At 42.7% G+C, this 72,089-nt stretch overlaps 3 protein-coding genes and 1 long non-coding RNA gene across 4 annotated transcripts in view; 2 read left to right on the top strand and 2 right to left on the bottom strand.

The window, feature by feature from the left end:
* The window catches only part of AKAP3 (A-kinase anchoring protein 3), a 12,757-nt gene extending 5,477 nt beyond the window's left edge, over window positions 1–7,280 (bottom strand). The window contains exons 1-2 of the mRNA XM_038417016.2: window positions 7,188–7,280; window positions 591–2,810 (exon numbers count right to left, since the gene is read on the bottom strand). Of these exons, the coding sequence (XP_038272944.1) occupies window positions 591–2,810; window positions 7,188–7,280 (2,313 nt within the window). The remainder of the gene's footprint in view (window positions 1–590; window positions 2,811–7,187) is intronic.
* A 13,190-nt stretch (window positions 7,281–20,470) lies between these two features.
* NDUFA9 (NADH:ubiquinone oxidoreductase subunit A9) lies at window positions 20,471–46,498 on the top strand. The gene is made up of 11 exons (XM_038417030.2): window positions 20,471–20,816; window positions 27,734–27,898; window positions 29,670–29,767; window positions 29,965–30,056; window positions 33,235–33,376; window positions 34,830–34,932; window positions 35,591–35,658; window positions 35,802–35,878; window positions 41,582–41,677; window positions 42,970–43,036; window positions 46,055–46,498. The coding sequence occupies exons 1-11, from the start codon at window positions 20,486–20,488 to the stop codon at window positions 46,223–46,225; spliced, it is 1,410 nt and encodes a 469-aa protein (XP_038272958.1). The 5' UTR covers window positions 20,471–20,485; the 3' UTR covers window positions 46,226–46,498.
* On the bottom strand, window positions 33,279–34,836 carry LOC122460247. Its single transcript, XR_006281441.1, has 2 exons — window positions 34,642–34,836; window positions 33,279–34,537 (listed from the first exon to the last, which is right to left on the bottom strand). It is a non-coding gene; the product is annotated as an uncharacterized LOC122460247 (long non-coding RNA).
* A 16,057-nt stretch (window positions 46,499–62,555) lies between the features above and the next one.
* Window positions 62,556–72,089, top strand: part of GALNT8 (polypeptide N-acetylgalactosaminyltransferase 8) — a 57,697-nt gene continuing 48,163 nt past the window's right edge. Inside the window, exon 1 of the mRNA XM_038401144.2 lies at window positions 62,556–62,737. Within this exon, the coding sequence (XP_038257072.1) occupies window positions 62,556–62,737 (182 nt within the window). The remainder of the gene's footprint in view (window positions 62,738–72,089) is intronic.

A 72,089-nucleotide genomic window follows, 5' to 3' on the forward strand; every position in this document is an offset into this window, starting at 1 on the left:
TATTATTAATAATCTAAGGTTAGTAATTTAGGAAAAGAAATTTGATTGTCCATAATATGTAACTTTGAAATTGACAAGTGTCCCTATATAATAAATAATAGTAATGATGATGATGATGATAATAATTATCTACTCTTATATAGCGCTTTTCATCAGTGGATCTCAAAGTGCTTTGCAGAGGTCAGTTTCATAAAATGTATCATACAACGGAATATCATGAAAAAGTTCTTAATATTATTAATCTATGGAACTAAGGGAAGTGGTGGAAGTAAAATCACTTGGGTCATGTAAAACTAGACTCAAAGTAGTGGAGAGTGCACCAAAGAGAACAATTCTTCACTAGCAGGGGGATGGAGTAGATGGCATAATAGCTTTTTTCACCTCTAATGTTTATGATGTTGTTATTTTATAAAGACAATAGCACCATCATTAACACGATGAGTACTATTTTAGTAAGAGAAAAGGCCAGAAATTAAGTTTTCCTTAGAACAAAAGCTTTATACCACAAGATAGTAAAAAACTGAAGAAAGAACCTAAATCCCACCATGGCCTAAAGTCCCTGCCCATTATCCAATTACTTCATTGCTTACCTTATTCAGAAACTCATCATCCTCATCCAAGAAATACAATACAGGCACATTTGTCTGAGAGGCTGCTACCCACTGGAGGAGTGCTTGGAGCTGTTTGTTATGTAAGCTCTTGGAAGGATTCTGATTCATCACTACCACTTTGCGACCGGATGCACTGTCTTCACCTGATCCAAGTCCAGCCTCAGCGGTTCTTGTGCCCTTGGAATCCATAGAACCTGTGCCATCTTCCCTGTCCCCTATCTCTGCTAGAGCAGACTCTGGGTTGCTATATTTGGCTATCATAAGACACAACTTTGTTACTGTATCTACCAAACTGTCAACAAATTGCCCGCTGCCCCCCTCTTTTCCACTTATGTCAAACTGATCAGTAATCATTTTTGTCAGTCCAGATATAGCCTCTTCACAGGACTGTTCAACTTCTGAAAGGGCATGTCCCTCAGAGGTTTTGCCAGGATTCCTGTTTGTTTCATCCATCATGGAATTTCCTTGCTGGCCTTCTATTTTGCAACCAGTTTCATTTATTAATTTTCGGATGAGCATTAATATGACACTGGACATGTCATTTTCAGGGTTCTGCTTTTGAAGTTCTGATTTCTGGGTACCTGATTCATCACTTTGCTTTGATGCATCCTGATCTTTTGCTGAAGATGGTCTGAAACTACTGCAACCACCTTTTTCATGGGATTCATGCGAGAGGAATCCAAATGAAGTGGTACCTGCTTTGTTAGTTTTGCCCCCTTCAGCTGTGCCCTTGCCTGCGTTCTCCTGTTGGATTAGATGATATTGTATCAACAATAGTGCAGTCACAATCAGATCTTTTGCCCATGCATCTCCGGACATTTTGGTCATGTTCTGAATTTCTGAACTCCAGTGTGGATTTTCTGGAGGTTTAGGTTCAGCTTCCCTTTCTGAAGGCTGAGAGTTAGAGCATCTGTTGCATTTTTGTTGGTTTTGATGCCATAGAGTAAGCCCATGCTTAATTATGTGGTTACCTACTGTTTCTGCACAGGTCATTTCTTTTTCTTTCTCTTTGGTAACTGTTTCAGTTTTTGTTGCTGAAAACCTCAAGTTCTGAGCTTTTGCATCTGCTGCTCGTGAACCCGTCTTTACAGATGCATATGCAAGGCTTTGAGATTGGGACTTATCTCCTGCTGGTTTTTGCACTATTAAGGTAGTATGTAAACGATTTAGCATTGCTTGTACTATTTCTGCAGCCTTATGACTTCCTTGACTGAATAGGCTCCGCTTAACTGCAGAAACAAAATCTGAGTCAGTCATGAGTGTCCCTGTAACATTGTGTAAATTTTTCATACAGGAATCTATTAAGTCTGAAACTACCTCCTTGGAGTGCTTTAGTATCACCTTTTTCAGCACCACACAAGCTATGCTTGAGTCATTCTCTTCAACTTTCATGGTCTTCATAACTGAGACCATCATATCTGAAACCACATTATTGGCATAAACCAGAATCCCTTTGCTTAAAGTATTCGTAAATTCATCTGGGCCAAAGCGTTTTTTATGATGACATGATCTGTTCTCAGTGTGTGCTGACCTTCTTTCATGACTCTGCTCATTTCTGGGTGAAGATTGTTCATCTACTTCTTTATAAAAAAATGTTTTCTTCTTGGAAGATGGATTCTCTTCATATTTGGTTTCCTTCATATTAATATGAGTTGAATTCTCTGATGGATTATTTTTGCCTTCATTTGTGCCTACTCCAATAGACTTGTGACCTGGTTCCCCAAGAGAGGCGAAAAGTGACTTGTGTATACACTTATCAGTGCCATCTGTCTTGTCATTAATCTCTTTACGTGCCATTGCAATGACAAGGTTAGAGAGTCTGTTAACATAAAAAGAGACTTCATCCACACCTTGCTTGGTATCTGCAGAAGTTAGCTGACCTTCTATGTCCTTTGGTTCCTTTTGACTTGAAGTTGCTTTCATCTCCATATGAAAATCGGGTGACCCACTGTTGGATCTAACGTCTATGCTAAAGTGCTCATCATAGACACTGAAACCACCTGGTGAGGGTGCATTGCGCATTTGGATGCTCTGCCCACCTATTGATGGTTCCTTTGAGTTCTCGCAAGCCTTTTGTTTACTGGTAGACTTCAGCACATCCTGGATTCCAAGTGCACATCTTTCGAGATCTTTTCGGAGCCAGCTCAAGACTTTGAGTGGATCGGATGCAGCTTGTTTGAAAAATTTTGCTGAATCAGTCTAAGGATTGAAACAAATCACAAATTTACAATGGTTTATTTCCCAATATTCATATTCCCTTGGTACAAAGACCTTGCTCAGTCCAAGGCATTCTATAAAAACCTAATGCAATTCTCATCAGCCTTGCCTACGCCAGAAAAATCAATACCTATATTATAGCAATTGCTAGCACAGTTGCAGATCAACCCGTGGTAGAACCAACGTAAGTGTTAGTGCAGACATAATCACATTTTTACTATCATGGCATGAAAGCCTGTCCTATACTGGTGGCTTAGCACTAGTGCAGCTGCAACATGGACACTAACTCTTCTTGTGTAGATGCACCCATTGATTTGAATAGTAAGACTCTCACTGACTTCAGTGGAAGTTGGATCAGGTCCTACACTAGTATGTAGTCTGGCCTCTTTCTTCTGTATGGGTTACATAGTAGAGAAAAATGTAAATAACAAGGACTAACGAATGGATGTACAAACTGGATGTTTTAACAACTGTGGAGAGAGAAGCAAAAAGATATAGATACATCTGAGTTTAATCTCTCATGAATGAACAAACCAAGGATCCAAATGACATATATCATTCACCTGATTCTCCAAGAAATACATTGTCTTTTAAAGATCAGAGACTGCTCTTTGCTTTACCCTCCCAGCACTGAGGATGAGTTTACTTGTTATCTGAGAACATCAACAAAGGAATGGCGTTTAGTAAATTTAATCTTATTTCCATTGTCCCTCTGAAATGTACTTTCTTTGTGTGTCTATCTGATATTATGTTCTTTTAGCTAGCTGCCTCTCATGAAAAGGCTCTTACTACTATTGCCAGTTAGAGGCTGTAGTTGTGAAGCTGATGCACTAGTGTTTTCATCACAGCTCCACCAGCATTGCTGTCATCTACCTAGCAGCTGTCTGCAGCACAGGGATTATTTAACTACATTTTCTCTCTTAAAGCACTTTGACGGAGAGGAATAGAACAATCACAGCCATAATGAATAGCCATGTAAGTATCCCATTAGACCATCTGGATATCCCCTCAGCTTCAAAGGGAGGAGCTTGATGTGGATCTGATGGCTTCCCCCTGCCCGCTTGCCCCCACCTCCCCCGCATCAAGAAAGAAAGAAATATATAGCAGCTGTACTCTTGTTGCTGTTCACTTTAAAATAATAAATAAATAAATAAGTAGTTAATAATTAATAATTTTGTCCAGTAATTTTAACATGCTTAAATCTCTAGTAATTATGAGAACCTGATGGGGGAAATGATGGTTTAATTAATGTATCTGCCTCAATGCTGCAGCTGTTCTATTGTATGTGCATTCTAAATTTTTATCATCACGGATGTGACTCACTTATGTCTATGTGTAGTGTACAGATGCCAGAAGATATATAACTAATGGTCATCTCATCCTTGTATTATAGCAAAAGGACATCTCTTTGGGATGCATAATGTATTTTATCTTGACTGCATGATTGGGTGGGAGAAGGGATGTAATGCTTAGATCCAATAAACCCCTCAAGCCTGGACAACAGCAGACTTCAGTCCCACAATGTCACCTACACAAAAGAACTCCAGAATGTCAGTCCACGATACAACCTCAGCTACATCAGGACCAACAGGCCTACACTACTACAGAGAGACACAGACTGCTGAACAGATGGCAATATCATAAACTGAAACCTACTAAACCTATTGGCATTACAGAGAACTTTACAAACCTTTGCCAGTTTCACACTGCTCTTTACTGCCATCATTATCTGAGAGTCTGATAAGCTCAAAACTTTCATCAATACTCAGTGTGCACAGCTTCATTAATCTGAATCCACAGAAAATTGGTATGAACCAGGCAAACTAAAACCAACATGAATCAGTCAGCTTCAGTCAGGAGTCTTGAATTCTGGTTCTGAATGTTGCTACAGGCTTTGTATGAGCCCGATTCTGCCAACCTTACCCAAACTGAAGTATAATTTATTTTGTAAGAGATTCCACACCCAGGAAATGCAGCTCATAAGTCATACTGGTGTAAATCCAGAGTAACTGATAAATTCAGTGGATTTAGTCTGGACTCACACAGATATATCTGAAAGCAGAATCTGGCCCATTGACTCTGGTGGAGTTACTTTGGATGTATTCCAGTGTAAAAGAGCACAACTTAGCCCTAAATAATATTTATAGGTATTCTTTCACTTTATACACTGCACCTATCAACAACTCTCCCAGTACCTTTACTTTAAGAACAACTACCATAATCAAATTCACATACTTTGAAGATGGTACATGTGATGCTCTGTACCTCGGAGGAACACCCTGCACCCCCATGTTCATCCTTATGATTGTGTGGTACCCAATGCAAAGTTTGTCATGTTGGGTGTCTTCGGGAGCACCATGATGCACTGAGCATTGTTGTTATAGTAATGTTATAGGTTGTAATTTCATGAATATAGTTATTAGGCTGAAAATGTGTCCTTATGGCTTAAAACAAGCCCAGGCAAAACTCTCCAGAAGCAGAGGGGCAGTTCACATCTCATCAGGGCAGGTATGGGACAAACCCAGCCCAGCCTCACAGGAACAAAGGACATTGGCTAGGCAACAACAAAGGATCTGTTGGACTCTCAAGTGAGTCACCCCCCTTCCCTTTGTCAGTTTGGGACTACAATGAGGTAATGCTCACCTGACTCTGAAGGCAGGGTGGTTGGGGGGGAAAGCCAAGAGGGAAGAAAGAACATGATAAAAGGAAGAGACGTTTGCCATGCTCTCTCTCTTCCACCTCCATCTACAGACACCACCACCAAGCGACTGAAGTGCTGATCAAAGGGGAGAGCCTAGCTGAAGGGCAACCAGCCAGCCTGTGGTGAGAAGCATCTAAGTTTGTAAGGGCACTGAAATTGTTAAGATCAGTTTAGAATGTGTTTTGCTTTTATTTAATTTGACCAAATCTGACTTGTTGTGGTTTGACTTATAATCACTTAAAATCTATCTTTTGTAGTTCATAAATTTGTTTGTTTATTCTACCTGAAGCAGTGTGTTTGGTTTGAAGTATGTCAGAGACTCCCCTTGGGATAAAAAGCCTGGTACATAGCAATTTCTTTGTTAAACTGACAAACTCATATAAGATTGCAGTGCCCAGCGGGCACAACTGGACACTGCAAGACGGAGGTTCCTCGGGTCGTGTCTGGGACCGGAGATATTGACTAATGTCAATAGGTTGCACAATCCAAGCAGTGGCTGGCCAAAAGTGCTCACTAACATAGCTCGGATCAGCTTACGTGCTAGAAGTTGTTGTGAACAGCCCGGGAGTGGGGGTTCTCACAGCAGAGCAGGGTAAGGCTGGCTCCCAGAGTCAAGGATTGAAGTGTCCTAGCAGATCACCAGTCCAGATAACACCAGGGGAACGTCACAGTACATACCTCTTATCTTATCCATAATCTTTACCATACGTTAGCAACCTAAAACACATTGTTGGTATTTCTAATATCAGCTGCTGGTGATGTCACAACATTCTGGGTATAAGAGCTGGATAAACAAATCACAACTAATAACTTATTTGACAAATGTATTAAACAAATCTATGGTTCTGGTCAGAAATACTGCTTTTGGGGAACTTTTATATGAACAAATATTGCTTGCATGAATGTTTGCAAAGAGCTAATAAAAAGGGAGGTGAACAAAGTTAAAAGTAAATTCTTGTTTGATCTCAGGACAACATTTGTGAATAAATTTTCTCACTATTCACCCAGAGCGAGAGAGTGCCATCATACCCTATGTTTTCTTCTAGTACATGATCTATAACCAAATTTATCAGCAAGATGATTAATTATGAACATTCAGCAAGCAACTTTTCATTGAGATTAAACCAACACCCGCTCTGTTAGTGAAACCTTAATTGGCCTAAGAAAAAATATACAATATTTTACTTTGGAAGATAAGGTAATGTCTATACCAATGAAAAAATTCTAGATCCCATTTTCCCAAATGGTAACCTTACATTATTTACAATATATGGAGTTGAACATTGATTCCTCTCATTTGGAGAGTAAATCCCTTACTGTAAGGGACCAGTACTCTACTATGTGAGAAACAAAGACTTTGCTACTTCCAAGGTATGAAACATATCGCATAAAACCATTCAAATGAATCCAAACTTGTAATATAACAGTGCAAACATCTGGTATTTTTGATTACATGACTGAAAATCTAATTGCAATGTAGAGAGCCCTGTTTACTAACAAATTCATTGGTAAAAACATTTACCTTTCTTTAATATATCCATACAGAGACAAATCACTTTTCATGCTCTGTATGGTATTTTTGTTGGTTATTTTTCCAGATTGTTCTTTTTATGAAAATAGATTTATACAATAATTAAAAAACCCAACACATTTCTTACTGTCCAGTTCTGTTCTACTTCGCCTCCTGGAGTATAGCGATCCACTTTACAGAGTCCATTTTGGCTCTGTAACCAGTCAATGTTGTCAGTCATCTGTGATGAAGTAGAAAGAAAACCAAAATCAGAGGCACAGATAAGAAAGGGGAAGGAATGTGTATAACGCTGGGGACAATCAGTGATGATCTATAGTAGAGATATCCAAAATGGGGTGTCTGATACCACATGACCCTTCACCGTTTCAGAGATAATCTCAGAGCAGTACCCTAGTGCAGAGGTGCTGGAACAATTTCTATGGTGGGGGTGCTGAGAGCAATTGAACCAAAATGTAAACCCTGTAATATAATGGAAACCACTTTGAGGTAGGGGGTGCTGAAGCACCCCCCACACCCGTAATTCCAGCACTATGCCCTACCATGCAGTAGAAGATAACGTTTGCAATAAACTGAAGAAAAATCAAAGACGATTCTTTGCCCACGCTAAATTCTTTTAGCTATAGAAACTTTAGGTGTTACTCGACATTTCAGAAGATACATTTTCAGATAGAAATCAAAATGTCAAGATAGCAATGTCCTTTTAAGCACAATTTTGCATAGGGGAATGTGGGTATGGCACAATGGATTTTGACAGGCATTGACAGTTGTATACTGCAATTGGGATTTTCAAAGGCCATTCAGTGAGAGTTAGGCACCTAGCTCCCTTAGGTTCTTTTAAAAACCCCAGCCTGACAAAGGATACAATTGACAGAAAACAGAATCATGATTGTGTAAGGGAAGACTGCAAATTCTGAAAATCCAGACAACTGAATATATTACACAAATGTTCACAAAGAGCAGAAAGTCCTAATCTAATCATTGTCTTCAAGACACTTCTCCCAACATTTTCAGAGCTGAGTTTTAATGAACATAAGGTTCAAACAGAATGAATAAACTAACCCTTTTCTAGGACACGTTCTGAGACCCAAGGAAAGTCTCTGAAAAATTGTGATTTGTCCTCACAATTTCTGAGAATTGCTCCTATAGGCAGCCATATAAAATCAGAACCTATAAAGGGAGAAGAAAAATTTCTGTTTTTAAGACATCTTTGTAAAGTGGCCGCATCAACTTCCTGTTTTCCATCCAGCCTGCAAAACTCTTTGTGACTAGAAATAACACCATATACCTGTGAACATTAAAAACATTATACTGCAGCAGTGTCAGCTATTTAAAGCCCCACTGAATGCCAGAAATAAAATCTGAGAAAATTAAACTCTCTGACCTTTCAAATACTGTTTATGCTGCAGTTTTTTTTAAAAAAAAAGCAGCAACAAGTAGCAAGGCTGGAAAAACTGCAGAATAATACAGTAATGGTTCAGATGTAAATAATAATTAATTGGGTATGGTCAAGGTCCCATGTACTCTGGAGCTGTGGACTTGCTGCAGCATTATACTCCAGAGCACTAGCCCTTATGCTTGTGAAGACAGCTTTCCGATTTGAACAGTGAGTACAGTGGCACAGCCATGTCCTTCTACAGTGTGAGTCTCCACACATCCTGAAACCACAGCTCTGAGAGATGTGTTAATTTGGAAATCTAATTATGCAAAGTTCACTGTCAACATTGTTCACTATTACATTGCTGATCATTTTCACATCCAACTAATGTGCTTATTTCAAACGTTAACTGCCTCCAACACCTTGTCAGCTGCCAAAAGCCTCAACTGCCCCCTACCCAATTTCCAAAACTTCCCGCTTACCCCTGAACTTTTCTAAGGGCTTGTCCTGACGAACAGTTAGCATACAGCAAACTGGGGTGTAAATCTACAGTGCCCTAGGGTGCTGTGCACTCACTGTCTGTGTGGACCCTGCTGCTGCGCACTAAAAGTGTGCTAGGATCTACTCTGCTTTGAAACAGCGGGAGATCAACCTGCACGAGGAAACTTTTAGTATGTGGTAGCAGTACTATTAGTGTGTGGTAGGCTAGTGCACTGTGCACTTCAGCTTGTCATGCACTATTTGTTTAGACAAGCCCTCTAGTGGTTTCCACTTTCAATACAAAGTTCTGCATCACAATAAAATTTATAAGGAAACAAAATAAATTAAATATCAAATTAACACAAAGGCAGTGTATTGTTGGTATTATTCATTATGGCTTGGAAGGATTTAGTCTCATAACTCCCTTAGGCCCTTGTCTTGCAAAGACTTAAGCATGTGCTTAACTTTACATACTGGGAGTAGTCCGGCTGACTTTAATGGATGTACTCAGTGTGTAAAGTTAAGTATGTGTGTAAATCCCCTTGGAACATCCCATTCTATCGTATTTCATTCAGTAAACCAAATACATTCAAGGAATCTGAAGATGCCACAGAATTTCCAGTCTGCTGCACTAGAGTGCTACAGAATTTAGGTCAAGCTTGACACAGAGTACATAAAGATGTGGTTACGGGAATGATGAATCGTCAAATTAAAAATTACATGGCTCTGAATATGTTGTGTCTACTACTACAAGTACCACTGGAGATTAATATAGCTGAAAGATTAGAGAAAGAAGCAGCTTGATTTCCATTTATTTACTTTGTGCATTTAATGCACTTTGTTTATCATCTGTTTCACTATTTCCCCTTTATAGTCAATTTGTTTGGATCATTCATGTAGCAACTGAGAATGAGAAATGAGAAAACATTTAAAATTTTAGGAAAATATGATTAAAAAACCACAAAAATTGTCAGGGAGACACACAGATAGGTGTAGTAGCTGAAACAACTCACCTAATTTTTTTAGATGACTACATTTCAAAATGACTATGTGCCCATAATGTAGAAAAGAATGGGCTTGATTCACTAAGTTGTACTGGAGAAACCTAGGCTATGGGCAGAAAGGCTGCCATGGCTGAGGGAAAAGGAAATAGGCAAACGGCAGTGCAAGCTGCCTGCAATCCCCATTCTTCTGGGAAGCCTGGGGCCAGCTGGTGCAAGTGGGCAGGTCCAGCTACAAAGTGGGAACAGGGTACCCAAAAGATGCAGCAATCCTATGGGCTCTGACTATAAATTAGAAAAAAGAAAAGGAGTACCCGTGGCACCTTAAAGACTAACAAATTTATTAGAGCATAAGCTTTCGTGAGCTACAGCTCACTTCATCGGATGCATTTGGTGGAAAAAGCAGAGGAGAGATTTATATACACACACACAGAGAACATGAAACAATGGCTTTATCATACACACTGTAAAGGAGAGTGATCACTTAAGATAAGCCATCACCAGCAGCGGGGGGGGGGGGGGGGAAGGAGGAAAACCTTTCATGGTGACAAGCAAGGTAGGCTAATTCCAGCAGTTAACAAGAATATCAGAGGAACAGTGGGGGGTGGGGTGGGAGAGAGAAATACCATGGGGAAATAGTTTTACTTTGTGTAATGACTCATCCATTCCCAGTCTCTATTCAAGCCTAAGTTAATTGTATCCAGTTTGCAAATTAATTCCAATTCAGGAGTCTCTCATTGGAGTCTGTTTTTGAAGCTTTTTTGTTGAAGTATAGCCACTCTTAGGTCTGTGATCGAGTGACCAGAGAGATTGAAGTGTTCTCCAACTGGTTTTTGAATGTTATAATTCTTGACGTCTGATTTGTGTCCATTCATTCTTTTACGTAGAGACTGTCCAGTTTGGCCAATGTACATGGCAGAGGGGCATTGCTGGCACATGATGGCATATATCACATTGGTAGATGCGCAGGTGAACGAGCCTCTGATAGTGTGGCTGATGTGATTAGGCCCTATGATGGTGTCCCCTGAATAGATATGTGGACAGAGTTGGCAACGGGCTTTGTTGCAAGGATAGGTTCCTGGGTTAGTGGTTCTGTTGTGTGGTGTGTGGTTGCTGGTGAGTATTTGCTTCAGATTGGGGGGCTGTCTGTAAGCAAGGACTGGTCTGTCTCCTAAGATCTGTGAGAGTGATGGGTCGTCCTTCAGGATAGGTTGTAGATCCTTGATGATGCGTTGGAGAGGTTTTAGTTGGGGGCTGAAGGTGATGGCTAGTGGCGTTCTGTTGTTTTCTTTCTTGGGCCTGTCCTGTAGTAGGTGACTTCTGGGTACTCTTCTGGCTCTGTCAATCTGTTTCTTCACTTCAGCAGGTGGGTATTGTAGTTGTAGGAATGCATGATAGAGATCTTGTAGGTGTTTGTCTCTGTCTGAGGGGTTGGAGCAAATGCGGTTATATCGTAGCGCTTGGCTGTAGACAATGGATCGAGTGGTATGATCTGGATGAAAGCTAGAGGCATGTAGGTAGGAATAGCGGTCAGTAGGTTTCCGATATAGGGTGGTGTTTATGTGACCATCGCTTATTAGCACCGTAGTGTCCAGGAAGTGGATCTCTTGTGTGGACTGGTCCAGGCTGAGGTTGATGGTGGGATGGAAATTGTTGAAATCATGGTGGAATTCCTCAAGAGCTTCTTTTCCATGAGTCCAGATGATGAAGATGTCATCAATGTAGCGCAAGTAGAGTAGGGGCATTAGGGGACAAGAGCTGAGGAAGCGTTGTTCTAAGTCAGCCATAAAAATGTTGGCATACTGTGGGGCCATGCGGGTACCCATCGCAGTGCCGCTGATTTGAAGGTATACATTGTCACCAAATGTGAAATAGTTATGGGTCAGGACAAAGTCACAAAGTTCTGCCACCAGGTTAGCCGTGACAGTATCGGGGATACTGTTCCTGACGGCTTGTAGTCCATCTTTGTGTGGAATGTTGGTGTAGAGGGCTTCTACATCCATAGTGGCTAGGATGGTGTTTTTAGGAAGATCACCAATGGACTGTAGTTTCCTCAGGAAGTCAGTGGTGTCTCGAAGATAGCTGGGAGTGCTGGTAACGAAGGGCCTGAGGAGGGAGTCTACATAGCCAGACAATCCTGCTGTCAGGGTGCCAATGCCTGAGATGATGGGGCGTCCAGGATTTCCAGGTTTATGGATCTTGGGTAGCAGATAGAATACCCCAGGTCGGGGCTCCAGGGGTGTGTCTGTGCGGATTTGTTCTTGTGCTTTTTCAGGGAGTTTCTTGAGCAAATGCTGTAGTTTCTTTTGGTAACTCTCAGTGAGATCAGAGGGTAATGGCTTGTAGAAAGTGGTGTTGGAGAGCTGCCTAAGTAGCCTCTTGTTCATACTCCGACCTATTCATGATGACGACAGCACCTCCTTTGTCAGCCTTTTTTTTTAAATTAGAAGTTTGGCACTGGCATAACCCTTAAATACTATTGCCTGACCTATCCAGAAAGTGAATTCCACATCAGCTGCAGCAAATTACACCCCTTCATGCCTGTAAGGGACAATCTGCTTGTATTAAGATTCACATAGTATGGATGATAGGAAGAGATGAGTTTTGCTAATCATTTACAGCAATGTCTTAATTAGGTGCTGGGAGAGATTTCCTGAGCGTGGTGCTGAAAAGTATAAGTTATACCTCCTCCTTCTACCAGCCTAGAGCCTTGCACGACAGGAAGGACAGGGAGTGTTACTGTCCCTGCTTTCCTTGAGGTTTCCACTTAAGGGAGGCAGCTTTAAAAACTAATCACTTCCTGAAGCAGAGGATGTGCTGGTTCATGCTTTCTGTGCGGCTCCAACTAGCCTCCCTCCACCCCAATGGAAAGGAATCTGAGCTGATCTGTGCCCACACCCAACCTCCTCCTATTGGACTTTCTGCCTCAGGCTCACTGTGTCTAGGTGTAACACCAGGTTTCATTACAGTAGATTCTAGACTGAATTTAGCTTGAATTTTGCCCAGCTAAAAGCAGGTCTTTACATTGGTGCTAAGGTAATTTGGTTGAATGGGTCTGACTGTGAGCTGGCACATCTGCTCCTCTCAAAGATTTTTTCTTGAAGTATATTATGGGAAAGCGAATTTTGTGGGGAAAGCTGAGCAGAATCAAGTGACAATTTACATTACCGCTGTGTCAAAAGAAAAATGAAGCAGCAAGAGATTTCTGCTATTAAAGGGACAATTAGGAAAAAGACATAAAAAAATATAAAGGTAAACAATGGTCAACAGATATAAATAACTATAAAACAAGGTTTCAGAGTAGCAGCCGTGTTAGTCTGTATCCACTAAAAGAAAAGGAGTACTTGTGGCACCTTAGAGACTAACACATTTATTTGAGCATAAGCTTTCGTGAGCTACATGAGTTGCATCCGATGAAGTAAGCTGTAGCTCACAAAAGCTTATGCTCAAATAAATGTGTTAGTCTCTAAGTTGCCACAAGTACTCCTTTTCTTTTTTATAAAAACAGGGGAGATTGTAGAGTTGGGATTTCAGTCCACAAGAGAGGCTACCTGGGGAAAAAATAGTGACTATTAATAAATAATACCTCTATATAATATACTTCTATAGCACTTCTCATCAGTAGCTCTCAAAGAGCATTATAAAAGAGGTTTCATTATCTCATGTATAGATGGGGAAACAGACAATAAGAGAGGTGAAGTGAATTGCTCAAGGTTACCTAACAGGCTAGTAGCAGAGGGGGCACTAGAATCCAGGTCTCCTGAGTGCTAATCTAGCACTCTAGCCAGTAGGCAACACTGCCTCCCCAGCAATAGCTTTAACTAATTTTTACTATCACCGAGCGCAAACAATCAAACTTCAGGCAAAACAGACTGACAAGTAACAACAGAAGAGAGACATTAAATGTCATCCCTGTGCAATGGTCTCAACAGCTGAAGACTGTCCCCTTGCACTCACCAATCTAGTGCCCTGGGAGTGTTTAATTTGACATGAGAAGTTTTTGATTTGGGGAAATAATTTAACCTCTCATATTAGAGAGGATAATAGACCGCATTCCAATCACTTTATTCTGGTTGCACGTGTGTGTAACAAAGGTGCTTCCTACCCCTGGTATACTATACTCTATCCCAGCGTTCCCCAAACTTTTGAGGGTTGCACCCACCTTGACCCTGGAGCAGGGTTTTGGCTTGGGGTGGGATGTGGGGGAGGGACATGGATGGGGGTAAGGGGACTGAGGCTGGGGCTGCAGCTGAGACTACAGCTGGGGATGGGTCTGGGACTGCACTAGGGGCCGAGGCTGAGGGTGGGAGCAGAGCCGCAGGTGGGCTGTGGTGGGGGCTGGCAGCTGGGCCCTGGCCTCACGCACACCCTCTGCAGCCAGCGGCCAAGGCTGGGGATGGGAGCAGAGCTGCGCTGAGGCTGGGCCTGGGGCTGGGGCCAGGTGTGGGGCCGGGAGCCAAACGTGCTGGACTGGAGCAGAGCTGGGGCTGGGAAGGGGCTGGGTGGTGATCCCTCCCTGCCCCCCATGGGGGCTGGCCTGGGCCCCACCACGCTCCCCCCAGATGTTCCTCCATGCCCGGCCCACGGACAGGCGCACCCCACAGTTTGGGGACCTCTGCTTTATCCTCTTAGCCACTAGCCAAACTTCTTTGAGCTCATTAACAGAGAAATGAGCATTCCTGAAGGTAGAGATGATCTGCTCCCCACCCTGCCACACACTCACAGATGTCAAACTCGGGACAAGGAGAGCCTTGGGAAGATGGGGATGGGAAGACTCAGCAAATAGCTTTAGAACATTTTATTGTTTTTTAAACATTGAGCCATCTGGATCAATTCACAGGGTGACGATACAAATAGAAGGAACCTGCAGGGAGTAACTCATGGCCTAATTCTTTCCCTCTTACTCAGACTGAGTAATCTGTACTTTACTCAACTCTGAGTAGGCCCATAAGGAAGCTCTCTCTAGGTCACTACAGGACAGGCCCAACAAAGAAAATAACAGAACGCCACTAGCCATCACCTTCAGCCCCCAACTAAAACCTCTCCAACGCATCATCAAGGATCTACAACCTATCCTGAAGGACGACCCATCACTCTCACAGATCTTGGGAGACAGACCAGTCCTTGCTTACAGACAGCCCCCCAATCTGAAGCAAATACTCACCAGCAACCACACACCACACAACAGAACCACTAACCCAGGAACCTATCCTTGCAACAAAGCCCGTTGCCAACTCTGTCCACATATCTATTCAGGGGACACCATCATAGGGCCTAATCACATCAGCCACACTATCAGAGGCTTGTGGCACCTTAGAGACTAACAAATTTATTAGAGCATAAGCTTTCGTGAGCTACAGCTCACTTCATCGGATGCATTTGGTGGAAAAAACAGAGGAGAGATTTATATACACACACACAGAGAACATGAAACAATGGGTTTCCACCAAATGCATCCGATGAAGTGAGCTGTAGCTCACGAAAGCTTATGCTCTAATAAATTTGTTAGTCTCTAAGGTGCCACAAGTACTCCTTTTCTTTTTGCGAATACAGACTAACACGGCTGCTACTCTGAAACCTATCAGAGGCTTGTTCACCTGCGCATGTACCAATGTGATATATGCCATCATGTGCCAGCAATGCCCCTCTGCCATGTACATTGGTCAAACTGGACAGTCTCTACGTAAAAGAATAAATGGACACAAATCAGACGTCAAGAATTATAACATTCAAAAACCAATTGGAGAACACTTCAATCTCTCTGGTCACTCGATTACAGACCTGAAGGTGGTTATTCTTCAACAAAAAACTTCAAAAGCAGACTCCAATGAGAGACTGCGGAATTGGAATTAATTTGCAAACTGGATACAATTAACTTAGGCTTGAATAGAAACTGGGAATGGATGAGTCATTACACAAAGTAAAACTATTTCCCCATGTTATTTCTCCCCCCCACCCCACCCCCCCTCTTCCTCAGATGTTCTTGTTAACTGCCGGAAATAGCCTACCTTGCTTGTCACCATGAAAGGTTTTCCTCCCTCCCCCCCTGCTGCTGGTGATGGCTCATCTTAAGTGATCACTCTCCTTACAGTGTGTATGATAAACCCATTGTTTCATGTTCTCTGTGTGTGTATATAAATCTCCCCACTGTATTTTCCACCAAATGCATCCAATGAAGTGAGCTGTAGCTCACGAAAGCTTATGCTCAAATAAATTTGTTAGTCTCTAAGGTGCCACAAGTACTCCTTTTCTTTTTGCGAATACAGACTAACACGGCTGCTACTCTGAAACCTGTTTAATCACATTTACACATTTAATAATTTGTGGAATAAAAAGCCAGTTGGACTTTCCTACCTCTGTGCCATCAAAGTGGAAGGCCCAAAAGGATTTCAAAGGATACTTTTATCAACTAAGCTGCTAGGATGTTCTTGCAAGACAGTAGCTGTGGTCACCCACTTAATCTCCTCCTGTCAAAATGTAGAGTGACATCACAAGGCTTTCTGGAGACATCAGTGTTTCTATAGCAACTGTAACACCACAAGGAGGAGATCTAGACTAGGTGGGCAAACGGAAAATGAGACATACCATTTATATCTGATCCCCATTCTTCTAGCATATTAAGTAATATAGAGTTTGCAGCTATACTTTCTCCGCCCTGGGGTACAGTAGGGGCAGGGGCAGAAATACATTACTGCTGAAGTATGTGATTTTTTACCAGATCTTCAGGTGACAATAACAGTTAGAATTCTTTTTGGTGTTTGGTTTTTATTTTCCTGTGATTCAAATACGATAAGATCTTTCCCACTCAGCTTTGCCTTCCCAAAACCTTTTAAAATGTAAAGGGCCAAATCCTGTTCACCTTGAGTCACACAACTAATTAAAATTGATTTTAATGGGACTCATTGCATGATCAAGGCAATCAGGGTTTATTTATTATTTTACAGGCTTTTTAATAACGAATATCACTGAAATAAGAGAGAATCTCTGGCAAACTAACAAATCTACCTTCACAACACTGTGAGACTGGAAAGCATTATTTTATATAAGGAGAGTATATGGCATAGAGATGGGAAGTGAGTTGCACAGTCACAGAAGACAAGGGCACCAGGTTTGTATAATTTTTGGTGTTGCCCAGAATGGGTCCAAGCAGAACCGTCCTGTCCATAGGACAGACCAGGGCAACTGCCCCGGGCCCCATGCTTTGGGGGCCCCCGCGCTTCAGGGGGATGCGGGGTCCAGGGCAGCTTAGGGGGTTAGCAGGGGACCTGGTGCTGGCAGCAGCGAGCAAGCTGGCCCCAGCCCACCCCTGCCCTGCCCCACCCCCTCCCCACCCCCATTCCACCCCTTTCCCCAAGCCCTCACCTCTACCCGTTTCTGGCTTCTGCCCTCTCCCCCGAGCGATGCCAGGAGCCGGCAGGGCCAGACAGGGCGGAGCAGAGCGGGCTGGGGCTGGATCGCTTGCTACTGCTGGCGCCAGGCCCCCCACTATCTCCCCAGGCCGCCCTGGACCCCGCATCTCCTTGAAGTGCAGGGCCTCCCAAAGCGCGGTAAGCTCCATCATTGGTGGATCCAGGCCCATGTTCCTAAATATTGGTGGAGCACGGGCACCATATACCCATATTACTCACTGCCTATGACAGAGGAAATCTGTGACAAAGCCAGAAATTGAACCCACATTGAATGACTTTCAAGCTATTGTCTCAGTCACAATCAATCCTTGCTCATTAAGATAACAACATTATTACTTTCTATATACCACCACACACGTGCATGGAATTGTACAACTCAAAGAAAGATGGAGTCCTTGCAGTACAAAGCTTCCAGTCAAGGTTAAGAAAAGAATAGGGCGACATGAGGGTTAGGAGCTTGGGAGAAGGAAGGCAAAGATTAGAAAATCCATGCAGCTGCTTGGGAACTGAATGGTTTTATAGACTTAAGTGAATGTGAGTTGTAGCTGTTCAGCATCCCTGAAATTCTCTTTTATTTAGATGCCTAAAGTACACACTCACAAGTTACAGTTCTGAGGTTAAAATGAGATTGGTTTCGAACTATGCTTTGTAAGTCTCCATGGTTTCCACCTGAGCACACAGTACAATGTATTTATTGATATAGTGCTGAAACCTGAAGTCAGGCTCAGACCTTTCTTAAGCCAAACTTCCATTGATTGGAAGGAAATTTGTGTCTGAGAAAGTGCTGAGATAATTTAGTAAGGCTTTCGGAATCTAGACCGTATTGCTTTTAGTAGTAAAATGTTGCCTCAACACATCTGCTTGCCCATTAAGGAACTGACACAATCCCATATTTTCAGCTAGTGTAACTTCACTGGCAGTGTGACAAATAGTTACACCAACACAGAATTTGGCCCACTGTATAACAACAAATTTGCAATTAGCCTCTGTCCTAGCGAATATGTTCCATCAATGCAGCTCCCTCTCAGAATAAATATACACCAAAAAAAAGGCAAGTGCCTGCGAAAGAGAAGGGGTGATATGCAACAGCCCCCGTCCCTGAGTACAGTACTGGGCCCTTAATTAGGACAAAACTGGATAATTTTTTTGAGGTTGTTTTACATTAGATTCTAGTGTTGCCTGATTAGCTGTCACTTATACTTGCATGTGTGTGTATTAGGATTAAGTCTACTGAAGTCAATATAAATACTATGCAAGGTCTACTCTCTTACACCAGTGTATATGAAAAGCATCTTGAGGATAACTCTGAAATTATGCCAGCATAAGTGAGATCATATTCTAGCCCATTTATTATCCTACTTCTTTCCATTTACATGATGTGTTTCTTGCACTTCCACAATTACTGGAACAGATCTTTGTCTTCCCCACCTCACTGGCTGAGTTCATGTTTTTAAAAGATTTTGAGTGAATATGAGTGCTCATTACAATGAGGTAAGGAAGATTACAAAAGACTGGTCATTTGTATTCAAAGTAGACTAAAAAGCAGAGGGAATCTGTAGGAAAATCCAGGCTATACAAATGCATGTAGCAGATTTAGAGAACATTGTGTTTGGCTATAGTGCAACATTTACAGCAGGATGAAAAACAAGTTTAAGAGCTGGGGGAGGAATGAGTTAGGAATCATAGAACAGCTGGATGTCCTTAATAGACAGATAATATGCAGAATTCATATAACTTATACCTTAGGGTCCATTTAAGATCAATGTAGTGGGACCAGGTGGTTCAAAGGATAAGTAATGAATTATAAAGATGATTTAAATCAGTGCAGCACGGTAGTGATCAAAAGTTGTTGTAGCTGAACCCTTCGTCTCAAGTTTGTTTCTTAGTGGGACAAGCATTCAGAAATAGGCATAAATACCTGACAAATGGCAATCCCTCCAGAAAAACTAATGAGTGAGGTTAGGATTTTCAAATGTACCTAAGGGAGTTACAGATTTATTTGGGCATAAGCTTTTGTGGGTATAAACCTCCACTTCTTCAGATGCATGGAGTAAAAATTACAGATGCAGGCATAAATATACTGACACATGAAGAGAAGGGAGTTACCTTACAAGCGGACAACCAAGGCAAATTCAGTCAGGGTGGATGTGGTCCACTCCCAATAATTGATGAGGAGGTGTCAATACCCAGAGAGGCAAAATTGCTTTTTTAGTGAGCAGGCCACTCCCAGGCCCTATTCAAGGCCAAATTAATGGTGTTAAATTTGCAAATGAATTGTAGCTCTGCAGTTTCTCTTTGAAGTCTGGTTTTGAAGTTTTTTTTTGTTGAAGGATGGTTACTTTTAAATCTGTTATTGAATGTCCAGGAAGATTGAAGTGTTCTCCTACTGGCTTTTGTACGTTACCATTCCTGATGTCTGATTTGTGTCCATTTATTTTTTTACGTAAGGGCTGTCCGGTTTGGCCAATGCACATGGCAGAGGGGCATTGCTGGCACCTGATGGCATGTATCACGTTAGCGGATGTGCCGCTGAATGCGCCCCTGATGGTGTGGCTCACGTGGTTGGGTCCTCTAGTGACCCACCATCAGAGGGGACCCTGCCAGGGGAGGGGCTGGAATTCGCCCCCGAGTCCCAGAGACACGTCTGCGAGAGACGGTCCCCACGGTGGGAGCCCCCGAGCTGCCTGATGAGCAGAAGGCTGGACCCCAACACGGGGAGGGGCAGAGCGCACCGCTGCGGGGCTCCCCGTGGGGGAGGGATAGCTCAGTGGTTTGAGCATTGGCTTGCTAAACCCAGGGTTGTGAGTTCAATCCTTTAGGGGGCCATTTAGGGATTTGGGGCAAAAATTGGGGATTGGCCCTGCTTTGAGCAGGGGGTTGGACTAGATGATCTCCTGAGGTCCCTTCCAACCCTGTGATTCTGTGATTCTGTGGCCAGGAGAGTGTGTGCGCGTGGGGGGAGGGGGGGACGGGACGGGACGGGACACAGCGCACGTGACACTGACTGAAACTAGAAGGACGACGAGTCTCCGGTGCCTGCCTAGTGCTGTGCTGGGCGGCGCCGCGACGCCGCGGCGATGGGCGCACCGGGCGAGGCTGGCGAAGGAGGCGCGGACAGGCCCTGCCAGCGAGAGGAGGGGGGCAGGGCCCGAGCTGTTGGATGATCGGGTCGGGTCCATCTTCCCCGTCCCCGGGTGGCTCCCGGCCAACAGCCTGCCCTGACCCTGCTGCTTCTCTCCCACCCCCGCGCTCTCACCCCGACCCCGGCTCCGCGCTCCATCGCCCGGGGACGAAGGGCCGGAGCCGTTGGCCCGCCCAGCGGCGCATGCGCAGCTCGGAGGCGGCTCGGTCCCTTCCCCGGCCGGCGGAGGAAGGAAGCTTGTCCCCGCGCAGGACCCGTCCGTTAGCCGCGGGGGATTGTGGGAGAGGAAAGATGGCGGCGGCTGGCTGCTTTCGGGCTGCCCGCCGTCTCCTGCTGCTGCCAAGGGCAGGTGAGTGTCACCGCCGCGGCGCCACCGCGTGAGGCAGCCCGGCCTCGCTCGCCCCCCCCCGGCGCGGTTCGCCCCGGGGCCCTGCGCGGAAACGAGCGAGGGGGACCAAGCTCCTGCTTCGCCGGCTGCCGCTGGGTGACGGCGCGGCCTCGGGGGCCGCGTCGTGCCCCAGGGCCGGGGCTGGAGGCAGCTCCCGCAGCGGCCGCTGCTGCTCATCCCTGGCCGCAGAAACCCGCCCGGCTGGAAACAGCGTCTGCGCTGCCCGGTGTAGGGGGAGTGACCGCTGGTGATACAGAGGCACGAGCCGGGCGAGGTCATAGCGCCAGCTGGGGAGAGAGACGCTTTCGAGCCTCACGCAGAGTCCTTCGTCGTGTCTGGAAAAGGAACTCCCAGTATCACAGCAAAGCGCAAGGAGCGGGAGATGGTTTGGCATAAGTAGTTAGCGCAGACTGTAAGGACCCAGTCAAGGTAGAGCGGGCCTTTGACATTCCCCCTTTCCCCCGCCGCAGTCATAGGACAAAAAGGCCTAGTGGGTTGCAGATTGTGGTAATAAGCCATAAATCCAGTGTCTCTGTTCTCACTGGCAGAAGTTGGTCCAATAAAAGCTATTACCTCACCCACCTTGCCTCTCTAATATCCTGGGACCCACAAGCCTATAACCACACTGCATACCTGGTGATACAGACGCAGAGGTAGTGCTTGTCCATACTAATATGCTTCCTGAAAAGTCCACATTAAATAAGATGAATGACATATTGGAGATAATACTAAAGAGTTGCTTGGAGCCCTAAGCAGTTGCATAGCCTGCTTATGACTAGCACCACCACTGTGCTCTCTCCACTCCACCAAGATCAGCATCCCCTGACATTTCTCCTCTTCTGCATCCCATTCCTAGAAGCGTGATCTGTCCATGGGTCGGTCTCTCTCCTCCCTGCATTTGGTCTTCAAAATAATTCTGTAGAGTGCTAGGAAAAGCTCATAGGATTACAGTTTTGAGAACTTCTTAAATTTATGAATCATTACAGTGATTATCATGATTTTGGTGTTTTGCTCCAGCTCCCCAGTTAATGGAGTTCAATGTAAGATCTGTCTTGATATTAAAAGTACTATATTGAATTGGCCCTAGCTACTTCAGGGTATTTCTAGTGTAGGTAGACACTAACTACAGTGACAGAAGGGTTTCTTTTGTTGCTTTGGTGAATCTACCTCTCGGAGAGGTAGAAGCTATGTCAGTGGAAGAATTCTTCCATCAGTCTAGCTGTGTCTACAGTGGGGATTAGATCAAACTACCTATATCACACAGGACATGATGTTTTCCAGGGCAATGTAGCAAGGTAGACCTATTTTAGTTATAGAACAAGTGTGAGACAGTACCTCTCCTTACCCTAATGTACACAGAAGCTGTGTTGCACTCGACATATGTGCTAGTCTCTGCTGCAGTAGTTATATTGGCAAAGCTCCCTAGGAGAGAGAGAACTTATGCTGACAAAAGGAATACTTTTATCAATATAGGCCAGGTCTACACTGCAAACTTATATCGGTATAACAATGTCGCTCAGGGGTGTGAATCTAGGCCTGGTCTACACTGGGGGGGAATTGATATAAATTATGCAACTTCAGGTATGTGAATAACATAGCTGAAGTCAATGTACTTACTGCGGTGTCTTCACTGTGGTAAGTCGATGGCTGATGCTCCCTCATCGACTCCGCCTACGCTTTTCGCTCCGGTGAAGTACCAGAGTTGACGGGAGAGAGCTCGGCGGTCGATTTATCGCGTCTAGACTAGACGCAATAAATTGACCCTCATTGGATCAATTGCTGCCCATCAATCCAGTGTGTAATGTAGACGCGCCCCTAGCATACACAGTGCTATGTCCCGTCGACATAGCTACCGTCCCTTGCGGAGGTGGATTAACTACACAGACGGGAGATGCTTTTCCATTGGCGTGGTAGCATCTTCACTAAAGCGCTACAGTGGTGCCACTGCAGTGCTGTCCATGTAGACAAGTCCATAGTTAATCCATTTCCTCATGAGTGGCCAGTGACCTAGCCATTGGGGAAGGCTAGCTCCCAGCCCCTCCCCTTGTGCCCAAGGTCCTGTCTCTCCTCTTCTGCCCCTCTCTCACCGGCACGAGCCCAGAGCATCCCCACTGCCAGGCAGTGAGGCTCCAGCCCTGGTGCACCGGGTGTCAGCGTCCCTAGCCCTGCTGCGCTGGGTGGCACAGCCCCAGCACCAGCTGCCCTCAGTCCTTGCAGGAGGCAGGGTGCTGGGAACCACAGGAGAGGGCCTGGCCTAGGGGTGGAATGTAAGTGGGGCCACGCTAGGCTGTTTGGGGAGGTACAGCATACCCCTGCCTCAATACCCACTGCCCATGCATCTCTCTGAGCAACATACTATGCACTGGCAAAAGTTGCTGGAATAAACTGATTCTACATGGGGGATTTTGTCATGCTTGTCTCTTTCACCAACAGAAGTTGGTCTAATAAAAGATATTACCTTGCTCACCCTGTTTCTGTAACATGTCAGTTAGGGATGGATTTTTTTCACATTCCTAAACTGACATAGGCCAGGTCTACACTGCAAACTCTATGAAACTGTTAACAATTCGGGTAGGAAATGCAGAGAATAGAGGCACGATTGCAGGACTGAATTTACACAGGCACTGGATTAAACTATTGGATTTATTCCTGTAAGAGGTTAAAAATAACCACAGATTTTATTGTGTTCAGTACTCGTCTCTTTGATATAGCTTTCTTTCAGTAAGTTCTATATGCACCAATCAAGTTGGTTATTCCACAGGCTGGGAATAGCTTTTTCCCCTCTTATTTTTAAATATTTGTGTGGTTGTCATATGCTAAAGTCACGTGGAACATATAAAATGATGCATGGCATGAAAAATTAATGATTAAAATTTAATTCTATCACCATAAGCATTGTTCTGGAGGTTGTCTGGTATATAGAGAATGCAACCATGTAATTTAATTAAATGTAGTATAAATGCCATTTTGATGAGCTGCAGCAAGGGTGGTCAGAGCACAGGCTTGGGAATTAGGGTTTTGGTTCTATTCCTGGCTCTGCCACAGATTTTCTGTGTGACCTTGGCCAAGTCCCAAGGAGATAAAGAACTTCAGTTTATTTCAAAGGGACCTGAAAATGCTCAGCACCTCAGATAATCTGGACCTATGTGTCTCAAGGTTGGCAACCAAAACCTCTCCTGGGCAGCTCTTTTGAGCATTTAACACTTTACATTTAAAAAAATATGCCTTTTCTGGAGATAGATGATTCTTCCTTGCCTCTTCGAGTGTTGTAAAATTTAGTCAAGCAGGGCTTTTAAAATCAAATTAGTGAGAAATAGGAAACTCCCTGGTCAGTGAAAAGACCTATGCCATCAAGTTCCACAGTGTGTAAACTTTCTTAAAAGTCCTCAAAATCCCCAAAGGAACTAATTCTGCTAGTGACTTCAATTGGAGCAGCAACACTTTTAGGCCATGTTACTAACTCTTAATGTTGCAAACATAGCTTTCTGAATGTGACCCAATGTAGAACTGCCTTCCTGACTTTGCAGACAGTTACAATAGCTCTGGAAAGCAGCAGAGTGAAATTAACAAACCTGGTTTTACTGTTGTAATTGGTAACACATTGGGCTGCAGTAACATTGTCAAAATCTATGTCAATCTACTGTTGCCTCAGAAAATTACAGGTAGCAGCAAGAACAAGCAATGGAGCTGTTTTGAGAGAGAAGGAAGACTTAAAAGGAAGCTGGGGAAGGGCAGAGTAACAGACTCTACAACTCCTTTCAAAAGCATTAGAAGGTTTCTGGAGGTGTAACAGAAGGGAGTAAGGATGGAGAGAGATGTGCTTCTTTCCATCAACCAAAAGAATCAAAGTTTCAATGATGAAATATTAGATCTTTACAGGGAAGATGGAATCCCTGAGAAGGGTCCACGATCATAGTTTTGGGGAAAATATCAGTATCCTCCTCCTTCCTAGCAATCAAGAGACCGAGACTCTTACCAGAGTATTGCCTCTGGATCTTTTCTCATCATTTATTTGTATTAGCACTTAGGAACCCTAGTCATGGACGAGGACCCCATTGTGCTAGAGAGTACAAAAACAGAACAAAAAGATGTCCCCCACTCCATAGACTTCACAATCTGAGAATAAGACGAGAACAGATGGATACGGACATAGATGAGGGAGTACAAGAAAATGACGAGACGGTATTGGTCAGCACGGTAGGCAGTGGTATCAGTGCAATATCAGCCTAACCGTTGTCAGATTTTTTGGTAGGTATCATGGAAAATGAGAGTTTTGTGGAGAGATTTGAAGGAAGATAATGAGGTAACTTTGCGGATGTTTACTGGAATCTTGTTGGTGAACCTTTTGCCCCATCTTTCATACTAGCTTCTGGCCACTAGATTTAATCATCTGTCTAGTAATGCATATTTTTCAAATTCCCTTCATACCTGTCTAAGGTAATGTTGCTTTTGGGAGGATGTGTTGTGACTGAAACTCTCCTGCTGTTAGTAATACAACTAGGAGCACTGATACTGTATGTGTATATTGTATATACTGTTTTCACAAAAAAACTTACAACATTTAAGGTAGAAAGTGTATTTTCAAAGGAGTCCAGCTAACTACTCAAAAAGCAGTTACTTTCTTTGCAAAAATTATTCACCTCTTCAAAAAACCCCAAATGTTAGAATACTTTAAAATGAAGTTAAACCATCCATCCGGTTCTCTACCACAACATAATTCTGGATCACACACTATTCACCTATTTCACTTATATCACCTAGCCTACTTTAAACATTGCTCCTTGCTTTGTTCTATAAAGGAAAAAGATTGTTGGAGGTATACTGTTGAAGTTATATATTGATAGGAATATAGTCCTAGCCTATATTAATTTATGTGAGTTCTATACATTCTCATAGAAGAAATGGATTGGTTGAATAGAATAATATTTTTTATGACTAAATGTTTAATGTTACAAAGTATATTATTTTAAGGAGTGATGTGTGTGTAGACTTTGCAAAATTGTCTAACAGCTAACGTTTTCTGTAGCAAGTAATAACCTAGATTATATTAGTAATACACTATATTGAAATGAATTCCTTGAGTAGGAAAAGATTCTATAATCGCCTCGTAATTTTTTTTACCTTTGTGTATATCTTTGTAGATTTTAGGGGGAAACTTTAAAGTAGACTCAGAGGTGTAAATCAGCTGGGGTAATAGTGAGTGGTGAAGGATGGTCGTGATGAACTGGCAGATTCCTTAAATGTTGATTTTTGAGGGATTCTAATGTTTAGGTTTTTAAAAAACTGTTAAATGTTTGTGTTAAAGTATAATTGATGATGGCATTAACTGGATTCTTTGCAACTGAACTCTTTAACAAATTATTTTGTTTGTGAATTTCCCATTTTTTAAAATAAGCCCTAATAGTTTAACTTGCATTGGCATGTAAGGTCCACAAGAGGGTAGTCCTGCACTGTTAGATATTAAGGTGCTGCAGTCTTTAGCAAGTCCATAGGAAGTGTGTGGGAGTTATACTTGCATGAGACAAGGGAAACAAGGAGGATGCTTTCCTTTCACGATCTGGGTAGTTAGGTGTACAATTGATATTTCAGTACAGTGGAAGGAAAGAGATTTTTATATCTAGAAAATAGGGATTTGAAGTTTAATGTTAAAAGTTTCTACTTTGCCCTGTCCCTATCCATGCCTACCCATTGTCTACACCACCACCCCTTCAGCCCCCTCTGCCCTGTTAGTCTCCTACCCCTGTCTTACTCACCCATCTGCCAGATATTCCAGGAGCAGGTAACAGTTCATAACCACCTAGTCCATTGCCCCTCGTGTCCCTTCCCGAATGCCTATGTCATCGCATGTACTCCCACCCCTCATTTCCTACCATGCATGTATCCCTGAGCCCAATGGCAAATCAGTTTATATTTATTAATTTTACTTCTTGTACATGTTAAAACAGCTTTGTGCTTTCTCCCATGCTGCCCCTCATGCTTGAGTGGAACTTCCCATAAACCTCTGCAAAGCAACCTCATCGTTGTCCTCCTAATCCCTTCTTAAAACTCTCCTTTGCCATGAAGCCTGCAGAAAGCTTGACAGCTATTAAGTTGCTGGTGTACCGATATCTTTGCCTACCATGATGACCAATGTTGTCTCGTTGTTTCCTTGCACTTCCTTGTCTATCTGTCTGTATCCATCTGTTGTCTCGTCTTATAAATAGATTGTAATCTCTTTGAGATGGGCCATCTTTTTACCTAACACAATTGAGTTCTGGACCTTGATTAGGTCTCCTAGGTGCTATGGTAATACAAATAAGAAATAATAGGCTTTAGCTACAGATAAAGAAAAAAGAGGGAGGAAAGAAAATACAGCTGAACAGAGCACTTCTTCATCCTGGTCCATTGTATAGACAAGAGCAAAAAGACCTTAATTTGAAATTGTCTTATAAACAGTATACCAAAGTGATCTGTTTCCCCTTGTTGCTTGGATTGGGGAAGAAGAACATTTCCTCTCCTCAAGGTCCCTACAGGAGCTACCTTGTGTTTGTCTGTATCAGTGCCTTAATGATCTTTTAGTTAATCCCTTTCCCTGTCTATCTTACTATGGTGTTTATATTATGCCTTTGTAATTCCCCCACAACTCTTTCTCACTCTGATCCTGTACCCAAACCCATTCCTTTGTTGACTTTTCCAAACTTCCCTGAAATATCCTACCCTAGCTTGAGATGTAGTATGGGAAATTTCAGGGCGGACTGGTTTCTTTGGAGGGAAATAAAAGGAGGTGGTTTTAAAATCAGGGTTTTAATGGAAAGCTAACTTCAACTTTATCTGTGGAGTGAAAATAATAACTCTTGCAGTGACTTCACATGCTCTCTCCCTTTGATTGTGTATTTCAGGCTCTGGCATTCCTGCATCAGTATCTCCTGTACTGCAGCAGCATCGTCACGTACATTATACTGTGATTCCCCATGGAAGAAGCGGGCGTTCCTCCATTAGCGGCATTGTGGCAACTGTCTTTGGGGCCACAGGATTTCTGGGACGATATGTTGTCAGCCGTCTGGGTAATGTTTCCTGAGACGAACTACAGCAGCTCAGATGTTTGTCTAAACTATCCACATATTTTCAGTCTACAAAGTTGGGCTGGAAATCTCCTGAGTACTGGAGGTTAGAAATTGACCCGATGTAGCAGGGGCGGGCAAACTTTTTGGCCTGAGGTCCATGTTGGATTTCTAAAATTGTATGGAGGGCTGGTTAGGGGAGGCTGTGCCTCCACAAACAGCCAGGCATGGCCCGGCACCCATCCCTACCTAACACCTCCTGCTTCTCACCCCCTGACCCTCTGCTCCTGGCTGCCCCACGCCGCCCCATCCAACCCCTCCTCTCATTCCTGACTGTCCCCCCGGGACTCCTGCCCCATCCAACCACCCCTTCTCCCTGACCACCCCCAGAACCCCCTGCTCCTGACTGCATCCTGCTGCCCCATCCAACCCCCCCTCTTCTTCCTGACTGCCCCCCCTGGACCCCTGCCCGCATTCAACCCCCCTGTTCCCCACCTTTTGACCACCCTGACCCCTATCCACACCCCTGCCCATGACCACCACCCCAAACTCCCCTGCCCTCTATCCAATCCCCCTGCCCCCTTACCACGCTGCCTGGAGCACTGGTGGCTGGTGGCGCTACAGCCACGCTGCCAAGAGACCAGAACAGGCCACTGGGCCGCCTCGCTGGAGCCAGCCACACGACCGCACAGCACAGAGCACCGGGTCAGGCCATGGCTCTGCAGCTGCGCTGCTCAGGAAGAGCTCGCAGCCCCGCCGCCCAGAGCATTGCGTCGGCGGCGCAGTGAGCTGATGCTGCGGGGAAGGGGGAACAATGGGGGAGGGCCCGGAGGCTAGCCTCCCGGGCCAGGAGTTCAGGGGCCATAGGGGCAGGAGGGTCCCGCGGGCCATAGTTTGCCCACCTCTGCAGTGTAGGATTGTTCTCAATGGTACATTCCTAATGTTTGTCTAGCGTTGTAGTCCCAAAAAATGAAAACTGGCTAATTTTCACAAGATTTCTGGTTTTGATCCAGGGAGTGCAGAAGAATCTGAACATGTTTTAAAATAATGGGAATGGTACTTGAAGGGGAATTACCTTTTGTTTGAACTCATAAAATCCAGTTCTAGGTTTAGGTGAAGATTCTGGTCAGTTCTTATGTTTTCAACATTAATAATGTTTCTTAAGAATAAATTATCTTAAGTAAATAGTGATGAGACCTTGTGTTTAGTTGTATAATAAAATTATTTTTGCAGCAGTATTTTTTGTTTAGAATTTTGATCTGACCCTTTAAAGTTGTCCTTTATAATTTGAAATGTCAAATAATATTTGCAGTTTCCCCCAACTTTTAAAAAATTATATTAATCACAATGCAGCTCGTATATCTCCTTAGATGTAAGGCACTTTTTTGTGCTCGCTAGTCATATCATTGTAATACACACACGTATGTGGCATATTATTACACAGAATTTTTCTTTTGCAGGCAGTTAATTTCTGTAAACTTATTATAAAGTTACAGGGTTTGATCCATGAGGCATCCATAAGAATTCTTAAAATAGGCTATTGAGAAACTTAACTTATTTGGACAGTACCTTTAGATCCTCAGATGCGCTTAAGTCATTACTAGTCTGATCACAAAGATTATCTCTAGAATCCAGTTATTTGAGCTCATCTATTGAGTTTTTATTTTATGCAGTTAAAGTACATTATTTTCTTTTTTAACAGCAGCATTTCCTTTAATATTTATATTATAGTCAGTTTGATTTAAATCAGAAAATATTGTTTTGAACATTTTAGGGCGTATTGGATCCCAGATAATCATACCCCATCGCTGCGATCAGTATGAGCTCATGTATCTTCGACCCATGGGTGACCTGGGGCAAATTCTGTTCTTGGTGAGTCTTTTGGCTTTGACTTTAGCAATAGTATTGCTTTAGATTTATGCTAGGAAGCCAGTGGTTATCAATTGTGAAGTAAACCATAGAGTTCTATCTGTTTAAATTGTATATGGAAGTTATGTGAAAGAACTTCCTTTGATTACACCTGTTTGCACATTATCTCATATCCTTCCCATTTGGTATTATGGTTACAGGAATGGGACTCTAGAGACAAAAACTCTACCCGAAGAGCCGTGGAACACAGCAATGTGGTCATTAATCTTGTTGGACAAGAATGGGAAACAAAGTAATTTTCTTGTTTGTCTCTCTGTTTGGATAGATTCATAACCGGTATTGGATATTTTAGCAACATAATTAGCACCACAGGTATGGTACGTGATCACTTTGGGATTATCCTCGCTATTTATAAAGAGACAAGATTGAAATCTTGTGTGCCACAGTTCTTCTGTGTGACCGAGGGGTTAACTGGGGTCTTGAGTCTGAGCTGGAGCTAAGCTTTACGTTCTTTCCATAGTTACAGAGTTTTGCTGATTTGCAAGAAATTTGCTCAATTACAAAGAGTTGAATTTACTGCTTTCTCAATCATAATGTATGTTGGTTTGCTGAAATAATGATATGATTCCATTAATGTGTACCAATTTTTGTGGATTTACATTTGTAGTGTAAAAATGTTCATAGAACTTGTAGCAAATGGAGACCCTAGTATTCTGACTAAACACTGCCACTTTGATGCAGGATTGAATTCTGGCCTAATATAAATTCTGGCCAAGCATTTCCTATTCACGTGTAGACCTTAATAAATGAGAATAGCTAGTGGAGCGTTCCTAAATCTATGAATGAACTCGTCAATTCTATGGGATTTTGTCACGGACACCTTATTAGCTTCAGAAGGAGTATGCTCCTTTTTATACTGCTAATTTATTAACATTCGTGGGATTTAGAATAAATTGTGAAACTCATAAAAAACTAAAGCTTGTTTTAGATTGAAAGAAAGACCTGTGATAGTCTCCAATTTTTGTACTTGTAATTATGACTACATCAAACTTGTGTAGGCCCTGTTTACACACATAACCCAAACTACAGCTCAGTTCTTTACGAAGATTAGTTGTGACTTGGATCCATATTTAAAACTTTTTTTTCTTGTCAGGAAGGACAACAAAAATTGGTAGCATATATTTTAATTTAAGTTACAACATGCCTCCCTAACGTGATATAACATGTTTTCTTTGTGCACTGCAAAGAAGCAAATGTTACAACATGGACATCCTTAATTGTGGCCAAAAAATTTGTAGTGATTTGGTTCTCTTTTCTCTGTAAATAGTCAGTTGGTGTCATTAGAAAAAATATCTCTAATTAGAATTAGAGACTAAAACAGTATGCCTTTTTAAGCAAGCATGTGCTTCAACTTACACCTGACTATTCAAACAGATCACATAACTTTCAGGAGGGAACCTGCTTGACAGACTCATTTGATGATCACGATTAGTTTATGCTTTTTTTCTTTTCTGTCTGGTAGATGCCATTTTAGTTACTTCTACTCTAGTAGATGCTTTTTTAGCCTCCTATCACATTGGTTGAATCTACTGAATGCTCACTTACTTTAAAAAATTACTTGTTCTGTGTATCTAACAAGGTCTACATTATTTGATATCCATTCCTTAGACCTTGGTTTATATATTACTAGTTATATCTAAAACATCATATTTGTGTTCACTATCTCTAAAGTCTGAATACAGTAGCTTTGAACCCTTTATTGCTAATCTGGGAGACAAAAAGTTGATCCTGGAATAAATTTAAATGCAGAGCCTGTCTGTGTGTGTGTGGGAGGAAGGAGGGGGAAGTGTCTGTAGACTTGCCACTGGGATTACATATATTCTTCACATTATATTCTTCATGTGCTCATTTAAAACACCTTTGTCTGCCCCATATAGAAACCTTGATTTATCTAGGGGGAGGATTGTCTGGTTATTGAAGTAACACCTTTTATAAGACTAAATATTAACAAAAATTCAACTACTATGCTGTAGCTCAACCAGAAGATAGGGCTTGATGTAGGAACCCAATGATGAAATTCTATGGACTGTGTTGTGCAAGAGGTCAGACTACATGATCATAATGATCCCTTCTGTCCCTAATATCTGTAAACCACATAAGCAGGAAGAAAAACAGTGAGATTCCTTTTATGGCTAACCTCCGTTACTGAGCCTTTCATTAAATACTTGCCTTTCTGTGTAGTATTAATATCAGATCTGATCTGGTATCCCATGTTGTTTAGACACTGCATAATTCTAGAAGATGCTGTTCATTCTTGTTGTATGTTTCTAGTATATGCATTTTTGCAAGCAGAGCAAGAGTAACATTTCCAAGAACTGCTCAGGATTGTAATAACTCTGGAATGCTCAAAGATAAAGACATCAATGAGATCTGTGGAGTTGGGGTGACAGATTATAATAGCAGTATTGGACTAAAACTTCTACTATCCGAAGACAGATATGATAATGGAAACTGGGAGTACTTCCAAGAATAGTGTGTAGGCAAGAGAAGTCAATTCCTTTTTCAGTTTCTGGCCAGTGGTAGTATGTAGGGATTTCTACAGGTTATTGTATCTATAGTGTGCTGTGGGGACTTGTTTTTTTTTAGAAGGCTCAGTCTAGGAGGTATCTGATAAATTTGAAACTCCTCCCCCAAGCCCTTCTGATGCTGAATGTGAGAAGGAACAATTCAAGTGCCTCTTCACTTCTATGAGGTGATCAGTGCTACTCTGCCCCTTTCAGTTTTCTGGCTTCCATGAGAACAGATCCATTTCTGAGCCTCAGTTCTTATGTTCTGTTTCCCATTGAATAGCTCCAATTTGGGCTTCTGAAGCTGTTCGGAGTTTTCGCTAGCAGCAACACTATGAAATTGACTTGACTTGTCAGTTTCACGGCTGCTCACAATGTTTTGAATAGATGTGGTGAAAACTGACAAAACCAGTCTGATTTCACAAGGCTGAAACTTGAAAAACTGAGCAACAGTTAGAAGCACTGAAACTGATAGTTTTAAAGAAGATTACACATCACATTGGTTAACAGTCTTAACATGTGGCTTAAAGGTAACCTGAAAAAAGGGCTATAAGCATACTTTTTATTTTTGAAAAGTTTAGCTTCTGCTGAAATTGATAGCACTTGCCTGGAAAAATTTCTTGCTTGCCACAGACAAGCAGATGAGTGAATTTTTTAAAGCTGTGCTTTAGTCTAACTAGAGACAAGGTAAAACCACAAAGTAGAGTTGCTTTGGTACAGCATTCTGCTATGTTTGAGTTGCCTGTGTCTTGAATATGCAGAGTCCCTTAATTTAAGGACATTTTTCTAACAATAGCATCATAATGCGCTTCTGAAATCTGTTCAGGAAACGTGACAGTGAACCAGATAACAGGCTTGGTTGTTCTTAAGATTCTTAAAGTAACATTTATTTTCTTATTTTAGAAACTTCAGTTTTGAAGATGAATTTGTAAATATTCCTAGAGATATTGCCCAGGAAACCAGGGAAGCTGGAGTAGAAAAGCTCATTCACATCTCTCACCTGAATGCTGACATGAAAAGTCCTTCCAAATACCTTAGGAATAAAGTGAGTCTGAGTTCAGTCTGTATTTTATTCAGAAGACTGAAAAGTTTTGCCAGATCCATTTCAAGAGAGTACTTTAGGAACTATGTCCATTTAGTTACATTTTCCCTGGTTGAGAGCAATTCCTAAAATGTGGTCTCCTTACATCATTAGACACAGAGTGCCTGGGCCCAGTGCAGTGTGCCCTTCAGTGTGTATACAGACCCACCTAGCTCTCCATACACATTTCTAGGCGAAAAAAAGTAATCTTGGATCTAATCTGGTTTACCCCTGTATCCTCAAGCATCCCCTGTATCTAGTACCATTCTTATTAAGAGGAGGAAACTCTCTTGGTCAGCAAAAATGAGTTGATATTTGGGAACAGGCCTAACAACCAGTGGTGGTGTGGCATATGAGTGGGGTAAGTGAGTAGTGGAAATGAAGAAATGGGGGACGAGAGTATAAAAAGGCTTCAAAAGTACTATCTTTGTACTGGGATTACAGCGCATAGGCTCTTTTGCACCCCAATTATCCGTACTAGTGTTTAATCTTTTTTTCTTAATAGGAGGTACCCTTTTTTTCTGTTCCCTTGCTTTTTTCAGATGGCTTCTGTCTCATTTTGGGGTATGTAGGCCTCTCAGTGAACTCTCCAGACTTTCACAGTATCAAAACAAAATTTAAAAACTGGGGCCAAATCATATTAGGACAATTTTAAAAAATGAGTTATAGCCCTGGTTTTTAACTAGGCTAGAAAATAGTTTGACCTTGTCAACATAGGCCAGTCAAATGTTAGAAAACATTTCAGCTGCAACCAAGTTTAAACTGTAGTCAAGCAGAGTTGTTCAAGTCATTTGTTTTGATGGCAAAGTGGGGGCCTGTGACTCGCCTGACTTATTCTGAACCCTGCATGGTCAGAGAAATGTGCTGAGGCCAAACTATTTCTTAAACACCTTTACTTTACATATTTATCTTGTCACTAAGGAGGGAGTTACGTGGATAAACTATAACTGAGTACCATTAAAGAAATGTTGATGGTGCTTTTGTGGGTTGCCCTGAGAAATGCACATTGCTATAATTCTGTGCATATCAAAGACCAAATGGCCTGGATGGAAATAATGTTGAGATGTTATTGCCAGAGTTAGTTCATGGAATATTTTATTGAGGTATTGCCACAATAGTATGATACTATAGTAATCTATATGCTCAAATAAATTTGTTAGTCTCTAAGGTGCCACAAGTACTCCTTTTCTTTTTGCGAATACAGACTAACATGGCTGCTACTCTGAAACCTATAGTACTCTATATATCAGTATTTCTCAACAACCGATCTGTGGACCGGTGCTGGTCCTGGAGATCACAGTTTAGGAAGGCAGCAAGCCAGTCCCTGGTATCAAAAAGGTTGAGAAACACCCGGTCTGCTTAGAGTGAATCACATTAATGAGATGTTGTTTCATTTGTTCATATTGATTTAATGCAGGCTGTTGGAGAGAGGGTAGTCAGGGAGGAATTTCCAGACGCTATCATTATGAAACCCGCTGAGATATTTGGAAGAGAGGATCGATTTTTCAATTATTATGCAAGTATGTATTACAATAAAACAATATGCAATCTGTATAACTAACCCTAGAAGCTATAGGAAGTAGGGAATAAATAATTCCTCTTCTCAAGGGGACAAGCACACTTGTTTTAAAAATCTCCTGTACTTTAAGTCATCATCTGTATAATGTAAATAAAACGGAACCTCATGTTTAAGACCATGATCTGTGGGGATTAGGAAAGAATATTCAGTGTCTAGTCTGAAAAGTGACTTCCTGTTTTTATATGGAGTATTTGAGACACTGTCTGCTTATTTTATCTAATTGCCAGTGCTGGAGTGCAACAGTTGAGCTGGGTTCTCTTTCTGGCTCATGCATCGTCAAGAATAAAGATTCTGCAACTGTAATTTATTTAGCAATTCTGATGCTGATACATGCGGCAGAATAGAATCCAAGTCCCTCTCCCAAGGTTGTATGGGTTCTGCACTGCTAATTGCAATAAAAGCTAGGAAACATTTTAGACTGTGGTCGAACAACACTGTTTATGCACCTTTTAAACATAGTTCCTTTCCACAGTAGCTCAACAGTATGTAGATGCATTTTGGCTCTTCTGCCTTGCTCTGAAACATCATCTGTTGGTTATCGCCCAATGCTCTGATTCACTGATTACATTCGAAAGTTACTCATGTGTCTCCTTTACCAGATATGCGTTCCTTTGGCGGTGTGCCACTTATTGCTCTGGGCAAGAAAACAGAGAAGCAACCTGTATATGTAGGTATTATTAAAAAAAAAAAAAGGGGGGGGGGGGGAACGGGGACAAAAACTTGTTTTCAAACCACTTGTAGAAAATGTATAATTGCTTTTCTAAAGTTATTTTAAAAATATTTTTAAACTAATATAAATATTTCTCTTAGGTTGTTGATGTAGCCAAGGCAATTATTTGTGCAATTAAGGATCCTGATGCTAAAGGAAAAACATATGCCTTGACTGGGTAGGTTACCCATCTGATTCTAATTAACTGTAGTGCTTCTATGTGATGCCTTTTTTCACATATTATTAAACCCCTTCATTTTCAGTTTAAACCGATTTTTACTGAAAAATTCGCAGATATGCAAGAAGTATTATTCACTTTTTTCTGATTTTCACCCTACTTTTCTATAATTCACATATATAAAAATAACTTGTTTTATTAGGAAAATACAATACATTGCATCAGATAGATATATTATGATAATACATTAGTCTGTTTTTATATGCAAAGCTACCTGTTGAAGTAAGGCTATGTACTAGTCTAGAAGATACACACATTAAACAAACAGGTCCACACGCTCTGATGTGCATGCGTGTCTGAACATTCTGATGAATCTCACGCCCACCACATACACATTTCAAGCTGTTAGCAGATAGCGATTTAAACATTTGACACACTAAAATGGGAAGAAAATGAAAATCTGTATCAGAATACATTTCAGAACACAAGGAAGTATTTGAAAGTTTAAAAACAACAAAAACGGGAGAAAGGGATGAAATTGAGTGTATGCGCTGTAAATGATATGGCCCAATTATTAAATGTAAATATTTATAGGCTAATAGTTCAAAGTCTACAACAGTAAACTGTTTGTTCAAATGAAAAGTTTTATTGGGGATTAGAAATACATTTTCTTAATCTCAAAGATGGCATTGAGTTCTGTTTTAGTTCTGCAACAAACCACATTGATGAATAGAATTCAAAGCATTAATCTACTGAATATTTTTCCCCTGTCTTTCCGTCCACCAAAATAAACCCTGATATTTACCCAGGAAAACTATTAATAGTTTTTTGCACTGGTTTTCACTTCTTCTTGTTGTGGTAATAAACACTGATAAATTCCCAGGAAAAATTAAATAAAATAAAAACTGAAAACGAAGGGCCCTACATGTTATGCAGTAAATTCTGTTTCCCTGCTGTGTTATGCATGCTGTTTTAGCTGGAATAAATTCCATCTCATTTGTTGGGGAAAAAAAAATAATAAAAAAACCCAACAAAAACACAGACTTGAGCCATTATTGTTAATATTCTGATAATCCCAGTTAGAGCTCCATTGTATTTACTGTTGTGTACATATCCAGAGAAATAGGCAGTCCTGCTTGTAGAGCTCACAATCTAACTAGACAAGATAGATAAAGCGTGTAGGAAAGGGATACAACATACAGGCAGACGGTTAATATTTAACACAAGACATTCTGTTCTGGGTTTTCTTTTTTGTCTAATATTGTAAACATCAGCACAGGGAACAGTTCTTATAAACACTGATTTTTATTATATAGGACTGAGTAGCATATGTGCTTGTCATGATATTCTATAAAGGAAGTGAGAGAGGAGTAATATTAAAGAGAAATTTGTATGCATTATTTCAGTAGCATGGAGAGAACTATCAGCCAGTTCCCTGAAGAACATAATTTAACATCTTGCTGTAAATTTAGAAATCTATTTGTCAGTTACAGTTATTAATGTGGAATAAGGGAGAAGTATCTCTGTTAGTTAAGAGCCCCATTTAGATGTTTTCATGAAGTAGAAGCAGCTCACTTATAATCTTTATTTTTGGGTAATTCTGATTTACAATACCTGGTATTTAAGATAAAGTAGTAATACAAGGTAGAGGCAAAAACTAAAGGAGAAATCCCACTGACTTTGGTGAAAGCCTCTGATGCAGCCACTTAGATTTGGAGAGAATTCTGGAACAGCTCTGTAGGGGCACTTAGAACCAAACTGGGTAGCCACTCAGTGGTCTAAGCACAAAAACTCCAGGGTAGAATAGGATATCAGCAAACTCCCAAGAGCCAAATTTTGCTCTGACTTAATCATTTCAGTGATGTAATGTGGGGTCAAAGCAAAATTAGGTCTAGTTAGTATATGAGGTGAGAGAAGCATTTGACTACATCATGGAGAGGAATGGTAGCTAAGTAGTCAAGTTACAAAGTGCTTCTAAAAAGACCTCCACACAATTATATAAAATATGTTTAGTAGTCTGGGACTTGGGTTGTAAAAACCCTATCTGTGACTAAATAACTTTTCTGTATTCATTAGTTTATTATATTGTCACTATGGTAGCCCTCCCATTTCATATGCAGTGGACACGGGTGGTCAGTCTTTCCCTCCTGTGATCTCGTTGTCCTCAGCACTGTAATTAATCTCTCAAACACAGGGCTCCTAGAAGGGGCAGTGTCCTAGCTGTTGTGGCAGGTGTGCCTCATGCTGTCTGTCCAGAGCCAGCCATTACTCACTCTTCCTGAAAAGTACACCACAAAATCTTTCCCAAAAAATGGCAAAACAGTAGGACGAAGCAAGTAACTGGCTAAAGGAGCAAATAATGATAAGGGGTGTTTTAAGAAACCTGGAAAAGTTTTACAAGTCTCTGGATGAAGTGTCATCTTAAAGGACAAGTAGAGACAAATGATAGAAATTATTTGAAAGAATGAGAGAGAAGTATGTCACATGGGCAGAACATGCAAGGATCCAGCAAATTTAGAAGAGAGTCCAGGCAACAAGATAAGAGTGGAGTTAAACCTCTGAATTGTCGTACTTTACAGGTGGGGGCTGTCGAGAAGATAGGTCTCTATGCTTGCAAAGCATTGATAGTAGATGATTCCTACTAGAACAGAAAAAATGCATTCGACTGCAGGGCTTTGGCCTGGTTGAAACGTGCTCCAACTTCAGAAGGAAGTGAGGATTGCATATTGAATAGCAGACCAGCTCTTCAGCCACATATAAAGAGGAATCAGCTAAATTCTGAACATACTCATATTGATTGAAAGTCTAATTTTTTGAAAGTCCATAGAAGGCCAAGAATTAAGCACCCATGTTTCAGAGGCAGGAATTCAAGCAAGGGATACCATCCTTTCACCCCAAGGAATTTGGAGAGTCAATCACCTAGCAATGACTAAAAAGACTTTGAATAATTAATTTTCGAAGCTAAGGTTCAGATCAATTTTGGGAAATCAAGGAAAGGCTGCCTAGTAATCTTTGACTAAAGCTGCACACTGCCTCTTTTAAAAGGTGCTGGCAACTCAAGCTATTAAAATGTTACAAAATAAAATCGCTCATCTTGTAAAACAAAACATTGTTTTCTAATATTCTGTTAAATTTCTTTGAGGTGTGTGTTAAATTGTGACAGCAGGTGCCGTTGTAATTGCTGCTTTTGAATGCCTAAGAATTTTGTACATTATTAAAACAACAAGGAGTCCGGTGGCATCTTCTTTAAGGTGCCACTGGACTCCTCATTGTTTTTGTGGATACAGACTAACATGGCTACCCCTCTGATACTTGGTACATTTTATTGTCATCCTGTTTTCTCCTTTTCCCCACCTTGGCTCTGTTTGTCACTTCCACTCGTTATATCTTGTCCTTTAGATTGTAAGCTATTCATGTACTATATGATTATACCATGCCTAGCACAATAAGGCCCCTGTTATCACCAAGGAACTGCTAGTGGGAGAGCAGAGGACACTAAAGAAAAATGAGTGCTGAAGTGTGAATATACTTTAATACCCCTACTATATACAGTATTATACCAATAGATTTTTTTAGCCAATATAGAAGTTGACTTATGTTAGTTTTTAACTAATTAGAGACAAGAGGATGTTAAGAGTGCAAGAAACTCAGTACAAGCCTTAAGAATGAATTGTTTTATTTGTTTTTCTGTTTCAACATTTGGTAATGTTAGAATTCAGGAGAATTTGACATTACTTATTTGTTTTCATTTCATGTTTTATCAGCTGTATCAAGAGAATAGAATTTAATGTGGCTTTATAAGAATGAGGTATTAAAGGGGCACTGTCATCTTGAAGTCTGTCAACATTTTCAATATAGGTGGCTTGATTTTTCAAAGGTGCTGAGATCCTCAAATCCCACTGTAGTCAATAGAAACTGCTGGTGCTCAGCCCCATTGAAAATCAGGCCACCTACATTAGGTGGCTCCTAACTTTATTTAGATATCTGACTTTAGGCACACAAATGAGAAAATATTTGACTTAGTCAGTTTAAACAAAAATAGTAAAAGGTGTTGCTGTACTATGCTTGCTCTGGTGCCCCCTGACAACTTTTGTGGTTATACAATAACACTTTCCATATTCTTTAAGAAAATGGAATTACACAATTATTAAATGTTGCCCTTCCTTCCCAAGAGCTTGTCATTTGTGGGCACGAGTTCTGATACACAGAAACACAAAGTTTTCCCATCAGAACCATGACTTGTCAAACTAAAGTTTGTTCACCTCTCTGAGTCAGTTGTCCCAACTTGCAACTTGTTTCACGGCTATCTGCATAGATGTAATGTGTGTAGTTTAACAAGCTCACCTCCTGGTCATCATAATCCTGGCACTGTCTGATCCTCCTGTGTTTACAGTTGGATCTGAAATCCCACTTTCCCCTGGAAACTAAATATGAAAATGCCACAAAATATTACTTCTGGAATGCCCCGACTGTATAATAGTTACAGCAGTCACGTCCGGGCTCATGGTTCATCAAGGCCACTGGTTGCTAGCTGAGAATTCCCAATAAATCCTTCAGAGACCAAAGCTGTTGGCATGTTAAATGGTCCTTTGATCATGACCTGCATGACAACATTATGAGGATTCAAACAGACTGTGTGACATATCACATAGCTCAATAATAAAGGGCTTCCATGAGTAGTCACGAAGATTTGGCAACAGAGTTCTGACAAATCCTTATATGGGCCAAGAGAAATTCTTTATTAGGATCAGCCTTTTACTTAAAAAGCGTACTAAACTGCCAGGACAAACTGGCAAAACATGATCAAGAACCAGGCAGGGGAGTGGGAACTCCAATAATCTGTTTTCTTCTTAATCTGCCACAATTGTGTGTGGAACTAGTGCCCAACCTGATAGGCAGGAAAGTGACACTCCATTGCTAAAGGTATTAGCCCTGGGGTGGATACATTTTTTTTTTTCTTCTGGGAGGTTTTCTTATTGATTTCTACCACTCTGCCTTCTCACTGATAGGCAAAGTCCTCCAGATAATGGATAAACTCTTGGTCCAGAGGTGTTCTGGTAGCCCCTATTCTCTCCCCTGTTCGAGTTGGGTACCATCTCCTTTTCCTTGGCAAAGTCTTCTATTTGGGGTCCTAGTTCAAAACAAGATCCACTGCTTCCTGGCCTCCTTCCAGGACAAGGTGGATAGAAGTCTGAGTGTTATGACACTGCAAGTCCAGGTCAGTCCCAACATTGAAAATGTTGTATCCAGGTTTAATAAGGCCCTATTTACCTGTGGTAAGCTCACTGAAGGCAATAGACTTACACCTTGGGGATGAATCTGGTTGGTATCACTAAGCTCATAAAACCTATTGTGTCCTCACACTCGGTATATGATGCTTGTACATTTTATTGACCTCATTGCTTACTGTTTCAAACAACATAGTTTTCTCTTGAGCCATTAAATTTCCCTTAATGCTGCCCTCTGGCAACAAGAATGAAAAATCATTTAGATTGAAGAAAGCTAGATGTTGCTATGTTTACTTGAATATTTGCAAAAGGAGGCATGAAACAGCATAATTTACCTGGTACCCTTTTTTTGCAGACCTCATCGATACCTTCTTTATGACTTGATTGAAGAAAGCTAGATGTTGCTATGTTTACTTGAATATTTGCAAAAGGAGGCATGAAACAGCATAATTTACCTGGTACCCTTTTTTTGCAGACCTCATCGATACCTTCTTTATGACTTGGTAGACTATCTGTATGCGACTGCCCATAGATACTATTTCCCATACCCACTCCCACGTTCTCTCTACCAGTAAGTAGAATTCTTTCTTGGCTTAGAAATTGCTGCCCATCAAGTGGATAGAAGCATGAAGAATTTAAAGTAACTGAGTATTTACATTAGTCTTTAAACTTTACTACAGGATAAGTGCATGGGATGTAATAAGAAGTCGATGTCAACTGAATTTCCCAAAATACTCATAAGTTATTTTAGCTCTTATGCTCAGCCAAAAATCCACCCATTAGGATGTACTGCACTTAAGTGTGCAATTGTAGTAGTCTTAAGGTAACTCTTCACTGTGCATGCTCACTATGCAATTATTAAATGGTCTCATTTTTGCTAAATCAAAACTAACCAAAGTTGTCCAGATCTGCTGTGTGTTCAGTCATTCAGTGGCAAAATGAATTCACTTTTATTAGTACTGCAGAGATATCATAGCTATGAGGGTGAACTGGATTCTTTTCTGGCCTTGAGTATTGTCGACAGAACTGTCAAGTAAATCTGCAACACCAAATTTTGCCCTTTTACGTCTGGAGACCATGGGGTTGTGTAAGGGTAACTGAAGGCAGAAATTGGCTTACAGAATCATGATTATTGGATTATAATGCATGAACCAGAAAAAAAAAAACATCTTGGCTCTTAGATTCCAGGCTTCGTTTGCAGGGCTAGCAGTTAGAAAACCCACTTGTTCACTTAAACTGAGCAAATCTGATGTTGAGGTGTTGAACAAAAATAAACATTAAGCTTCATCACCCTACTGCCATTTTCAATCATTTTTTAAAGACTAAAACTGCACTTTTTATAATATGGAAATTATATATGCAGATTGCTCCAAACTACATCCCCTAGCTTGCACATCCATTAAATTGTTGCTGTCAGCAAGCATGTTTTAGCCTTAGAGGCTTTGAATTGTAGCGCTTATGAGTGGTGAGATTATTGCCTATGTTTGCCAAGGAGCAGAGCTTGAAAAAGAGGCATACTAGTCCCTCCAGTTTCAAAAGTGGGGGTAGACGTGAGCATTAATTAGATGTGGATTTTTATCTCCCCAGATTCCACACACACACACATATCATTCCTCTGTGGTTGGGAGATGGAAGAATGTGGTAGTGATCATTTATAGTAATAAGAACCATAACTGAGAATTTGCTGAAACCCCCTTAACATTCTTAACTATGCACTAATGGAATTTCCAGCTAGGAAAATGAAATATGGAACAGAAAGTGCTAATTCCTTTGGTAGTCTGAATATTGTTGCCTGTCTGAATTGCCTTCTGTGCATCTGTATTATGACAATTCTCATGTTTTCACCATTTTTCATGATTACAGTTTATTTGCAAGATTCTTTGAGATTAATCCATTTGAACCATGGACAACGAGAGACAAAGTGGATCGGGTAGGTCTAGGGCAGCACTAGTTAATCTTTTAATTGGGGAAGTGTTATGAATGTTTCTTAGCAATCCAAGGAGTAATGAAACATGATGTCCCTGCAGATTGTATATTGCAGTGTTTCAATCTGTTCCACAAATAGAATTTGGTGTTGTAGCGTGTCATTAACAGAATGTATAAACCCTGCAAACGTTTTCAGACTGTTCTTGGAGACAAAACCTCTTTATGGAGATGTTAAGATATTCAGAGTTCTCCTTTACTGTCTTCAGAAATCCTCATGAAATACATAGCATAGTTTCTGCAGCTACTGTTACCCCATGAATTCCCACTTACTTTACCTGTCCAGGCCTGTTGGATGATGTGGGGATTGACTGCAAAGGGATGCATACCTGAAGCAGCCTGGAGGTTCCTCTGGTTTGGTCCATTAGCTGTTTAATGGGAAATCTCGGCCAGCTGGGTTTGGCACATTTCTCTTAAACATGTAAGGAAGGAACCAGGCTGACTGACAACAGAATTGTTGATAGTAACCAGGAAAGATAAACCTTTTCTCTTAAGTATCAGAGGAAGGGGTGGTTGGGAAGAGAGAACTATTGTAAGTAGATATCTGGCATGCAGCTGATGTTTTCTGTTGAAAAGTTTACCTGTTTGTGTGCAGTGAGTGAGGATTTTTTTCCTAGTTTTATGTGCACTTAAATAAATCACAAGCACCTTCCCTTGTAGCACAGTTAAGCCTACAGAGCTATTTTCAGCAGGATTTTTGTTTTACTAGGGTGGGCAGAAGGGAATTTGGTTTAATATCCCATCCAGATGATGACACCTTTAACAACTCAAGGTGAAATCTCGGCATTGGTTATGACCAAAGTCTTAATTTAACACTGGAATCCGTGATCTTCTGACCAATAAGCAAAAGTGTTGCCTCTTGACATTTATCCATAACTTTTCATAGTTGCTTTTAATGTGGTTTTAGCCATGTGGCTCTTGCCAAACCTTGTTTCAACTGGAAAATGTGGGTATTACCCAATATTTACATATCAGAGCCCTGTTATTCCATGGGTAGGGTTAGCGAAAATGCAGTCATATCCTCGATGTCAGTACCTGATGTAATCTTTTCCAAAGGTTGATGATGATATTCCACAAATCTTTGCATAAATGGAGTTATTTAGATAATCTTTCACTAAGATAGGGCAGCAATAGTCTGTCTGAACATAATGTGTGCATCACTTTTAATTGGACACAGCATGGTCCGCGGGACATGGCACTGGACTGAGTCGGGAGACCTGGGTTCTGTTCCCAGATCTGCTCACTGTGTGACCTTGGGCAAGTAACTTATGCTTCAGTTTCCACTTCTGTGAAATAGAAACATCTCACCTCCTTGATAAAGCACTTTGAGATCCCTTGTGAAAAGTGCTATGTAAGAGCTTCTTATTTATTCATGAGCTAGTCCAGGACATATTACAAAGACTTGGCCCTCTTTCCTCCCTCTGCCACCCTAGGGAAAGTTGCCCTCAGTTAGTCTGTTGTGATCATAACAATGCAGCTCATAGGCACACCACCTTCAGTGGGATCAGCTGGATAAACTGCTTGAGGGCCTTTGTTGTTGGATCATAGTGGGATACCCACAGCAGTAAGGTTCTCAGGGGTTGCAATGTTCTAAACCAAAACTAGCAAAATCCAGCTGTCTTCCTGCTCTAAGGTGAGCAGCTGCAGTAGTCAAGATTAAACAGAGTTTGATGATGCAGTTGCTGGAACACACAGCAGAGAAGCAGGGGAAGTGTTTTTAATGGAGGGTTCAAAGCTGTGGTGTAGTAGAGATGAGGACGAATGCTGCCGGTGTGCAGCTAAATAGGGTGAACATAAATAGCATAAACAAAGATATGTATTGAGGTTTTGTTGATGCAAGGACATGGTGCAAATGCTGATCTCAGGAATCCAGAATCAGTTACCTCGTTTTAAAGAGCTTTCATAGCAAAGATAGCTAATTTTCTTTATTTAAAAACTGCAAATTATCTAAAGTTATAACAATTCTTTTAAAATGACAATTTTAGTCATCTGTAGGTGGCTTTAAAGTTCAAACTCAGTTGTGATGTGTGAAATGGAAGAGGTTATGGAATATTCTCCCAAGGTCCCATCACTTGAGCCATTTTAAAATTGGACTTGAACCAAAACATTGGGGAATGTACAGTCAGGAACAATCTTGCACCATCTACCAGAGGCGGGGCTAGATGAGTGAACATATCTTTGTATGACAGAATCTGTACAGGACTGCAAACTGAATAAAACACCCTATCACAGTTGTTAATTCAGTGTAAGTTTTCTGACAAAGTGCCAGAGAAGTAATTTCAGTCCAGCTGTGTGCTTGTGAATGCACGGTCAGCATTAATTAATTCTTTGCAGGTGGTGCATAGTAAACTTCCCATTAATATATGAAAGAGAAGGGAGGTAATAAAGAAATGCAGTGCATTTTCTTGTCTCCCCTGTACCCTAATATAAATCTGCTACTCCTATTGAAACTAATTCAGGACACAAATGTATATGGCTTCTTTGGATCAGTCCTGCCTGCTGCTGCCGCCCCCCCTCCCCCCCCAAAACACACACATCCATGCATGCATATTGTGATCAGAGACCTGCAGGTGGTATGTGGTTACCTAATCCCTCAACAGTAGCTGCACAGTCCTCTGTAATCCATTATAAGATCCAGCAGTGCCTTATATTGCAGCGTTATTTCTCCTGGGAAAGATCTTATTCCAGCAGCCTGCACTAAAAAAAGGGAGTTTTGCAAATAGTTGAAGTAGAGTTTACCAGAATCTGCAGTGATGCTATGGCATTGCATTTAGACTTATTTAAAATTGTTTCTAGTCATAGTATTCTATACCAGTTTTTCCGGAGGACAAAAAGCGAGCTCAGTTATAAGTACATAGTATTTAGTACAATAAGGATTAGATTCACTGTAATAGCTGAGTAACTACATGTATAGCTGTTCTCTCTGCTATGCTCATTCATATTTCCTTTTTTTTTTTTTTTAAAGTTTCATACAACAGACATGAAGTTCCCTGATCTTCCTGGGTTGGAGGACCTGGGCATTCAACCAACTCCCGTAGAACTAAAAGCAATTGAAGTTCTGCGCCGTCACCGGAGATATCGCTGGCTGGACGCTGAGCTGGATGAGACAAAACCATCAAAGACTATTCCCATCTAACAGTGGCCAAGGTGGCTTCCAGTGCTTCTCAGACTGCCTTTGTGCTGACCTACTTTGTTTGGAAAATTCTGTACATACTGAGTAAAATCCCTATGTTGATCATGTAAGCGTTATTTCAGCCGCGTCACTATTTTCATTCAAGATTTTAATCATGGGGAAAAAAACGTCTGTTGTCTGTAATTCTCCTTTTTTAAAGCTCATCTAATCCATACTGCATGATGTTGCTCAGTTTGCGATTATTAAATGTTTTAGTTCATGGGAGCCTAAACAATACAGTCAGTTTCTTCTTCCTATCTTAAAACCACTGTACAGTGGACTTCCTACCTTAGTGTAACCTAGCTCAAACAAATTTAGAGCCCTTGTCCTCTCATCTTCAGTGCTCCTCCATCAGACTTTAGAAGCCATCCCTTATTATAGGTGGAGCTGGTAGTGCCGTTTATTAAGGTTGTCCAATAGTTCTCACTATAAGACCCTGTTTTTAGTTGCTTATACGTTGCCAGAGTTTAACCGTTTGGGATGAAATTTTCCATGCTGGGTGTCTGCCTCAAGCTGATTTTATTTTATTTTTCAGTCAAAGCAGTTCAGCTGTTTTTGAGAACAAGGCTAGGGAAAAAGATTGTGTTGATCAAAATAATTCTGGTGACTTTTTCTTCGAGAAGCTCAAGTGCCATCACGCTTTGGTGCAGGGACTTGAAATTTGGCCCGGGGTCAGATTTTGTGTCAGGGATGTGCCTTTTGCTCTTCCTGTGAAAATATGCCTGAGTTTGGCCAAGTTATAAGGCTTTGAAAACCTATAGTTCACATATGCTCAGTAGAGACCTGCTAGAGCTTTGCAGTTTGATTTTTCCCAAAGATTCCATCTGAATGCTGCAGTCTAGGAGTAAGCAGGACTGTCCCTGCAATCACAGTTCCCAGCTGCTTATGCTTTTCTGGGTTTGAGCACCAGAACTGAGAGTAGGGGGCCTGCCTGTCCTGTGCTCTCAATGCCCCACCCTGCTGGACCCCGGCAGTGTGAAGGAGGAAGCTGCCTGAATCAAATGCAAAGGGGACAAGAGGTTGTGGATGTAGATTGTAGCAAAGAACTAGGTGGGGGAAGACTGGGGTGGGAGGTTGATGGGTGTGACAGGAAACTTGGGAGTTGGGTGGCAAACTGGGTTGGGCAAGGGGACTGGGAGGCAGAGGGAGGGGAGAGTGAGATCAGACAAGCGGGGGGTGGGACAGGGACTGGGACACTGGGGACAGGGAACGTGTGTCTGGAGGTGACTGGAAGCTGAAATGGGAGAGATCAAATGAGGAACAAGGAAGGGAAGAATTGTGACTTGCTGGACAAGAAGATTGATACTGGGGTTGGGTGTGAGGAGAGGGGGTTGAGAACTGGGACAAGATGTGCAAAGCGGGAGATTAGTACTGGCTGGACAAGGAAACTGGCAGTGGGATGAGAGGTCTGAGGAGTGAAGACTGGGATTGGCTAGGTGAGGAGAATTGAACTGTAACAAAAGAACCAGGGAGGAGCCTAAGCCATAACTTGGATATGGACAGGTGGGAGGGACACGATAGAATGTGTCACATATGGAGGAACGGGCAAAAGAGTCTGTATCCACTAAAGAGCATTCCCTTCCAGAGCCTGCAATGGAACCCAACATTTCTGAGTCTCACTATTCCTCTGCTGCCGGTGTGTTTCACACGCATTTGCTGACAGTGTCCCGTCCTTGTCTAGTGCTATCTACCTAGAGGCTGACAACCTAGAACTGCAAACAGAACAGGGGGACTTGTGGCACTTTAGAGACTAACATGTTTATTTGAGCAGGACCGTTCGTGAGCTACAGTTCACTTCATCCGATGCTGTAGCCCACGAAAGCTTATGCTCAAATAAATGTGTTGGTCTCTAAGGTGCCACAAGTCCTCCTGTTCTGTTTGTGGATACAGACTAACATGGCTGCTACTCTGAAACATAGTACTGCTATCTTTTATCCCATTAGGTGAAGTGGCAGAAGTCTGTGTCATGGAACTAATGGTTCCAACCCTGCTGATGAACCAAGTGGATGTTAATATGACTCCTGATGATGGAATTTGTGTTTTCATTTTGCTTTTTTAAAAACTAGGAAATTACACACACACAAAAGAGTTAAAAGAATACTAAGGTTGCAAAGTCAAGCTCTCAGAAGCTAGGAAATGCCAGAATGAAGGCTCCCAGAATTATTAGGATGCATTCTTTAATTACATGATCAATACTGTTTTTTTTCAGATGCCCCCGCCTTATTCAGTGCCCAGGAGGGATCTGCTCTGGGGTTGAATTAGCAGTATGTAGTGAAAGAGGTTGTTTCTGTAGGACCTGTTTCAGTTTTTTTGAAGGTGTGCCATGAATGAGGCTGAGGATTGCCGGAAGAGAAAGTAAGGGCTCATGGTAAAGGCAGTTGAATGCTGCCCATGAGAATTAAATTTTATCCCTGCCTCTGTTAGAGCTCCTGTGTAATGCTGGACAAGTCACTTAAACCAGGCTTTTCCCATGTGGTCACTGTGTCTGACTTGCAGAAGTGCTGAGCACTCTCACTGCAAATGAAGTCAGTGGGAGCTGTGCTTTGAGCATATGAAGTGGTACATAATGAGAGACAGTTGGAAAAATCAGATACCGGGAATCTCAATTTGGGTACCCCAGTAGTAGGTTCTTTGGGCCTGAAATCTCTGTGCCTAACTTTCCCAGCTATACAGTCGGGATGATAACCCCTCCACTCAGAGGAGTATTGTTAACAGATTAAAGGTTATTAAGCACTCAGATGTTATACTGTTGAGTACCATAACAAAACCCATCAGGAAATTAATAATTCTGTCTTCAGGGCAGGATTTGACTAGTGTTCAGTGCATAAGGCCTGAGCTACATGTTGAGCAATGAGGATAAAACTAAATATTGAACAGCAGCTCAGTAGCCATCATCTATTCTAAGCACTAGATGAAGCATGCCTGTGGAAAACATAGTATGTGATCATGTCATTAAAAACTATCATAATGCATATGCACAAGGGGGCTGCATTAAGTTTTCATGGGAAACCTTAATTCTGGCATTTCCTTTTTTTTTTTTTTTGAGGGCTTGACTTAGCAACCATAATAATGGGGTTTTTAACATAGTTTTTGTAGTGTAATTGGATTATAGGGTAAGTCGCTGGCTCTTACTTGGCTTTTTGACTGCAGATAGCTGCATATCCAATAAACTGTGAAGGCTTTTTGCAACTAGAATGCAACAAAATCCACAAGGTGACTCTAATCTTATAGTTGGCATCCATGTCACTTTGAATACAATGGTTCAGTTTATCTGAAGTACTTTGATAGTTCTAGAGAAGGCTTTAGATGCAAATTTTACCTCTAGATTAAACATTCATTCATATGTCATAAAGCCAGAATGGACCATGGTGATCATCTAGTCTGATCTCCTGTATAACACAGGACTCCCTTGCATTAATACCTGTTTGAACTACAGCAGATGTTCCCGAACTGTGACATGTGTGTACTAGTGGTACATGAGCTTGTTGGAAGAGGCATGCTACTCTAGGATCGAGTTCCATAGGAGATTATGGTATCCCCATCCCTGGAGATTTTTAAGAACAGGTTGGACAAATGGCTGCCAGGAAAGGTCTAGGTTTCCTTGGTCGTGCCTCAGCTCAGGGGGCTGGACTAGATGACTTTTCAAAATCCCTTCCAGCCCTACATTTCTAGGATTCTGTGCTGAAACAGAGTGGTCTGTTCCCTTGAAGAGGTAGTGGGGCTTGGGGCCAGCCAGTCCCTGTTATAGGACATGGCCTCTTTAAGGAACCAGGTATTCAAGGGGTCAGCAGACTAGTGGAGAAAGGTAGCTATCTCCTTAACATGATAAAACCCAGCTGATTGGTGACTTCTAGGAAGATTAAAAGGAAGAGGACAGACAGCCTGGAGAGGAGAACTGCAAGGGGCATCAAGTCTAGAGTAAAACTCTTTGGTGAGGGAACCAAAAGCAGCAGGAAGAATGGTGGGCTGGGGAAGCTTGCCTCCATCAAACGACAGCCGCAAGAAGGAGGCTGGTAGGGGATGAAGAGTCTGAGTCCAAGGGCCAAGGGAAGCTCTGTGAAGTGGAGCTGGAACTTGGATATTGGTGGGTTGGGGAAACCTGCTTGAATCACAGCATACCTCCATGGAAGAGGGCTGTGGAATCCCTTATCCAAAGAGAAGGAGTTGTGAGAGCAAGACAAGAGGAGACCTGTGGGAAAGACTCCAAAGAAGCCAGGGGCTACACTGACACTGCCTGAGCTCCATGGTGCAGAAGGAGCTTGAGGGAAATTGGGAACCTGAAGCCCTGGAATGAGGGTGAATTGGAGCTGAAGCAGCCTGATGCCCAGGTAAAGCCCCTCACTCCCAGCCAAGACTCCCCACACCTCTATGCCCCTCCTGCCTGAGTCACACACACCAACCACCAGAGTCTTCCCTGCCCCTTCTTTTTCTCTAAACCCCACCCCAAAAAAGCCCCCTTTCCTCTCCATCCAGAATTTTGTCTCTCAATCTAACCTCATTAGAACTGGGTGGAAAATTGTTCTTCGTTTCGTGAAACTTTGTGATGTCAAAATTCTTTTCATTCTCTGTTTCATCCTGATGGCAGAACTTTCAAAGCTGTTCATGAAAAATCAGCAAGTGCACACGAGAGAAAGAGACCCATCCAACTCAGAGTAGTCAATAGCCTGGTGGCCAGGGCATTCATCTGAATCAGGCAGAGCAGAGTGAATGGTCTCCCGCGCTACAGGTGTGTGCTCTGACTACCAGGCTGCTCTGAGGTGGGTTTCTTTCTCTCTCTCTCTGGCCTTGACCATAAGTTCCATCCTAGACCTGAGAGATCTTTTGTGATGAAATTTTCATCAAAACAGGTAGGTTCCTGCAAAATTTCAGTGTTGACAAATAGGCATTTTCCAGCCATCTCTAAACCTCATGTCCTCCAACCCTCCCACCTAGTCTCCCCCAGCCAAACTCTCTTCACCTGTGATTTCCTCCAGACAGATCTCCTCCAACCAAATTCGAAACTTTTTTTATGAGGAGTTCATAAATACTTAAGCTAAGCCTACTAAGGCCTAAAATAAATGCACAAGATGGAGAAATTTGCATTTGATACTTCAAACATCCTCTTTTACAAATATTGTATGTGAACCAATAAAATTTGGGAACCACTGAACTACAGCATATCTTTTAGAGAATCATCCAATCTCGATATGAAGATTTCTTGTGATGCAGAATCCACCAAAAGCCTTGGTAAGTTGTTCTAGTGGTTAATTACCTTTACTGTACAAAAGATGTGCCTTATTTCTAGCCTCAGTTTGTCTAGCTTCAGGTTTCTGCTATTGCATCTTGTGCCTTTGTTTGCTACACTGACAAGCCCTCTATTATAAATTCTGTTCTCCGTGTAGGTAGTTACAGACTGTGATCAAGTCACGCTTTAACATTATTCTTTTCTACTGTTTCCTTGTGATATGCCCTATTCCATAGTTTAAATCCCTTCATTACACTCTCATTCACCACTTGTATTCCAACTAGCTTAGAGTTTTCTGGTTGCCTCCATCTGTCAGATTTGGTATAACATTTCTATGGTAAATACAGTACAAAACCTCTGAAGCATCTGCTAAGATGAGGGAGGGATGGCATATAGTTCTTCATGCCTTCCCAACTCATTCATGGTAGAACGTTCGGTTATTCAAGAGACAGCATGGTCCAGAGGCTAGTGCACTAGACTGGGCGTGTGGAGAGCTGTGTTCTGTTCATAACTCTACCCTCTGTTTGCTGTGTGATCATGGGCAGGTCACTTATCCTCTCTTGTGCCTCCATATCCCCATCTGTAAAATGGGGATAATGATACTTGCGAGTCTCCTCTGTAATGTCTGAGATCTTGGAAAGAAGAGCTCTATGTAAGTGCTAAATTATTATTTGGGGGGAATAAATGTAAACCTGGAAAGTGAAACATTCAAGATGCTTTCCAAAAACTGGAAATGTCAAAGAATTTTACTGTAGAAATATATGGTGCAAAATACAATTAGGGTCAGATGCTGAGCATCCACAACTTCCACTGGCTTCTGTGCAATTTGCACATGTTCTGCTCCTTTCAGGATTTGTTCCTCTGTGAGGAGATTCTAGTTTCATAGAATTTAAGTCCTGAAAGGACCTACTGTAACCTGCACATCACCGCCACCCAATTATTCCTGTAATGAGCTGAACAACCTGGGTTAGACTAAAGCATTAAATTTCTTGTCGAGGATGGGTTGTAGGATAGGTATAAAATTAAAAGAATTAAAGTTAGCTTAAATTTGGTTAAGGAAATGTGTGTGTTGTAAAGAAAGGCCCTGAGTAGCAAGTAGAAGGAAGGCCTTGAAAGTAATAAGTTATAAGGCTAGAAGGAATGAAGTAGGGAGGATGTCTGATTCAGAGAATAACTAATGAGATAAGAGGAAGTTTATAAAAAGAAGGCCTCTGACCAATAGGGATGACTGAGTGCAAATGATTTTGAATCAAAGAGAATCTGTCTTAAAATGAGCCAAGATGGCTCTTACCTACCCACACACCCGTGTTAAAGCTTGTGTGAACCCAGGGGAGGAAAGGCCTTGGGAAGAAAAGAGGTTGTAAATCTTCTCCTGATTAAGACTGGAAATAAGGGTGAACTATCTCAAATTGGTTTTTAGCTGACATTAGTAATTGGCAATGATCACTTGTTGGTTAAAGGGTATAAAGAGTAGACTCTTTCAAGTTTGTTGATAATACCTGCCTGACCACGCTGGAGCTGACCAATAAGCACCCTTTGGTTTAGCCTGTTTGTAAAAGTATCTTGATTAAATGCTTATAAATGTTTTGATACTGCTTGGATATAGTAAATTGCTTATCATTTAGGCTTTCTAGGCATGTTTAGCGCAATTGTATACATACCATTTGGCCTTTGGATTTAATAAAGGAATTTATAGTTAAATAAATATTTGGTGGGTTCCCATATTAATTATTAATAATGTTTGAAATTATTCCAACAGAGGTGCTGTTTGGTAAAATGTCTGATAGCACAGAATATGGCGTGTGTGGTGCTGATTCTGGTTTTGTTTCTCTTTGTCACTTGAGAAGAGTATTGTTTTTGGTCAGGAGAGTGGTGTTGGTTCATGTAAAAATTTCCTACACTTGGGGTTTAAATTCGGGAGGGCTTGGAGTGGGGGAGACATCTTGATGTTTACAAAGTCAGGAACGGGGAAGAAGAAAGGACCTGGTTTCTCTATCTGTCGTATTTAATTTAATTGTTATAAGAAAACACACAATTGACTTTTCATGATTTTGTAGTGGAAAAAGTATTACTCCAGTAATGAAGACCTTGGATACTAACTCTCAGCCCACAATGAATTTGTACAGCAAAGCTATACACTTTGTTGCAGAAGGCTCTTCAAGTGCAGGCACTTGAAAATGTAGACAATCCTGTTTCCTCTTTGCAGGAAATTGCTTAAAGCAATTTAACGGTGAAACTAAGGTTTCATATAAAACACAAGGGTGGTTTGCCATGCCTACCACAGGAGGGCACTACTAGAGCAGAGGCCGATGGCCTTTTTGTAAAGCTGGGCTCATCTAAACCCTCTGACAGTGATCTGCTCCCCTCTGCATGCTTTGCCCACTGATTTTTGCCATCCATGATCTCTGTGCTCTGCCTGCAGTCAGCTAGAGTTCATCAAAGTACTCTTCCAGCTCAATCACCGGGCTGAAAGTGGGAACAGACTCAGCTATGTGGGGTGTAGGAGCAATGGGGAACACATGCTTCTTGAGGTTACAGTGCTGCTGAGGTTGAGAGGATTAAAAAGAAAGAGGAAACTTTACCACCGGGCAACCACCACACACACACCTAAGTAATACCATTCAGCAGGCGGACAGTGATATTTGGAAGGCATGTTAAACTTCTCCGTGTCATATACTGCCTTCAGGTACCAGCAATGCTCTCACTGATCTGGATGGGGGTTGCATGTGTATGAATCAGGGCAATATGGTATTTTTCCCACAGGTATTTTCTGAGTACTCACATACTAATGGTGTTACTCATGCAAAGCGTAAATTAGAAGGGCATTATTGAAGATTTTGGCTTACATTGGAGATTCTGGCAGCTCTTGTCTTCTAATGCTGACATAGCTAGTTGCTAGTGTAATAAATAGGAGGTGGGGAGAAGTGTGTGTTTAGGGGCTGCAAATTATTTTAAAGGGACATTGTATGCTTGTTGAGGTCCCCATATGTAAATCCTATGGAACACCTCTGGAGATGCCTGTATGTAAGGGATGGACCCAAACTATGAAATATCCAGAACACAAGACCTGGTAATGATGGGGGATTTTAACAACCCAGACATTTGTTGGAAAAGTAGTACAGCAAAACACAAAATTTCCAATAAGTTCTTGGAATGTATTGGGGCAACTTTTTGTTTCAGAAGATGGAGGAAGTAACTAGGGAGACAGCCATTTTAGACTTCACTCTGACTAACGGGGAGGAGTTGGTTGAGAATCAGAAGGTAGAAGGCAATCTGGATGAAAGTGATCATGAAATGATAGATTTAATCATTCCAAGGAGTGAAGGCAACAGAACAAGGGCAAAGGATTTCAAAAAGGCAGAATTTAACAAACTTGGAGAACTGGTAGGAAAGGTATGTGACTCTCTATATCACCAGAACCTTAGTAGGATTTTTAATTTATATTCAGTCAGTGATAAGTTCTTGCAAATTCATCTCTACGTTTTCCATATACATTGAAACTTCTGTTGCAATTCACTTTTGTCCCATAGTTCTGCTGACCTATAGGAGGGGTTGGAATATTAAATTTCTCTTCAAAGAACCTTTCTTAAACCCATGTTTAGACAGAGAGGCTATTTATTTTTATGTTGCTTATGTCCTTTTAGTGCAAGAAAAGGAGTTGTGACCTACAAGGAACCATCTTGCAGTCAAATTTGTGGCCCTCAATACTTGTTTATGAAGAGATGATATATTACTTTTCTCATGCAGCAAGTTTCATACTGACCCTATTTGTATTTTATGCTCAGTTGGTATTTACATTTCACCTTATTTTCTCACGTCTGCTTTATTAGTAGTTGTCTCTCTCGATGCTTTTTACAGATGAAAACACAATCTCTGTCCCCCTGACCTTAAAATCAAAAGCTAAAACCGGCTTCTTGTTCCATGATGGAAAAGTTGGTTGGAACCTTTTTGGTGAAATTACATTTCATGGCAATATGCTGTTTTGTCAAAGCTGAAACATTTTGTGGAAAGGTTTTGAGAGACAGACTTTACTGCACTCTATAGCCTTGTGATGTGGGAGCTGGTCGGAGATGTGGGAGACTGAGGTTTAAGCCCCTGCTCTGCCTGATTCAGACTGATCTGTGGTTTCATCTGTTGTTTCTTCCTGAGTGTCTTCAATGGAAGTGCAAGGTGCTGTGCAGCCCTCAGCATCAGCCCTAAAAATTTTAATGTCAGGAATTAACATACCCATTCTCCCCCTGTATTTAGCCTAAATTTTCTTTTCAAATCAGTTCTAGTTATAGATGCCCATTGTGCCATTTGAAGTACAAGTTTCTCCCCTTACTGCAGACACCCTTCAAATGTTTGCAGATGGCTATCCACATTTCTCTGTCTCCATAAATCAATACCTTGTGCCCCATGACCTTCTTCGAACTCCCTCCCAATTGTCTACGTTTCACCAACAGAAGTTGATCCACTAAAAGATAATACCTCACCCACCTTGTGTGTCTACATTTTTGTAGTTATAAGGTGTTCAGACTGAGCACAATATTCCAGACATGGTCTCACCAGCCAGGAATTAGGATGTCCCTGGCCTGTGATGGGATGCCACTGTACTTTAAATCCTGAATCACACTGCCTCCCCACCCAGCCCCACCTTACCATATTGTATCTAATTTGATCATTATCACCCCAGGATATACTGACTTTTAGGCTTCTCCCATTAATTTACTACAGCCATGTTAGTTTGCATTTTTCCTGGATGGTCTAATTTTGTTGCTCTCTGTCCATGTTTCCAATTTTTCTAAATCCCTCTTCATTTTCAGATCCACTAGTTTTCCCAACACTTCCATGATAGTATCATCTGTTTATTTCATTAACATGCTCTTTATTTACCCTTCAAAACTATTCAGGAAGATATTAAATTAGACTGATTGTTTCATCATTTTATTAAGTAAAGAAGATAGGGGATAGAACACTTGATGATTACTGTTCTGTTCATTCCCTCTGAAGCACCTGGCATTGGCCACTGTTGGAAGACAGGATACTGGGCTAGATGGACTATTGATCTGACCCAATATGGCCATTCTTATGTTCTTATGTTAGATTTGCCATGCAATAATTGCCAGAGTTGTCATTCTTCCTCTTTTCTTTAAAATATAGGATCTGAGTTTCTAATGTGTTATAATAATAATAATTAATAATAACTAATAATAAATTTAGGATTTAAAAACAAATAATCTTCAGACTCTCTTTATGCATCACAAAAGGAAAAAAAGTTTAGGTTTAACTCCTAAGATTTGATATGTAAATCATAACCAGAAAGACTATTCACACTTCTGATTTTGGAATCTTTGGGAATTAAGAAAAAATATTCAATCAATATTGATCAATGTTTCTACAGGGGTTTTTGCAGAGGCAGGTTAAGATTTATTGGGCCCTGGACACACACAACATTTGGGCCCCCCATACTCTGGGGGCCCAGAAGTGCCAGAACCAGAGTTTCAGGGGGCCCATGGCCCCCCACTTTTTAACCTGGATGTAGTATCCTTGGGCAAGTGCAAAGCAGCAGCGGCATGGGAATAGTTTGGAGGGGTAGGAGGGTGTTGCCCCCCAAACTGCAAGCCTTGGGTCAGAGGTGAAAGGAGGAGTGGTACCGCATGTGGTTGCTGCCTTGAGCACAAAGCCCAGGTATCAGCGGGGGTAACCTGTCACCAGGAGCAGGAGGGACCCAGCAGGGGACAGCAGGTCAGCTGCTAAGACAGGGCCAGTAGCAGCGGGAGCTGCACCAGAGGAGCTCTTCCTGCCCAGCTTCTCACTGCCTGTGACCTTCCTAGGGCTCTTCCATCTCCCGGCCGGGGCAGGGTCTCCTCTCCCCACAGAGCATGTCTACAGGCCCTGGGGAAGGGGCAGGAGGCCAGACTGGAGCCCCTGCCTCTGGGTCCCAGGCTGAGAGCTGCTTTCTGGCAACCTGGTCCCCTCCCAGGGCAAATGGAAGGACCAGGGCTCCCCACAGAGGCCCAGGCTCCTTGGGAGGCACTTATTACAGCCCTGCTCTGGCTTCCAGCCTGGCCAGGGAGCAGGGCCTCAGGGGAAAGAGGAGGAGCAGGGGATGGGGCCACAGTTCTGGAGCTAGTGAGGCTCTGCCACTTCTACCCAAGTTCTGGTGTGCCTATGGGAGCCCCCAAATTGGCTGGGATGTGGGCCTGTGTATTAATCTGTCAGTGGGTTTTTGTTTTGTTTTGGGTCTTATGTTTTGTAGTTCACTGAGTTGAAGAAATCTAGAATCTAAGCCATCTGGTTTTCTTGATAGTCAAATGAGTTGGAGGTGAGAGGAAGTAATTTTTAAAAATACCATTAGGGGTGTATGTTTAAATCAGAGTCTCTTCTACCAGCAATTTGAGTTTCCAGTCAGTTAGGCTTATGTTTGGGCCCTCTCCGGTCATTTTGTAACTCACTTGTGTAGTGATGATGCCTATGTGTAGGCTGTTTGGGTTCCTGTTCTCCAGCTTCAGTGAGTATGGCGGTTTTGTTGAAGCTCATGGAAATGCAGATGTTAGAGATGGGAGAAACCTCTTAGGACCAGTAGTCCCTGTTCTGGGATCCAGCACTTGCTTATCCATTTACTTCAATTTAATTTCCTTGACGGCTCAAAGAGAAAAGTTTGGTGCTGTTTCCCAGAAACTATTCTCCCTCCGTGGTCCACCAGGGTCACTCACTTAAAGGTTTCCAGCTCCCAGCTGTCATCTCTCTTAATATTGACTGGGAGGAAAATCAAGAAAGAGATTACAGCTATGGAGAAAGGATAGAGCAGTGGGTAGGAGAATGAACAGTCAGGTAGGTGATACTGGCAATAGAATGACTGTATCTAATCAAGTGAAGAATCTGAGTGAAGCCAAGCAGGAGAATTAGAGCCCAACCTTATCGGGTGGCTCCTCAAGCCAAAACTGCTATAAACAGGAGATCCAGAACATGCTACAGATGGATATAATCCACCCCTCTGAAAGAGCATGGGCATCTCCAGTGGTTCTAGTTCCCAAACCAGATGGGAAAATATGCTTTTGTGTGGACTATTGTAAGCTAAATGCTGTAACTTGCCCAGACAACTATCCAACGCCATGCACAGATGAGCTATTGGAGAAACTGGGATGGGAACTGGGATGCTCATCTCTACCTTAGACTTAACCAAGGGGTACTGGCAAGTACTGCTAGATGAATCCGCCAAGGAAAGGTCAGCCTTCATCACCCATAAGGGGCTGTATAAATGTAATGTGCTCCCTTTAAGGCTGCGAAATACACCCGCCACCTTCCAGAAACTTGTAGATAGTCTCCTAGCAGGATTGGGAGAATCTGCAGTTGCCTATCTTGATGATGTGGCCATATTTTCTGATTCATGGGCAGAATACCAGGAGCATCTACAAAAAGTCTTTGCGCGTATAAGGGAGGCAGGACTAACTGTTAAGGCTAAAAAGTGTCAAATAGGCCTAAACAGAGTGATGTACCTTGGACACCAGGTGGGTCAAGGAACTATCAACCCCCTACAGGCCAAAGTGAATGCTATCCAAAAGTAGCCTGTACCAAAATCAAAGAAACAAGTCCAATCCTTCTTAGGCTTGGCCAGATATTACAGGCAATTTGTACTTCAGTACAGCCAAATTGCTGCCTCACTGACTAACCTGACCAAAAAGAAACAGCCAAATGCAATTCAGTAGACTGAAGAGTATCAGAAGGCCTTTAACCAGCTTAAAGAGACACTCATGTCTTACCCTGTGCTAAGGGCCCCAGACTTTGACAAACCTTTCCTAGTAACCACAGATGCATCCGAGTGTGGTGTGGGAGCAGTCTTAATGCAGGAAGGACTGGATCAAGAATTCCATCCTGTCGTATTTCTCAGCAAGAAGCTGTCTGAGAGGGAAAGCCACCGGTCAATCACTGAAAAGGAATGTTACACCATTGTGTATGCTCTGGAAAAGCTATGCCCATACGTTTGGGGATGACATTTCCACCTGCAGACCAACCATGCTGCACTGAAGTGGCTTCGTACCATGAAAGAAAATAACAAAAAACTTCAATGGAGTTTAGCTCTCCAAGATTTTGATTTTGAAATCCAACACATTTCAGGAGCTTCTAACAAAGTGGCTGATGCACTCTCCCATGAAAGTTTCCTAGAATCAACTGGTTAAAATCATCCTTAAAATGTGGGAAATATTGTTAGTTTTTATATAATCAGTAGTATACCTAGAGGTGCATGTATCTTATTAGCTCTGTTTTCTCCTAGAGCTCCAGGAAAAAATCACAGCCAGTGTGGAACAGGCTGTCCAGCACCGTCTGTGATCTGGGGTGTGTGTCATAAACATACAGCTAAGGGTAGCATAAAATCCCTCCTGGGTAGCTGTACTGAATCTTTACCTGTAAGGGGTAAGAAGCTCAAATAACCTAGTTGGCACCTGACCAAAAGGGCCAAGGAGCAAAGAAGATACTTTCAAATCTAGGGGGGAGGGTTTGTTGTGCTCTCTTTGTTTTGTTCCCTCTCTGGACAGAGAGAGAGAGAGACCAGGCTGGAAAAACATCTCCTAAAAACATACCTGAAATGAGCATCTAAGATTACAAAAATTGTAAGTAATGGCAAGGAAATGCATTAGGTTATCTTTTGTTTTAGCTTGTGACTTTTCCCTATGCTAAGAGGTAGTTTATTCCTGTTTTTAGAACTGTGAAGCTAAGTCCAGAGGGGAGTCCTCTGTGTTTTAAATCTTTTTATCACCCTGTAAAGTTACTTTCCATCCTGATTTTACAGAGGTGCTTCTTTTACTTTTTTTCTTTTAAAAACCTGATTGATTTTAGTGTCCTAAAGATAAAAGGTCTGATCTGTACTTATATTAAAGGCAATTGGTTGGTATATTATTCTCAAGCCTCCCCAGGAAATGGGGTTAAGGGGCTTAGGGGGATATTGTGGGGAAACAGGGACTACAAATGCTCCTTTTCCTGAATGTTTGTCTAAATCAGTTGGTGGTGACAGCAATACCATCCAAGGACAAGGAAAGGATTTGTGCTTTGGGGAAGCTTTTAACCTAAGCTGTGTGACAAAGTTCCTCCTCTACTTTGGTGGGTCCTGCGCATATTGGCAGATTTGCTTGCCTCAGAGATTCATGGCAGCCCTCAGTTTGGCCACTTTTGTGGCTCAAATCTGCTGTTTTATGCAGATAACCTCATCACTGACCAGCATGGGGAAAAGGAAGGAGAACAATCCCTGCAGTCTCTGCTGATCCACCATGTGGGTCGGGAACTGCTGTGCCCCCCACCCAAGAATTTCAAAGTGCTGTGAAAGCATTCAGGAATGTAGCCTGTGTGATGGAGCTGGTGGTGTCACTATTTTGTAGATGAAGAAGCAGAGGTGTGTGGAGATTAAGTGACTAATTCATGACTATGAATGTAGTTTGAAGTAGATATGGGGAAAGAATCTTGCCTTCTAATCTTGTACTTAAATCTGGAAATGGGCTTGGCATGATAGGTTGCAGCTCTAGCACATCAAACATTGATTTAGATTTATGCCATCTATTGACTGTAAATAACATGTAATGTAATTATATTTGACAGGCTAAGAAAAAGCGGAGAGTGTCCTTCCTCATGTGGGCAAAGAAACAGCCAGGGGCAGAGGACAGCAAAAGATGCCTCGCCTTTCTCCAGTACAAAAAAGGAACTGAGGTCTGGACTTAGGTGTTGCAATGCTCAGAATGGCCGTGCCTAGCTGTTAGGTGCCTAGCCACCCAATGGAATCCATAAATGCTGGGCTAGGCACCTAGACTCCCGATACACTGCATGGGGAGAGATAAGTGCCTAATAATGGGATCCACAAAAAGGAGCATCTAGGTGGGGAGCTGCATAAGCTAGCCAATCACAGACACCAAAGGGAGGGGTGCATCCATAGCCCTTCCCTTTTCAGGGAGTTAGCCTATGTCTGCTTGGGATCCACAGCTGGGAACCCCCTCCTGGAGTCAGGCAACCAACCTATTTCATGCAAGAACAATACCAGTGCACACCTCATGCCACACAAAATGGCTGGGGATGGGAGGAGGTGACCTCCCTTATAACCTTTAGCCCAGTCATTAGGGCACTCAGCTGGGATATAGAAGACCACAGTTCAATTCCCGCCCTTTTCCTGATGAGAAGGGGTTTGAACAGGGGTCCCCCATGTGATGCTGTATGGAATTGGGAGACACTTTATATTATTATTACCAATATTATAAAATTGCAATGAATCATGCCAGATATGCTGTGTAAGGTGTCAGTGAAAATGTTATGATTTGCCAAGTATGATAATCTTGTTTATAAGTTTGTATCACCTTTTGTGAATTATAGCTATGTAAGGTATATCTGTATTTCAAAACTTATGCTGTGTTTCTGGGTGACACCCCCAGATGGATTGGCATCAGCACTAAGCCCGCTTGATGGCTCGTCCAAGGGACATCAACTGTACAATGAACCCATTGAGAGAAGACAGGGGCTACACTTTGAGTCAGCAAGACATGTAGGGGCATGCCAATGGACAGAACTCGACAGGCAGCTTTTGGTGACAAAATAACAGAGGTGTACACACTGCAAAGGCACTTTTGGCAATGAAATTCTCCAGTTTCAGTGATGTAATAAAACTACTTTCACGAGAGTCATAAGACTTTTTACACAAAAGTTTTATCGCCAAAGTGTCAGTGTACAAACCGTGCTTGATTTTATTGCTGTAATTGCCCTCTGGAAGGTGTCCCAAAATGCCCATCCTGATCACTCTGTTCAGCAGTTTCAACTCCACTATCCTGCTGCTAGGTAAACAACCTTCTGCTCCTCTCCCTTTAAAGCCCTGGGAATTTGGGAATTTTGAAATTCCCCTTCCTGTTTGCTCAGTGTGGAGAGCTCACATTGTGTCTTCCCAGGTGATCATGGCAGCTCCATGCAGCAAATGCTCTCCCACTTGGAGCACTGTGGAGTTACTGGATCTGATCAGTATTTGGGGAGAGGAGGCTGTCCAGTCCCAGCTTCACTCCAGTCATAGGAATTTCAATATCTATGGCCAGCTTGCTTGCAGCTTGCACAAAAAGGGCTATGATCAGGATACACAGTAGTGCAGAGCTGAAGGAGAAGAGGCACATGTACCAGAAGGCGGAGAGAGGAAAACTGTCGCTCCGGTGCTGTGCCCCAGACCTGCCATTTTTAGAAGAAGTTCGACGCTATCCTACGTGGCGACCCCACCTCCACTGCCAAGAGCACCGCAGATACTTCGGCAGGTCTGGAGCCAGTGGAAAGTGGACCTAACCCGGGGAGGAAGGTCATCGATGAAGAGGTGAAGGCAGAAGAAGATGTGGAGCCTGTGTTGCAGCCAGTCCATATGGCAGAATAGGGTGTTGATGCACAGCGAGATCTCACGGGAATCCTCCAGAGAGATCTCTAGGAAACTTTCCTGGAGGTACTCGGCAATCGTCTGCCGAAGGTTCCTTGGCAGAGCTGCTTTGTTCCTTCTCCAATTGAGGGACACTTTCCCACCACACTCCGTAATCACTTATGCAGGGACCAAAGCGGCACACAGGCGAGTAGCATAGGAACCGGGGTGGAAGCCACAAGTGTGTAGAGTAGATGCACCCTTGGCTTCCTTGTTTACCCTCAGGAGTGAGATATCGTCCATAATGACCTCCACCTGTGGAAAATAGTGGAAAAGTTTAGTGCATTGCCCTCTCATAAGTGCCCCATGACCCTTTCACATTGCTTTTCTGCAATGAACAATGTCCCTCCCCTGGTGCACTCACCATGCCTGGGGTGTTTGCCAAGGGGTACGGAGAAAGTGATACATATGTCACCAGTGGTGTATTTTCATGTAGCGTTTCAATGCTTTGCGTGTAGTTAACAATAGTGCTTCTGTTTATTGTTACTTGTGCTTCTGTAAATATGTCCTTGAAAGCTCGCTCTCACACACACCAGCAGCAGCAGAGTATATGCACCAGATAACAGAGTTCCCAAGATGGATCAAGGAAGAAACGTTCTGGAATGGGCTGCAGCACTCAGACGCAGAAAAGATGGAATGCAAGCAGTGGAGGGAAAGTGACAAGCAGAAAAGAAAAGAAAAGAAAATGAGGTGTATACTAGTGACACCACAGAGAGCCTGATAAAAGTTTTGGAGCAGCAAACCTACATGCTGCAGTCCCTCTTTACCCTCCAGACTGAGGAGATGCGTGCCCATCCTTCCCTTCAGCACATTCAGAACTCTTTCCCATACTCTCCCCAAACTCCACCCTTACATTCCTTTCCAATGTCTGGGCACTTTCCCCTATGCTCCACCTCTGCAGACACCTTTTCAAATGAAAGCTGGACTTCCACTCAGCTCTGAAAGTCAGCCCTCCCCTGTTACCTCCTCTCCCCCCGAGAGAGAGACTCTGTGTGTGGGTATGGGTGTTGTGGTTTTTATTGGCAATAAAAGCAAAGTTGTTTGAATGATGAGCATTTTTTATTTGTTTCCATGCAAGCTATGGTAGCAGATGACACTTGCAAATCAACAGGCAGTTTTATCTGTTACTTACATTGAATCCTAGGCCTAAACAATCACAACTGCTTCCTAGCCGACCAAAATTCATTAACCATTGCAGTCCCAAGCATAGCAACAAACGTTACTGGTTTTCATTTTCTAAGTGTTGCCTCAAGGCTTCCCTGATTCTTATTGCCCCCCATTGCACCCTTCTAATAGCCCTGGTATCTGGCTGCTCAAAATCAGCAGCCAGGCATTCTGCCTTGGCAGTCCACCCCTGAGCAAACCTGTCTCCTACCCATCACAAATATTATGCAGTGTGCAACACACGGCTATGACCATGGGAATATTTTCATCATTAAGGTCTAACTTGTCATAAAGGCATCACCAGCTCACCTTTAATCTGCCAAATGCACATTCCACAGTCATCCTGCACCTACTCAACCTATTGTTGACCCGCACCTTACTGCTATCTAGATTTCCTGTGTACGGCTTCATGAGCCATGGCATTAAGGGGTACGCTGGGTCTCCTGGGATCGCCATGGCGTTTTGACATCCCTTACAGTGATCTTGTGGTCTGGAAATAAAGTCCCTGCTTGTAGCTTTCTGTACAGAACAGTGTTCCTAAAGATACATATGTCATTCACTTTTCTGGACCACCGCATGTTGATGTCAGTGAAACGTCCGTGGTGATCCACAAGCACCTGCAACATCACGGAGAAGTACCCCTTCTTATTGATGTACTCCATCGCAAGGTGGTCTGGTGCCAGAATTAGAATATGCATTCCATTTATCACCCCTCTGCAGTTAGGGAAACACATTTCTGCAAAGCCATCCATAATTTCATGCATGTTGCCAAGACTCACTGTCTTTTACAATAGGATACAATTAATGGACCTTCATATTTGCATTAACGTAGCCCCAGTGGTCAACTTTCCCACTCTGGAACTGATTCACAACTGATCAAACAAGCAGAGAAACCGGTTTTCCCGACAACCAGGAACTGTTTCTCACACTGGACCTGGAGCCAGTACCCCCCAAACCCACCCAAGGCTGCCTCCCAGACTCACCAGGTGAAGACGGGACCTCCGGTGAGTGTACCTTTTAAAATACTATACAAGGTTTAAAAGCCAGCATGTTTAATGATTAATTTGCCCTGGCATTCGTGGCTCTCCTGGATATACTCCCAAAGCCTTTGCAAAAGGTTTCTGGGGAGGGCAGCCTTATTCCATCCACCATGGTAGGACACTTTACCTCTCCAGGTCAGTAGCATGTACTCAGGAATCATTGTAGAACAAAGCATTGCAGTGTATGTTTGTTGGCGTTCAAACAACATCCGTTCTTTATCTCTCTGTGTTATCCTCAGGAGAGTGATATCATTCATGGTCACCTGGTTGAAATAGGGTGCTTTTCTTAAGGGGACATTCAGAGGTGCCTGTTCCTGCTGGGCTGTTTGCCTATGGCTGAACAGAAATGTTCCCCGCTGTTAGCCACGCGGTGGGGGGAGGCAAAATGCGACCTTGTAAGGAAAGCACATGTGCTATGTATGTAATGTTAACAGAAAGGTTTACTGTGAAAGAGTGTACCCATTGTTCTATAAAATGTATCTTTTCAAATACCACTGTCCCCTTTTTTTTTCTCCACCAGCTGCATGTGTTTCAAGGATCACAGGATCTTCTCCTTCCCAGAGGCTAGCGAAGATTAGAAGGCGAAAAAAACACACTCGCGATGAAATGTTCTCTGAGCTCATGCTGTCCTCCCACACTGACAGAGCACAGATGAATGCATGGAGGCAGACAATGTCAGAGTGCAGAAAAGCATAAAATGACCGGGAGGAGAGGGGGCAGGCTGAAGAGAGGGCTGAAGCTGAAAGGTGGTGGCAGCATGATGAGAGGAGGCAGGATTCAATACTGAGGCTGCTGGAGGATCAAACTAATATACTCCAGCGTATAGTTGAGCTGCAGAAAAGGCAGCAGGAGCACAGACCGCCGCTACAGCCCCTGTGTAACCAACCACCCTCCTCCCCAAGTTCCATAGCCTCCTCACCCAGATGCCCAAGAACACAGTGGGGGGGCCTCCGGCCACCCAGCCGCTCCACCCCAGAGGATTGCCCAAGTAACAGAAGACTGGCATTCAATAAGTTTTAAACTTTTAAAGTGCTGTGTGGCCTTGTCCTTCTCTCCTCCACCACCCCTCCTGGGCTACCTTGGTAATTATCCCCCTATTTGTGTGATGAATTAATAAAGAATGCATGAATGTGAAGCAACAATGACTTTATTGCCTCTAGAAAAGGAGTACTTGTGGCACCTTAGAGACTAACAAATTTATTAGAGCATAAGCTTTCGTGAGCTGTAGCTCACGAAAGCTTATGCTCTAATAAATTTGTTACTCTAAGGTGCCACAAGTACTCCTTTTCTTTTTGCGAATACAGACTAACACGGCTGCTACTATGAAACCTGTTTATTGCCTCTGCAAGTGGTGATCGAAGGGAGATGGGGAGGGTGGTTAACTTACAGGGAAGTAGAGCGAACCAAGGGGCTGGGGGTTTAATCAAGGAGAAACGAACAGAACTTTCACACCATAGCCTGGCCAGTCATGAAACTGGTTTTCACCTCACCCTCCTGTGCTCTTCTAACCACCCTGGTGTCTGGCTGTGCGTAACCAGCAGCCAGGCGATTTGCCTCAACCTCCCACCCCACCATAAATGTCTCCCCCTTACTCTCACAGATATTGTGGAGCGCACAGCAAGCAGTAATAACAGTGGGAATATTGGTTTCGCTGAGGTCTAACCGAGTCAGTAAACTGCACCAGCGCACTTTTAAACGTCCAAATGCACATTCTACCACCATTCTGCACTTGCTCAGCCTGTAGTTGAACAGCTCCTGACTACTCTCCAGACTGCCTATGTATGGCTTCATGAGCCATGGCATTAAAGGTAGGCTGGGTCCCCAAGGATAACTATAGGCATTTCAACATCCTCAACGGTTATTTTCTGGTCTGGGAAGAAAGTCCCTTCCTGCAGCTTTTGAAACAGACCAGAGTGCCTGAAGATGCGAGCGTCATGTACCTTTCCCGGCCATCCCACGCTGATGTTGGTGAAATGTCCGTTGTGATCCACCAGTGCTTGCAGCACTATTGAAAAGTACCCCTTGCACTTTATGTACTCACTGGCTTGGTGCTCTGGTGCCAAGATAGGGATATGGGTTCCATCTATGGCCCTGCCACAGTTAGGGAATCCCATTGCAGCAAAGCCATCCACTATGACCTGCACATTTCCAAGGGTCACTACCCTTGATATCAGGAGATCTTTAATTGCGTTGGCTACTTGCATCACAGTAGTCCCCACAGTAGATTTGCCCACTCCAAATTGATTCCCGACTCACCAGTAGCTGTCTGGCATTGCAAGCTTCCACAGGGCTATTGACACTCGCTTCTCAATTGTGAGGGCTGCTCTTATCTTGGTATTCTTGCACCTCAGGGCAGGGGAAAGCAAGTCAAAGTTCCATGAAAGTGCCCTTATGCATGTGAAAGTTTTGCAGCCACTTGGAATTGTCCCAGACCTGCAACACTATGCGGTCCCACCAGTCTGTGCTTGTTTCCCGGGCCCAGAATCGGCGTTCCACCTCATGAGCCTGCCCCATTAGCACCATGATGCCCACGTTGCCAGGGCCCATGCTTTGAGAGAAGTCTGTGTCCATGTCCTCATCACTCTCGTCACCGCGCTGACGTTGCCTACTTGCCCGGTTTTGCTTTGCCAGGTTCTGGTGCTGCATATTCTGCTGGATAATGTGTGTGGTGTTTAATGTGCTCCTAATTGCCAAAGTGATCTGAGCGGGCTCCATGCTTTCCGTGGTATGGCGTCTGCACAGAAAAAAGGCACGGAACGATTGTCTGCTGTTGCCCTGACAGAGGGGGGTGACTGACGACATGGCTTACAGGGTTGGCTTACAGGGAATTAAAATCAACAAAGGGGGTGGCTTTGCGAGAAATTGAATGTCCGCCTCAAGGATAGAACTCAAAACTGGGTTTAGCAGGCCATTGATTTCACAGAGGGAGGAGAAAATGAATACAAAACAAATCTGGTCTATTTCTTGTTTTGAGCCACTTCATCTATCTTTATACATCTCACTGGCAGCAGACTGTGCAATATGACCACTAGGCATTGTCTCCTCCTGGGTGTTCGGCAGAAGACGGTGCAGTATGACTACTGGCCATCGTCTTCTGCTAGCTGCAGATTAAAAGACAGTGCACTGCCGGTAGGACTCAATCGCCATGAGACGAAACAAGGGAAATGACCTGGCTGAGTCACTCCCATGTTTGTCGATTAAAAGAGCACCCAGGACTACGTCGATGACGGCTACCAGTCATACTACACTGTCTGCTGCCAAAAGGCAATAAACTGCTGCTATGTAGCAATGCAGTACCATGTCCGCCAGGAGACATACAGTGACGGTTAGCTGAGCGGGCTCCATGCTTGCCGTGGTATGGCGTCTGCACAGGTAACCCAAGAAAAAAGGTGCAAAACGATTGTCTGCCCTTGCTTTTATGGAGGGAGGGAACGGGGGCCTGACGATATGTACCCAGAACCACCAGTGACAATGTTTTAGCCCCATCAGGCACTAGATTTCTACCCAGAATTCAAATGGGCGGTGGGGACTGCGGGAACTGTGGGATAGCTACCCACAGTGCAAAGCTCCGGAAGTCGACGGTTGCCTCTGTACTGTGGACACAGTCTGCCGACTACATGCACTTAGAGCATTTATGTGGGGACACACACACTCGACTGTATAAAAACACTTTCTACAAAACCGACTTCTATAAATTCGACCTAATTTCGTAGTGTAGACATACCCTGATGAGAATGTTTGTTTCAGGAATTAACTTGAAAAAAGTGCTTCAGAAGCTGCCAGCCCTGCTCTTGGCTCTGCCAGATACACCTCTGTATTCCTGAGCAAAAATAGCCAGCCCAGGAAGGGGAGGAGGGAGAGGAGCAAACGATGTTGCTCCTTGCTGGTGAGGGGAGGAGGTAGAGGAGCAAGCAGCATTGCTCCCAGCTGCGAGGGAGGTGCTGCGCCCCCCCGCCCTCCCTAAATGGCGCCCTTGCCCAAGTCATACCCTACCTTTCAAGTCGCTCCCCATAGAGTCATTCTCACATTCTCTCTGGCTCACTGCATGTTTAATTATGTAAACAAAGTGGAATAGCTTTAACAGGAAAGATTAAGAGAGCGCTACATTATAATATGCTATAGTCCAGCGGTTAGCGCAGTCACCTGGGAGGTGGCCAGAGGTGAAAGTGGGCCAATACAGGCCAGTATGGTGTACCGCTAAGAAGTGGCCACTGGTACTGGCCCATACACAGCCGACATTAACGCGCTGCCGTGGCAGTGCTTTAACGTCGCTGCCCCTTTTGGCACCCCCTCCCACGTGAGTTCCCTGACTACTGGGCTAGACACTCTAAGGGAGCCTGCCTTGTTGTCCTCATCCCAGACCTATTGTGCAGGGTTAGGCATTCTCAGAGCACACCTACCACACTGAGCTCTAACGGTGAGATAGGTGGGGGAGCACCTAGCTTCACTTGGGTTGCGTATTGAACTGGGGCATAGGTGTGGGTTAAACGCCTGGCCAGCCACCCGAGGCAGCAGTGCTAATGCCCAGAGGTGGAAGTTTGGCCGACTGGGGTTTAACAGCAAAAATGTAGGTGCCTATGGGAAGTTTAGGCACCTACACAAGGTTAGGCTTGAGCTGAGCAGGGGTTTTGAGGATGTCCATGGTGCCTAAATTTTGGATTTAGGTGCCTGAACTGGGAGGTGAGCACCTAAGTTCTTTTGTGGACCTGGACCTGAGTACTTTGGTGACTGTCGGCACCCTAATATAGAGGTATGTGCTAGCTAGGTGTGAGGGAAGACTGTTTTGGGGAGTAGATCAAATCCAAGAAGAAGGATCTATCCAAGAGGGGGGCAGTATTGAATTCTGTCCTGGGAATGGGTTTGCAAGCTAAGAACTCTGCACCCGACTCACCATGTGACCCGAGCAAGTCATTTCACCTCTCTGTTTTACTCATCCATCTCTACCTCCTTGAGATGGCATGGCATTGTCTACATTCTGCTTTATGTGCATTCCCAGTGTGTTTTGAATGTTGGCCACATAAGCATTAATCTGTGCCAGACTCCACCATGCCTGCAATGCGAACTCCACCTTGAGGGATTTGGGGATACGATGTCATGAAGGATAATCATTACTTCTGTGACACTGCTGCTCCAGTATGATCCTTTCCAGTCCCTTCTTCCCCCACCCCGCCTCACCTCCACCAAATCTAGAACAGAGTTCAGCCTCCAAGAGCCACAGATCTCAGAAGATTTACTGGGTGTTAGAGCCATTTCTGGGAGGGGAGGGGGATCCATTTTAGACAACTAGTTACTTTACTTACTTATTGTTTGTTTGCCAGTAGTGCTTAGCTCCCCCAACTTCACCTGAGTAAGGAGGGAAATAGACTTCTAGGATGGAGGATGGCAGAACTGATCAAGAGAGCTTTAAACTAGGAATTCGGGGGAGATGGTTGGGAGATGTTCAGGTAATCTCCATGCCAGTTATTCTCTTTGAGACAGAAGAAAATGAAGTAAGAAAGGATACAGCTGTGGGTAGGAGAATGGATATAAGGCAGAAGGGTAGTGTACATATCATTCTAATAGGTAACATTGGCAGTAGAATGTCTGTGCCCAATCGGATAAAGAATGTGAGCAAAGCCAAACAGCAAAAATGAAGATGTTTGTACACTAATGCGAGGAGCCTAGGTAACAAAATGGAGGAACTAGAGCTACTGGTGCAGGAAGTGAAACCAGATATTATAGGGATAACAGAAACATGGTGGAATAGTAGTCATGACTGGAGTACAAGTATTGAAAGGTATGTGCTGTTTAGGAAAGACAGAAATAAAGGCAAGGGTGGTGGAGTAGCATTGTATATCAATGATGAGGTAGACTGTAAAGAAATAAGAAGTGATGGAATGGATAAGACAGAGTCTGTCTGGGCAAAAATCACATTGGGGAAGAGAACTACTAGAGCCTGCCCTGGGATCGTGCTTGGGGTGTGCTATAGACCACCGGGATCCAATGTGGACATGGATAGAGACCTTTTTAATGGTTTTAAAGATGTAAATACTAATGGGAATTGTGTGATCATGGGAGACTTTAACTTCCCAGATATAGACTGGAGGACAAGTGCTAGTAATAATAATAGGGCTCAGATTTTTCTGGATGCGATAGCTGATGGATTCCTTCATCAAGTAGTTGCTGAACCGACAAGAGAGGATGCCATTTTAGATTTTTTGGTGAGCAGTGAGGACCTCATAGAAGAAATGATTGTTGGGGACAACCTTGGTTCGAGTGATCATGAGCTAATTCAGTTCAAAGTAAATGGAAAGATAAACAAAAATAGATCTGTGACTAGGGGGTTTTGATTTCAAAAAGGCTGACTTTAAAAAATTAAGGAAATTAGTTAGCGAAGTGGATTGGACTGGAAAACTTGTGGATCTAAAGGCGGAGGAGGCCTGGAATTACTTCAAGTCAAAGTTGCAGAAACTATCAGAAGCCTGTATCCAAAGAAAGGGGAAAAAATTCATAGGCAGGAGTTGTAGACCAAGCTGGATGAGCAAGCATCTCAGAGAGGTGATTAAGAAAAAGCAAAAAGAAAAGGAGTACTTGTGACACCTTAGAGACTAACAAATTTATTTAAGCATAAGTTTTCGTGAGCTACAGCTTCATCGGATGATAGCTCATGAAAGCTTATGCTCAAATAAATCTGTTAGTCTCTAAGGTGCCACAAGTACTCCTTTTCTTTTTGCGGACACAGACTAATACGGCTGCTACTCTGAAACCTACGAAAAAGCAGAAAGCCTACAAGGAGTGGAAGATGGGAGGGATTAGCAAGGAAAGCTACCTTACTGATGTCAGAACATGTAGGGATAAAGTGAGAGAGGCCAAAAGCCATGTAGAGTTGGACCTTGCAAAGGGAATTAAAAGCAATAGTAAAAGGTTCTATAGCCATATAAATAAGAAGAAAACAAAGAAAGAAGAAGTGGGACCGCTTAACACTGAAGATGGAGGGGAGGTTAAGGATAATCTAGG

Source organism: Dermochelys coriacea, chromosome 1 (genome assembly GCF_009764565.3).
Source record: "Dermochelys coriacea isolate rDerCor1 chromosome 1, rDerCor1.pri.v4, whole genome shotgun sequence".
Lineage (NCBI taxonomy): Eukaryota > Metazoa > Chordata > Testudines > Dermochelyidae > Dermochelys > Dermochelys coriacea.

What these genes read in the sequence shown, in the direction of transcription:
- NDUFA9 (XM_038417030.2), top strand. Translation starts at nt 20,486, where the DNA reads ATGATCGGGTCGGGTCCATCTTCCCCGTCCCCGGGTGGCTCCCGGCCA. An exon ending in CAGAGAAGCAACCTGTATAT is followed by an intron (nt 35,659 to 35,801) that starts GTAGGTATTATT and finishes TATTTCTCTTAG; the next exon opens with GTTGTTGATGTAGCCAAGGC. An exon ending in CTCCCACGTTCTCTCTACCA is followed by an intron (nt 41,678 to 42,969) that starts GTAAGTAGAATT and finishes TCATGATTACAG; the next exon opens with TTTATTTGCAAGATTCTTTG.